This window comes from Talpa europaea (assembly GCF_964194135.1).
Source record: "Talpa europaea genome assembly, chromosome: 15".
Lineage (NCBI taxonomy): Eukaryota > Metazoa > Chordata > Mammalia > Eulipotyphla > Talpidae > Talpa > Talpa europaea.
The window spans coordinates 12,864,411-12,926,501 of record NC_140083.1 but is presented as its reverse complement, the minus strand read 5'-3'; the positions used below and the strand labels follow the sequence as shown (position 1 = coordinate 12,926,501).

General features: G+C 42.5%; 1 protein-coding gene across 3 annotated transcripts; it reads right to left on the bottom strand.

Annotated features, from left to right (window-relative positions):
- Nucleotides 1-1,351: 1,351 nt before the first annotated feature.
- GNPTAB (N-acetylglucosamine-1-phosphate transferase subunits alpha and beta) lies at nt 1,352-51,700 on the bottom strand (the record flags this gene model as incomplete). 3 transcript variants are annotated; one of them, XM_084255785.1, is made up of 21 exons in its annotated part: nt 1,352-1,429; nt 2,678-2,768; nt 3,007-3,174; nt 4,325-4,423; nt 4,681-4,766; nt 6,481-6,594; nt 7,196-7,415; nt 7,619-7,818; nt 10,060-11,120; nt 11,800-12,003; nt 12,846-12,969; nt 14,484-14,654; nt 14,871-15,050; nt 15,420-15,581; nt 20,080-20,214; nt 20,544-20,608; nt 25,012-25,217; nt 26,251-26,292; nt 27,306-27,425; nt 34,715-34,800; nt 51,584-51,700. In XM_084255785.1, the coding sequence occupies 21 exons, from the start codon at nt 51,698-51,700 to the stop codon at nt 1,352-1,354; spliced, it is 3,729 nt and encodes a 1,242-aa protein (XP_084111911.1). The 3 variants fall into 3 exon arrangements, with proteins under 3 accessions (XP_084111911.1, XP_084111913.1, XP_084111912.1); XM_084255787.1 differs by having other exon boundaries at nt 7,379-7,415; XM_084255786.1 differs by lacking the exon at nt 34,715-34,800 and having other exon boundaries at nt 51,584-51,648.
- Nucleotides 51,701-62,091: the final 10,391 nt, after the last annotated feature.

Here is a 62,091-nt window from a genome sequence, read left to right as displayed (position 1 = left end):
TATCAATATACTCACTCCTCAAAGATTTAGAAATCATAGCATCAGACAAAATGTTAAGTTTTTATGAGACTTCAGTTTTTGAAATACATTAACTCTTACAGCACAAATATAGTATTTACAAGTTCTTTTTTTTTTTTTTTTTTTTTTACAAAATATGTATGCCATTTTGAAAGAATACTGTTGAGATCATGATCTAAAGTACCTGTCAGAGTTCAGAAAGGACTCAGGGAATCCGGAATCCGGTCTCCAGAAATCCACTGTATGACATAAATAAAATATGGCTGAACATCAGGGCTACTGATACTTCAAAATATTAACTCTCGTTCTCAGTGGTCAGCAAACATTGGCCTGTGGGCCAGTTCCAGCTGGAGTTCTCTTTTTGTACAGCTGCAAGCTAAACATGATTTTAACATTTTTAAAAGACTTAAATATTTACTGTGTGGCTCTTTCCAGAAAAAAGTTTGCTGACTTCTGTGCACTATATGAAACTTATGGGGAGAGAGCATTACGGGGCTCTACTGAGGAGCATGAAGCAGACAGCCCTGCAGTGTACCACCAGCACTACGCATTTCTAAAAGGAGGCACTTCTGTTTTAATATGTACAGTTCCAAAACATAATTACATCTGGAAAGTAGCTCTGCCACTTAACCCAAGCCCTTTATAATGCGGCCTCCGCATGAATCACAGTATCCTTAGGGGCTGAAAGTAAACAAGCACAAAGTATTTCAGAAGTCAGTCATTGCGCTTGTCAGTTGTAAGTGGTTTAAAATGTTAATAAAATTCATAATTTAGATAGTGCCAGTAAGAGGTGACATTGCTGTGTTATTTAAATAACAGCGATAAAAACATGTTTAGACATCCCAATTCATTATTTTCAGAAGCAAGAATTACTAATTAACTTAGTAACTACTTTTTTTTTAAATGAGAAATGGGAAAAAGAAAAAAAAAAACAGTAAAACCATAGCAAAAGGGTTTGGGAACGCAAAGACAGGGGGCTCTTAGCAAGTGCTCCCAAGCTGGCATAGGCGTCGCATATTCAAGTCAGTTGGCAATGGTTGGGGTAGGGACGTAAGCAGCCCTGTCTTTTCGGTGAGCCTTCTCATAAAAATAATGATAGGTCCATGACTAAATGCTTTAAATGTAAGACCAGTTCAGAGCTGCTCAACATACCAGTTTTCAGTGTGTTGGTTAAACAGTTCCTGGTCAGTGTGCTATCTTCATGCCACAATACGAGTGTTGGACTGGATGTCTCTTCTTCAGGCCAAGCCGGCTGAGCATCACCTTGTCTCTGTGATGCTGTTTTAAAATGCTCAGTGAATGCTGAGGTAGATGATTCTCAAATGAAGATTTTCTATACCCTGATTCGATCGGGACTAGCTTCTTTCTGTATCCTCCTCCTGGGAAACAGCTTTCTCTTAAGTGCAATTAGCTAAACAATGACAGTCAGAAAATTAATCTTAATGCTCTGTGTTGACAAAAGACAAAGTACATTAAACTTTCTTTCTGAATCTCCTATGACCTCAATCATTTCCATTATACATTACAGCATTATACATTAAAAAAAAAAAAAAAACCACAACAAAAAACAGACAGCAAATAAGTCTTCATCATCCCTCCCCCGAAACAAAACCAACACTAATTTTGTTTGGCTTTGTAGGGTCACTAAGCCTAGGTATGAGCCCATAAGATCGTTAAACTCACCAGGATTAAAATTATTTTGGCCCAAACTTCAGTTTTTAAAAAGACCTATGGCTACAGATTTCCACAGTCATCACCAAGCATATTTTTTTCCAAGCTGTCTATTTGTCAAGTCTTTCTGTGGAACTGGCTCTGCACAGCCATTAAGACACTGTCGGGTTTGAAAATGACTACCTATGTAATATAGAATTCTTAAAAAAAAAAAAAAACAAAAAACAAAAAAAACCTATATTAAAATCCTATCACCATTTCCCCCCAATCCCGAATTTATAAGTGGGTTATAATGCAAGTTTATTTGTAAATTAGCAGTTTAGAACTTGAACACTTCTTTCTCATAGAAAGAGTTGGCCGTGCTTTATCTGATATAGAAAACCTGACCACCATCATAATAAAGTTTCAATGAGAAAAAAATAAATGTGTTCTTCATGATTTTAATGGGGACCCCACTAACACTAGTCCATCTTGAGGTAGAAGCAAAGCTCTGTTCAAGCGTAAGTCACTATAAGCAAGGTGTGGAACAGAGGAAGAGGCAGACTGGGCTGGCTTGTTTGTGAGTGTGGTAGAGGTTAAGAAATTTGATTCAAGTAAGTGGAGAATAGGGTGGCAGAGAGGACAGGGGATTTATTTTCCTCCTCTGTTCTCACTCTCCTGCCTCCCAGACTCCTGTTCTCTGCAACAAATGCCACAGATGACGTGCTGATCCTTTAGAGCTTTTCAGTTTTAGTTTAAAGTCTGCAAATTAACCACGGAGTTCCAAGTTAAAAAAAAAAAAAAACAAAAAACACTGATAGTGGATTTATAAGACAGATGAATAAAAAAGGCTATTATGTTTGCTGGCTGAATACTTCGAAATATTGACATAGGAGCTATAAGCCAATGGCAGAAATTTACTTATTGTAAACTTTTTTGTCTAAAAGAACCAGATTCTAATGTACCAAGGAATACTGTTTTATATCCATATGAAATATTGGAAACTTACCTGCTCAGCAAAAAATGAGAAAATTGTAAACATAATCAATGTTGCTAGTACACAATGGGTCCAAAACTTCAGTTTGTCTCGATACGCCCTCCTGTTCAGAGATGAAAGCAAACAGGTCACCCTGCGTACAGTTTCACTGTCATCAGTGAGTTATTAATACACTAGCTTAGCAGAGACAAAGTCTAAAACTCAGCCCTGAAGGCTATTTTAAAATGTTAATATAATACACATTTCCAACATGAAGTGCATTTTTACAAAGAAATGAGAACAAATAACACATTAAAGAAGTTTCATCATTCTAAAACACACACACACACACAAGAACTCACCATTCCTGCAGTTCATGCATATGAAGGAAACGGTTTCGATACTCTCTTGGCAGCTCAAATTGGGATGGTATGGGGAACATGGATTCATAGAAGTCCCTGAGAACAGCTTTCACTGTCTGGGCATCTTTATGATTATGGTCAATGTTGTCATTCAGGCAAACAAACTTCCTGGAAATGGCAGAAACCAGTCACTGGTTTATCATAAGAATTATCCTGATCTAACAAAACAAGAACTATGGATCCCAAGTATATTTTAAGTGTGCTTATGTCCCAAGTTGTTATATCTGCTGATAGAATTCTATATATAATAATATATAGAGAGGTATATGTATTATACCTCTCTATAGATTTACAGATAAAATGATATATTGATCTATATATTTACAGATAAAATGATGTAATATCTGAGATTTACTTAACAATAATCAGGAAGTAATAGAGGAGTGGGTATATTTAGATGAAACAAGAGAAATCATAAGTTATTCCTTATTTAAGTTGAGTGATGGGCTGTAAAAGTTCATTATTCTATCTATTCTAAACTCAAGGACTTCTTTCAATAAAGGATACCCAAGAGATAGGTCAATCAAATACAATGAATGCACCTATTAGATGGTATTATTTATAATCTATGTTAATTTCTTGGATGTGTGTTAACCATCTTGTGGAATAAAGGAGAGTGACTTTATTTTAGAAGAGGTGCTAAAAAAAAAAAAAAATAGGGTAATAATAGTGTATTCAGATTTCCCCAGATGCTTCCAAATGCCCTTTGAAAGCTATTATGTTTTTAATACAATCAAGGATTATGGAAACTTGAACTTTTATTCATCCCCACAGGAATAACTGAAGCTTTCTAGGCCAATGTTAACATTTGTGGTGGCATTTCTTTTTTCTTCAGAAACTAGACTGAACTTAACTTTGAATTATGAAGACAAATCTAATCACCAAAACAATTTCTTTGGGAGTCTGTTTTAGAAAGGGTGGGCAAGGTGGGCTGTATGACTGCCTTCCACCTCGCTGAACAGCTCTCATCTCCCAACTTTCAGACGTCTACCCTGACTGTACAGGGACCATCTCAATGCACTGCTCTAGCTTCACTTCAAACACTACAATTTCCATCTGTGCCCAACAGAAAGAAGTCACTCCCTTCTATCTACTCCTGTTGTCTTTTGTTTATGCTCATTTGCATGATTAAAGATAATTTTAAAGTTCTGGCAGTTCTCTGTGCTTTACGCTCCATTTTGCTGGGTTTTTTTTTTTTTTTTTTTTTTGCTAAATGTGCTCTTCAAAAATGAAGTTTATTACCAGTAAAAAACAGTACCTGGGGTTTTTTCTTATATCATCCAACTGGCCAACCACATGAGAAACGTTGGTACGAATCATTTTAAAAGCAATTTCTTCTTCTCCCATGATTTCAAACCTAATTATCAAAACATATTTAAAGGAATTAAAAACTCATGTGAATGTTGAAACAAGATTTCAATAAGAAAAGCGTATTATAAAATTTGAACAGACACAAGAGCCTCGCAATGACTGAATCTTTCAATATTACTAAAGGAACTAGTCTTACATAAATTTGAAAGAACGCTTCATAGGTAAACTATTGTAAAATCAGGAAAATAAGCCAGACTTAAAATAATCTTAAACTAATCAAACAGAAGCATATCTACTACTTACCTATATTTGTTTTTGTCCTTATATGCTTTATGGATTTTATCAGTTACTGGTTTACAGTTGGTAACCAGGCTCTTAGTGACTGGTGGCTGTGAGGAAATACAGACATTACATCAAAGTCAAGAATAGGGTGAGGTGAGCACAGCCTTCACTTCAGGCACAAACTTAAAAGGGTGCCCAAGGCTCAGTAGCAAGATGAATACTTTAATGCAGTATTCTAAAAACACATATTGGCATACGACGGCCCAAGGGTTAACTGCCTATTTTAGTAAATAAAGTCTTATTTTAATTACACATTACTACACACAAACAGTCATGTTATAATTTTTTCAGAAAGAAAATTTCTATCGTAAACTATACTGAAATGGGCTATTTGATACTCATTGAGCTAAACTGTGAATTATTATAGTCTATTTAGAGAACACTTTAACTTCTATGTGATTCCATACATAGGTTGCAGTAGAGTCTGTGCAATCACTAATGTGATCCTACAACACATTAACTGCAGTAATGAAGCCAACACCCTGGCTAAGAGCTCTGTCAAGTAATGTTAACTACTGCGGCCAGTATAACTAGTCCTCATGCTCTCAAAAGTTTATTTGGGGCCTCCCTGATAGTCTAGGGGTTAAGTCTCAGCACTGTCACAATTACAGCCTGAGTTTGATCTCCAGACAGGGAGCTGACACACATGGCACAGCAGACCTCTCCTTTTTCATCCTCTGCTCCCCTTAAACAGTTTATTTCATGGATCCACCTGATCTGCTCCCTACTCTGTCTCTAGTGAACCCTCTCACCCCCCGCATGTCTGGCCTACCCCAGCTCTTCTATGCAGAAAAAAAAAAAAAGTTTATTTGCATTAGCCTCAAGAGTAATATAATCATTAGTAAAGCAGCCTTTACTTAATCTTTAGTATTTAAAGGCCATGTTGATTCTAAATCTCAGGCCAGAAATTTGGCAAACACTAAAATCTTATTCTGCTCATTTTCTTTTCAAAAGAAAACTACAAATCCCTCTGTAATCTATTCAGGCCTGTAACAGAGCAAGATGGGTAATTTTTTTCTAAGTGTACATCATCTTCCTTAGAAAAGAACACACTTCTGCACATTCTGTATAGTGGGGGTTGAGTCACAAGCCCAGCACACTTTCTCCTTTCTATTTTCCCTAGCCTAATTGTATTCTCTAAGCATTTGTCCATATGTGAGTAAAAATTAACCATAAGCATCATATTAGTGGATATGATTAGTAGACAATGGCTGTATTATGCTCTTGTTTCATGAATTTTAGATGCATTTTTTTTTTTATTTTATTTTCACTTCACTGAAACTGGCATGTACCTTACAACTAACGGTCTCCCAATCACTTTAGCCAACTGACACTCCAATGTAGTTGTGTGTGAATCACCTGCTGCCACCACTGGTAAGATTTAAAAGTGCCAGCATCAAGCAATTTTACTTTGACGAAAGATGTTACTCTGTCTGATGAACATCTCCTTGGTTTTGTTTAACCTCAGGATTGTTCTCCCAGGCCAATGAGAATGTGTCGGGGTTATCATTGGTCATTCTTAGCGAATAGGATGTGAACAGAAATAAAGCAACTAATCTCAGCTTAACACCTACTGGGGGAGAAAAAAGGTATTCCAATGAAAGGTACAAGTGATCTGGGTCATCTGTGCTACTACTTTCCAGCAAAGACATGTAAACATAGACCCTGCTTCCAGTTTTTGAAGTGCTCTACAGAAATGATATAAATAACATCTAATAAGAATATACTTTCCATTTACAAAAAAGTGCCCATGCCACTTACCAGATTGGGATCATAGTATGCTTCCTGAGTTGGTGGAATGTTGTGTAGTTGAGTGATATTAGGAGGAAGCATTTTTGAGCAATTTATTAACATGTGTTCGAGACCTGTTAAATCCTAGCAAAGAAAAATAAGAGGTGCTTAAACCTATGTGCATTGTAAGTAATGATTGTGGTTATTAAAATAAAAATTATGTGACAGTCTCCAAAAATTATTTAAATACTGCCTTCAAATAGCCTGACCACACGATTCTTAGACAAACCCTAACAAAGAACAGGATGTTCCAGGGGCCCAACAGTGTGTGCCCTGCACCTAGATTCATCTTGGCACTCACTGCTGAGGAGTTTCCTACTCCTGGGACCATAGGATGCTAGGCTAGAGGGGACAGTGCTGACATCTCCAGCCAGCTAAACACAAAGCCCGTAAATGGACTTGTCACAAGATGGTCCAAAAGAACAGGTGTGGTCTGGCTCTTTTCTGAATAACACTGTAATAATCCCTACTAAAACCCTAAAAAAAAAAAAAAAATCCCATAAAATACAAAACCTGAAGTTAGATTTTAATACTCGCACTGAAAATGGACTAGTTGTGAACAGCCTGATTAAACATTAAGAAATACTTATACTTGCATTAGCTATTAAATGGGAATAGCAGGGAAACAGAAATTGTAGGGGAAAAGATAAAGTATCACATGGTTTAGGGGGGAAAAATATAGCACCTGTAAACTTAAAGGCAGGTCATGAATTCTGGTTGCCAGTGTTCGGATTTCTCTGTCAGATAAGACACCAGATTGGTCTGTATCAACTTCATCGAAAACTTGAGATATGTTCAGTGGCTGAACTGCACTCATGAGATAGTAAAAATAAGAGAAGGCAAACTGCATATCCTCAGAATGGCGCACTTTGTGGAAGGACGTCTTATCAAATTCTTCAGGGAACCTGTCCAAATATAATACATAATGAGCTCTGGATATTCAAAATATACCCAGTACCTAATGTTTGTGGGGTCAGAATCTTTTTTCTCCCCATTTACTTCAATGATATCTTCACATATTAGATACCCCATATTAGAGACATCAATTTAAAGCACAGCCCAGATACAAATCTCAAGCGGCCTCGGCTATGAGCACATGGAGACTTACATATCCTGCAGTTCTTGCATAACTATTCGGTCAATCATGTGAGGCATGTGTGCAGGAACTTTCCGAGATGTGAATCCAAACTTGCTGTTTAGAATCTTATTGACATATCGGAGGGAATCTGCAAACGTATCTTTTAGTTGCCTCCCAGTGTATTTGCTATCAGTGAAGTATGCCAATTGTGTCTTCAATGACTCTTCTTCCTGAATAGAGAATTCCACATAGCACAGCATTACATTGAGTGCACAAGTGTACTTTGTGAACAAGAGATAAAGGTGTGCTTTTATGTAATGAGCTGGTGGCTAGTCACTAACTGTACATGAGGGGCAAGTGAAATAGGCACCAAGGTCACTTAAGTATCCTGAGAGCAGGACAAAAATGAACTTCAATGACATTATCACCAACATTGGCTTGACAGCAACGTCTGGGTGATGGAAGTTTATTTATGGGGTCTTCTTTGAGATTTCCCAAGTCAACTCAATTCAACCTTTAGAAAATTTTTAAGTAAAATTTGATGGTACCTTCAATTTTTGTTTCCACTGGTGACATCAAAGCAAGAAATAACTTGAGTTTTGAATTCAAGGTCTAGAATTCAAAATTGCTTTCACAATGTAATAGTGTTAATATTATAAGATGTAAAGAGTCCTAGCAAAACCACTAAGAGGCAAAATTGAATAGGCAAAGAATGTGAACACATTATACAGATGGAGTATTTTGCTACTCAAACTGTTCAAAATGTAAATAGATTGGTATTAACTTGTGTTGGTCAGCTTGTGGGGAAACAAGGACTCTTGTGTAATGTTAGAGGAAGTATTAAGAGGTGCAACATTTTATAAGGACTCAGTCAAATTTCATATGCTCCAGTCCCTCCCTTTAACCCAGCAGTTCCCCCTACAGGAATAAAAACTTCCTCAAGAGTAAGATATATGTACAAGAATACTTATTGCAACACTCTTTGAAACTGCAAAACACTATAATCTGTAGGTGTTAAGAGAACAGTGGCAGTGACCATGGCAGTTTACCCACGTATTATTGTAGTAGATCAGAAGAGTACTGTCTTGCATTCTACAGAAAAATACTGGAAGGATACCCACCAAACAGTGGATAGTATTAGTTCAACTAGAGAGATCAAGGAAGGAAAGCAGGAAATTTTTTTCTCTTTTAACTGTTTCTTTTGGGGGGGATTTTTTTTTTTTTTTGCATTGCTTGCAATTTTTCCACTGGCCTATAATGCCTTTTTAATTAAAAAAAGAGAAAGTGAGAAAATAAACCTATACAAGAATTCTGCAGTCTTTCATTCAACAATTAGTAAATGCCTACCACGCCAGATACAAGGTAGTTCCTGAAGACACTGAGAATAAATCCACCACTTCCCTCCCTTCTTTCCCAGCCAAACACTGGGCTCTGTTTCCTTCACTGTCTGCTCTAGCCAGAGACCGCTGGATCTTCTTAAACTATCAACTCTGACCCATCCTTCAAAGGTCAGCTTCCTTCAGAAGTTTATCCCAGTTACTACTAGGCAAAGATAAGAGATTTTTCCCTGTGGGCTCCTTGTTCACACCTCAACAGAGATACTTATCACAAGTGACAATTATCTGCTGACATATCTGTCCTCCTAACTTGCTCTTTGTGTCTTCCATGGTCTACTCTTCTGGCATCCCTGGCAGTGAGCAAGGTAACAGCTCTTGGGGACATACAAATGACACCAGGCATGTGGTGGCCAGGGCACGGGAGGAAGAGCGTTCCAACTGAGGCCTGGCTCACGCTGCCTTGCTGGTGTGCCATTTGGTAAGCTTATGAACTTCTCTGCACCTCCATAAAGCCAGGAAAATATCAGCTCTGAGGGCACAATGTAAGCAAAGGCATTTTTTAAAACTCATAACACAAGATAAGATACCATCCCTGTCCTACCATTCAGGATTTGCCTCAGGCTGAATCCCTTACTTAATCATACCTAAACAGTAACATGAGGGGCCCTCCCTGGTGGCACCGCACTATGAAGCAATCCACAGCCTCGGCAGCACAAGTTCAATCCCCAGCCGGCTAGGGAGCAACCCACATGGAGCAGCAGACCTCTCCTGTCTCGCCGCTGTTCCCCTCAGCAGTGTATTTCGGTCAGTCTGCCTGTTCTGTTCCTCACTCTGTCTCTGGTGAATCCTCTCAAACCCTGCATCTCTGGCCTGTACCCCAGCTCTTGTATGCATAAATAATCAATCTTTAAAAAAGAAAAAAAACAGTAACATGAGGATAACAACAGCAGATCCCCTTATGAAGTATTTTTATGGCTAACGGTTGCTGGGCCAGTTAAAAGAAAGGGTAGCAGAGAAGTATTTCATTCTGTGGCTGCCTCAGGGAAGGGCTGAATGAACAGGAGCTGTTATTACAATTTACAAGGTTATTTGTTTTCCTGAGCATGGGAAGAAATAAGGCTGGATAGAACTTACATCAAGAAGATCTTGGAAATACTTTTTTTTCTCCCATGGCAAAAAGCCCAGGTAGCCGTCCACATAATGTTGCAGTTTTCTTCCAGGTAATGCTTCATTAACACCTATGTGACTTCTAACATTTTCCTCCATTCTGTTTTTCTTTTGTTCTTCCCCTGTGACTTTCTTTTCATTTGTTATGGGCTTTTCCAGGGGGTCAATCAGAGATGAGAGCTGCTCTCGTAATACACTTGCGCCTCTGAGCTTTTGGGTCTGAGAGTCCAGGCGTGGGTTCTGACTGCGGGGGTGGCCATCCGCTGCTGGGGAAGTCATCCTTTGTGATCTTTTAGATATTCCTAAGCTGTCTGGCAAGTTGCTTTTGTGAACCCGTTTTTCCAGCGGGGTCTCCAAACTGCCATTTCTTTGATCTGTTACTATAGCTTGATAGATTTTCATTTCACTTCCCGGTAACTTCATCAGGAAAGACCTCAGCAAGGCCGCCTTGGACACATTGTACCCCTTCATGGTGATGTCCCCAGCTTCGAGCTGCAGATCCAAGTTGTTAAGACTCAACTGGACCTCTTTTGGAAGGAGGGAAATATTTACCAGGGGAATTTTCACCTCCTCCTGGAACCTTCCCGTTGTATTCACATTGTGTCTCCTAACCTTCGGGAAGCGCTTTTCTTCAGGAATATCCTCAAACAGGACTTCTACCTCTGGAAGCATTGTGGGGCTACCCAAACTTGGGGGAGACTTTTGGGTTGTGGAATTCAGTTTCGGTTCCTCTCTTGTGTCCACCTCTATTGCTATCTGGATTTTGAACTCTTCGTTGTTTGCTTTTTGAAGTGTGAGGTTAAAGTGTATTGTGGTGGCATTCATTCCACTGTGCATTATGAGGTGGACAGTTTTCCACTTATTGGCAATAGAAGCATGTCGAATGATTGGATTATCACTATAGGTGCCTTCGATTCCTCTTTTGGCTATTTCTGCAAAGCTGAAATAAGGTAGGCATTCACCTTTTGGAATAATATAGTGAGTCTGGTTTGGGAGAAGAGTTACTTTATATAATTCATGAAAATGATCTAGAGAAAAAAACACAAACACGACTTTTAAAAACTAGGCATTCCCCCCAATTCCATTTTCCTTTCATTCTTGGGGTTTGAGTTTCCTAAGAGTGACTTTAAATAACAAAATAATCAAAACCTTAATGTAATCAGAAATTTTTAACACAAGAGCTCCCTTGGGTAGGCTCCTTTTACTACCTGGGGCAATCACAACTATCAACAGGGAGGCCAACTTCAACACACTTCAGAGACACAGTGTGATTCTTGGCAGCAAATTCTAATGGTTGACTTCCAATTTTCATTCATTTGAAAAAACACAACTTTCTGCCAAAACAACCTCTCTTAATAAGTGATCAATGAGTATTAAATAAGCTATCAATCCAATTAGAAACACCCTAGAGATTTATCAGTCTCCTTTTATTGTTTCCAAATTCAAGCTTCACCATATATTTTAAACAAAGGTCACTTTGCTGAGTCAAAAAAATCTTCCCTACAGCAGTAACAGAAAAAGACACAGTTTAGTATCTATTGTTTTCTAAAAATCTGTGTCCTCCTCTTACTTCTAACTCACAATCAGTTTGAATGCTAGGCTGGGAAAGTGATACGCAGAGAATAATTTAAAAAAAAAAAATCCTTTCTACTTATCAAGGATTTTTACTCCCCTATTCTTAATATGTTTCCAGAGCAATAAATATACCTTGCCCGCAGTCACCAGCATCAAACCCACAGGACAAGACATTGCAGGCTTGGTCACAGAACTTATCAGCGAGCCAGGAGTTTGCACATCCTTGGTTACAGTAAGAGACACTGTTGATTCCGCCACCGAATTGCCAGGGCTGTCCGACTCCAATGCTCCCGGTGCCTACACCTCCTGCGATATAGCGACTCCCTCCACTATTACCTGCAGCGGGGCAAGGAAGACAGAACCTCACTGTGACCTTGAAAAAGACGGTTCTTCATTTCTTAATAGCATTTTCAAGAGTGATGCCAGAATTTCAGTCAGAAAAAGATCACTCCATTCTCTGGCATATGACTTTGCATAGCTTAAGAAGAAAACAAACTGAAAGGGTCGGGGGAGGCATCATTTCACAGTGGGCTGGGCAGGAGATGACCAGGCTTGGTACTGACTAGATGTGAACCCTAGAAGTACAATTAGGTTCCCTTGTAATGCCATTGTCCATAGGTTCTTCAGAAATGCAACTCTGAGTCAAACTGATATTTAACAAACTCACAGTAAGTACATTGGCTGGGATGATTACAATGAAAAAAGGTCTTATAAACTTTATAAATTGGAAGGCAGAAAGTGTGAAAACTTGCTAATTTCAAATGTTCAAATTTGATTATGTAAGAAAGGGAGGAGACAGGCTGAGCCGGTGTTTATTTCTTTCACATCTCCTTGGCACTTGCTGACCTCTGGTGACCTGCGCTGAGAGTCACCGGCCACCCCATCAGGGCCAGTCAGAGGGATGTCTTGTTCTGAGGCTCACATACGTAAGCTATTTCTGATTTTCATATTTTGAATAGCAAGAAAAGGCACCTGCAAGTACAGGCCAACACTGGGAAATGCCTGCAGTGGCTAAGGTGAGTGAACTGGCCATGTGGTGGTTTCCCCTGCATGGAGTCTCTGGAGTGCTGAGAGAATGACACCTGAGCAACACTTCCCGGTCACTGTGCATGTTCGGTGACGATGAGGAACGAGAGGTTCCCTGAATGAGAGCAAACCTCCCTTGCACACACCCTTACCCGAGCAATCACCACCATCCCAGTCACAGGCTGAGTTATTACAAGCCTTGTCACAATAGCCGTCTTTAATCCAGGAGCCAGGGCAGCCCTCAGCACAGTTGGGCACGGGCCATGTCAAATAAACCTATGATAAAAACAGAAGGAAAATGAAACACTTTTAAAACTCTCGTTAGGGTTCTTTAAAAAGTACAGAACTCAAGTCTCTAGAACATATTAACATTCTCCATGGGCTGTCTGCCTTCAAGGGGCACATTCTGCTTCAGGCTAGCCTGCCCCTGTCATTTTCGAAGTCCTGCTCTGGTGACCATTCTCACAAAGCACATTTACTCTTTCTTTTCCATTACTCAAGGAGAGTAGGTAAGCCCTCACTCAGCTCTGGATTAGCCTCTTACAGTCTTATAATCTATTTTAAATAAAATAGCAACACTTTGGACTCATTAGTGTGCCAGAGCAGGTGCGAAGTATACCACACAAGTTACTGCTTTTCCATGACAATGTCAGTAATGCCAGTTTTGTGTATTTATGCATGACCTCATCTCAAGGCTGAGAACAGCAGCAGATGAGCTTCGAATCGTCATCTCCACATTTTAGGTCCTGAGATAAATTCAGCACCGCATGTTGAGGGGAAAGCCACATGTTCTCTACCCCGTGTGACACCCCCCCCCACCCCCCGCTTTCAGAGGCTCCATGCCTTTGCATGTTCTGCTTGGAATGTGTTTCTTCATTTAATTAGCTCTTCCTTACTCTGCAAGTTCACTTCCATTCAGATGCATGTTCTTCCCTCTCCCCTCTGATCTCAACCTCCTGTGCTCCCTCTCTAAGCACTCAGGGCACAGCTGCTGGCACAGCAATCACTGTGCACAGTCAGACCATGTGTCTCCACTGTCAAGACACAGCTTAGCTCTGCATCCAGCAGTCCAACACACAGGAGGCACCTGACCAGGGGAGCGGGGCATGTGCACCCTGGAGGAGCAGGGACAGCCACAGAAGTAGCATCGTTGTGCAATGTACATGATGGCTGCGGTGCTCTGTGACTTATAAACCTAAGGGTGTAGGTCTCCAGCTTACCACTGAACTCTCCTAACATCGCTAAGGGTCATCTTATCTCCCCCACACTGCAGACAGGAAGCAGAGGCCAAGTCATTGCCCAGGACTGTCCCACACAGCTGGTTTCCATAACTGTACTCACAACCACCTCTCCATCCCGCCTCTAAAATCCAGAGTGAGACAGACTGCCTTCAATGAACTTTCATCCATGCCCCAGCCCCCACCACCCCCAACCATCTCGTTCATCCCCTTGACCCTTTCTCCTCCCCATCATCCATGTCTTTAAGCAGAAAATTGAGTCAACTTTCTAACTTGCTGACACGGCAACCATGACTTGGGGTTTCATGGTGATCTTACTTTTTTTCTATCGCTGCTGTAGAAAATGTAGAGTCAGGAAAATGACTGGGTTCTGAGCATCTGAGAATACAGGCAGCAAGAACTACTATTCCTTTACTCCTCACTTCACTGTCCTGAACAGAGCACTCAAAAATACACATTTGATCAAACTTGCATTTGCATAAAGCATTGTATCTGATGATTTCCTGATTTACCATTTATAATGTCTAAATGATGACTGAGCTAGGTACTCACCTTTTGACCTTTGGAATGACTGTAAAAATCATCCGGCCAGACATCCTTCCCAAACATGACGTCATCATTCAGGTAAATAAACTTCTGGGACAACCCTTCGATGCGATGGATGTGACTTTCAATAGCAGGGGAACTAAAGGTAGGTAAGTGGCTCAAATTTTGAAAGATATCCTTTTAACAGAAAAAAAAAAAAAAACAGAGTGGATAAGCATTTTTTTTGTTTGTTTATTCTTGGTTTTAGAAAAAAGGGAAGGAGATGGACGGCAGGATTTAAGAAAGGTAGAAGCAGAGGTGAGGAAGGTAAGGTGGATGAAATGAGGGATAAATAACTGAAAAGTGGAAGACAGGAAAGGAGGCCACAGCCTGGGGGGGCTGCAGAGCGCGCACCTGGTGTGTCACTATTGTCACGCGGGGATTGTCCAGGTTCAGCCAGGACGGAATCTGCCCGTTGGTGACAATGAAAATATTTCGGACCCACGGCGCGTGCCGCTCGATGGACCGCAGGGAGTACCGCAGCTCTTCGTTATCTTCAAAACGGCTGGGAGACACGTCTTCATCCTGCTTCGACTGAGAAAAGCATTTGGCGTGAAGAAGCACCGAGTGGTACCTCCTTCTCCTGCCTGTCCCCTCTGTCCCATCCACCAGGGGCCCGGGCCGACTTGGACAGACCGAGTCCTGCTTTTTAAACATTAGACAAAATGCAAAAGCCTCATCCATGTTTAAAACAACACAGGCACATGGCATTTCTATAACACACTATTTAGAAAAGGTTCTTGAATCTGATTCTAGGTCACGTCAATTGATGTTAACCAAAGGCAGTGACTGAAAAATTAGGAAAAGTTCCTCTTTGTAAATCTAGTGACCTATATACATTATTAACCGTGTAGATATCCCCACCACCCACTTGTGTTTTAAAAGAATACTTGCATCCCCTACCTGGCTGATGGCACTCAGATCCCATAATAAATATGCAGGACTGATGGTCAGTTCTTTCCCATCTATGGTCATGTTCTTCTTAGTCTGCTTACTCAGTTCCTGGAAATCTTTGGGGTTATTCAATTTTAGAAGTGCCACACTGGCTTCTGAATACAACTGCAACTGTAAAATAACAAGAGGGGTTTACAAGTGGAAAAACTGAGATACCTTTAAATTCTCAAGTTTAATCTCAGTACATATATATATATTATATACATATATGTGTGAACATATATATGCCCAACATGTTATATATATAAACTAAAGATTAAAATATTTATATACATATATTTACACATACACTAGCAAGACAATATTACCAAAAAAAAAAAAAAAAAGTCTATGGGTTAACTATGGAGAGCTGTGTGGAGATTTCTGGACCTACTAAACATAGAGCTTCCATATGATCCAGCAATTCCACTCCTAGGTATTTACCCAAAGGACACAGAAACATCAATTCCAAAGGGCACCTGCACCCCTATGTTTATAGCAGCACTGTTTACAATAGCTAAGCTTTGGAAACAGCCCAAATGCCCAAAAATAGATGACTGGATCAAGAAGATGTGGTACATATATACCATGGAATATTACTCAGCATTCAAAAAAGATAAACACATGCAATTTGCAGCAACATGAATGGCGCTGGAAGGGATCATGCTCAGCGAAATAAGCCAGAAAGAAAAAGAAAAATACCGGATGGTCTCACTCATAGCAGGAATCTAGAAAACTTAAATAAGGGACCAGGAAAATGAATAACTATAAGAAAGTGAAAATCAAAATCAACAAAAAACTATGAACCAGAGACATTTTTTGGGGGGTGGGGGGCGGGAGGGGAGGGATTGGGGTCAGGATGGGGGGTTTGCAATTGTATGGGGGAATATAAAAATAAAATTTATTACTTAAAAAAAAAAAAGTCTATGGGTTAGACATATTTCCTAAAGGAATGGGTAGAGGGAGTGGTAGCCATGGATACAAGGCATCTCAGGCCCCATCTGAAAGCGGCAGCTACTGATCCACGCCCCAGATATCCTGAGACCAGATTCCCTGGTATTATATGAAATGCCCCAATTTTCAGTGCTGGCTCAAATATATTTGATTGTCATCCATTCAAAGAAAACATATCTGGTCACCTGTTGGTGACCTTTGTTCTAGAACATTATCAGTGTGGGGGGGAAACAACCCTGTGAAGTGAGTTTGCTGGAACTGGTGGAGCTCACAGCCCGCTGGTGGAGTGTCTGAGTAGCTTTTCTGCCCCCACCTAAGAGTAGGTTTGTTGAAGTGCTTCCACAGGAAGGGATGGCTCCATAGGAAGCACTTGGAAACAAAGCTTCTGAAGCAACCACAAATCTAGACAAGAACATCACAAACATCAAGTTTTATAAAAGGCTTCCCCCGCCCCCCATCTCACCAGACTCCATACCACCCTTGATTCATTTTAAGCACTAACCCTGTATCAATTTCCTATTTTAAAAAAGCTTTCTGAGCTTAGAAAGAGGAAAGGGCTGGAAATCACTAATCTAGAACTACAGCAAAATCCTTCTGCTGAACTGCCTCTTTCAACAAAACCTCCAGCCTTCTTTCTTAATTTATAAAAACAGAAGCGAACCCAATTATTAAGGGCTCATTCTGAGCACTTGTATTTGCTACATGACTATACTTAGCCCAACTATACTTCCTCAAAGTTTTCTGCATTTATGGAGGCCAAAAACTAGAGACTGGAGCTAGAATTTCATTTACATCACTTCCCCTTATTCTGTAGGTCATTATGTATAATGTAGGTCATTATGTATATTCTGTAGGTCATTATGTATATTCTGTAGGTCATTATATGTAATGACCTACCACAAAGTGTACACATGTGTGTTGTCCTCCTGATTATTTCCCTTCACTGGGACGGTGCTGGCATACACTAAGCACCCACTGCTGACTACTGTCACTGCAGTTACCCTGCCTCGCAGTTACCCTGCCCTCCCAGTGTGGAGGGCGGGGAAGGAGGCTGGCTATGCAGGGAGAATATTGGAAGATGCCTACAGCCGCTCCCTGCTCCCTCCCTACTCCCACAGCACCTCTGAGGCTCCCTGGACAGCAAAAAGCACTATTCTAGAGTAAACAAGTGTAGCACTTTAATATTCTAATTCAATTTGAAATTTATGGGGAAAATACCTCTATCTTAACCAAACTGCTTTTATTCTGAGAAACGATCTTGACACTTCACAGACATCTTCATAATGCAACTAATCAATAACAGGAAGACAGATGACACAAGTTTGAGAATATGTATGAAAAAGATTTTCTTTGCTGAAATAATCAGTTATCAGAAAAGGGTGCCCTCTCTAGCCACGAGGGGGCACCCCAGATCTGGACATCTTAATTACTCTTAAAAACCTGGAATTTTTTTTTTTTTTTTAAAGAAGATTTATTTATTTATGCATACAAGGGCTGGAGTGTATGCCAGAGGCGAGGGAGGGTTTTTGATGATTTCATAATGCACACATCCTAAGGTGGTCAAGTAAACATTCATTTGGTTATGAGAAATTCATTCAAATTTGCTAAAGGAACTATGGTGATAAAATTATAGAGCCAGTTGGAAAGACTATCCATGGAGATAACGCATTTCTATTTTACTGTCAGGCTTCATTCCAATAACCTGAAAGATAGGGCTAAACCCTATTCAGGGTGACATCATTCCAGAATCAGTTGTTATTGCCAGTAACTATTAATATGGGGTGGGAAAAAGAACAAATACATGCTTGGTATGGACAGAAGGGTATAATGATACATTGTTCCTCACACAGATGGCTGCAGATTTTCAACTATAATCCAGGAATTTACAACCATGCAACACAGACCAATTTTGCCATCTAAAATAAACCAGCCTCTTAAAACTATGCTGTAAACATAGAAGCCCTTCTTCCATCCAGAATAACCCTAATCTCACACGAAAACAGTTACTGTAGGGGAACCAGTTCCTGGCTTTGTAGCCAAAAGTGAAAACCAAAGGAAAAAAGAAGGATTCAATGGTTAGTTAGTGCAAGCAGGAAATATGGTGCCCTTCACTGTGCTGCTTCTTATTCTGGCTAGGGAACACTGTAATCGCACTGCCGCAACATTTCCCTTTACCATCCGAGACACTGAACTTAGCTGCTGTTCCAACAGCCACAGCTTTTCTTCTCGCTCATTCCCTCAAGCATTTCTTGAGACAGGTCCCAAGGTAATTAATTCAGACACAAAGGTGAACACACAGCACCTGAGACATGCAAGGCTGGAAGAGGGCCTCTGGGACAGAACCGAGCCCTAGGTGGCTCTGGGGCCACCAGCCTTGTCCAGGAGGAGCCCAGGAATGCAAAAAGGCTCAGCTGTTCAGGTCCTGAAGTTTAGCACTTAACAGCTCTTTCCTCCCACATGCCTCAAAGTACCTCAAACATTACACACTCAGACTGAGCTCAGGGTCCCCTTCCTTCCTTCCTTTCTTCTTCTCCCCATGAAGCTCTGAGTGCAGTTAATGCCAACAGCTAGTGTGTCACCAGGTTGTGTTGAGGGGCTCTCTCACATGTTTCTGGAACCATTCTCATCTTTGGCACGCCTGCTGAGGTACACATGGAACTCGACTGGCTAGCTGGACTATGGCAGAAGTGACCAAACAGGTTTTCCTGCCTCCAGCCAACCTCTTATCCAATCTCTACCTGCTACACCTTTCCCTAATACGTTCCTAACAAAAAGATCGGGTCCTCTTCCTCCTCCTGAAGAGGCTTCTGGCCTCCAGGATCAAGTCCAGGTTCCCTTGCAGATCTTCTCAATCAGGCCTCAACTTCAGCACCAGCAAAATCCCTGACAGGGCTCTGGGTTCCAGAACAATGGCCTTTGTTCTCTGAAACACGGCTGACTTGCAAGCCTCCGGTCCACTCCTCGGCCTGGGATGGCCTCCCCTCACCTTTCTCTGCTGGGAGAACAGCTGCTCTGTTCAGGGCCCAGCTAAAATGCTTCCTTTTCTGCAGAGCCTTCGTGGCCCCCAGCACACCTATAGCCCATGGCACTCTGCGTAAGTGTAGTTATTTGGAAGTGATCACAACCCCAAATTCTTTAAGTGTTTTAGTCACTCAGTGATCCTTAGCACACCATGGGCATTTAATAAACACTATCTAAATGGACAGGGAGTCCAGAGATAGGAAATTCCCTTTTCGGAGCCCTCATAATAACACCAGGAAGTGAGACGTGAGCAAAGTCACTTGAAGAACTGGGTTCCAAAGCTGACATCTTCTTTCTCATTTTCTCGCCATACTCTTAAAAACCAGGGGTCCTAATGCCTGAAATTGATGATAAGTGTTGGAATCGTGAAAGTGGCCTGCAATGAATGTTGACGGAGAATCAGCTGGACCCCCCCAGGAGCACTGGCTTCCAGAGCCGGGGCTGGGAACCCAGACAAATCTCCCCCGGGGAGGGGAAGACCTGCTGATACTTCTTGTTCAAGGCTCAGGCCACGTTGCCTCAGGCTGCGTGTGGAGAGCCGGGCCTTCTGCTCTCCTGAGAGTTGGCTGAACTCTGAGCATGATGGGCCGCGACAGCAGGGCCCTGCATTATGTGAGACATGCTGTGCTGACTGCTCTGTCTCCTATGCTCTTACCAGTTTTATTTTCGAAGAAAGGTTTTCTGGCAATTTTGTTTTCAGCTGATTTGTTTCCTTGAAAGTAGGTGGAAATCCACTCAGGAAAGTCAAGTCTTGCATTAGCACCAATCCTGGGACTTCTTTATCTGTTGTCTAAAATAAGATGGGGAAAGGAACACACAAGTCACTTTCCACAGCATCAGGCTGGTGAAAACTTACAGCTGAGAACACTTACAATGCTCTATTGCATCATGCAAGGTTCAAAAATAAAGATTACTTAAGTCAACATTCATTAATGCTAGTAAGCTAGCCTGAGGGAAAAAGTAAACATTAAAAACTCAATCTCAAAAAAAAAAAAAAGCAATAAAAAGTGCATACACACACACACACATACACATACCCTTCTCAAGATACATTTGCTGAGTTACTCTTATTTTCTTGTAGTCTGCTGCAAAAATACAAATAAGTTCAAAGTAACATACCAAGTAACCCCTCCAAACTGTCTGTTTGCTGTTTCCTTTGGACACTCCACCGTGGGCATCTTCAACTATCATAAAGAATACAATAAAGAAGCACATTTTTAATGAAGGCTGTTTGGCAGGAGAGCAAACAAAGCATCTTGAGGGCTGTCAAAGTAATGTATACCCCCACATGGTCTCAAAAACACATAGTTGGGGGGGAGACAAAAATAACCCACCCAAAAGAAGGGAACCAGGTAAACACAAAAATAACCCACCCAAAAGAAGGGAACCTGTTAAAGTTTGTAGGAGGGAGGAGAGATTCAAGTGGGCGGCAGACGTGTGGAATGCTGCACTGGAGCAGTCACATTTAAGTTGTATCTCAAAGAAGGAAGTGACAGTCACAAAAATGTTTAATAAAACATATTTTTAATAAAAACAAATAATTGCTTGGCTAGAGTCAAACATTTGGGAGTGGTGAATACTAGGAAAGAGTCCCTCCCAAGAATCCTGAGATGCATCATCATCAGTGCTGAACAGAGCACATTAAGCTGAGGGGAGGTGTGAAGTGACACAGCCCAACTGGGAGTGCTGCCACTGACATTCAGGGAGCCAGGGAAACAGAAGGGGGCAGAAGGCTGCATTCTCATCTTCACAATGGCCCCAGAAAGCAAGCTCTGCACACGATAGCTTGGCAAGATGGTCATCAACCCTAGCAAGAGTCTCAAAGGCACCATGAAAATACGTATGTGAGCACTGGGAACAAGCCGTCACAGAGTGCCATTGATCTTTAAACATGCTAAGACTGTGAGTTCACTGTAAATTAATTTATCAGATGCACACCTCTCTGTCTTTGTGTCTTTCTCCCCACTGATCCACACCAGTAGACCAGAGAACTCTAACAGATGCGATGCATTTATCCAATCTCAGCAAGGTAGCTAACCATTTCTCATGACATCTTGGTGGAACAGAGACATACAGGCTAGATCTCAAGTTCAGTGAATTATAAACAATTCCAACTGGAAAGTATGGATGATAAAGCTGCAATTACCCTAGAGAGAGGTTTCCGAATTGGTAGCAGTATTATTCTTGGTAACAGATTAAGGGTTTCCCCAGTTTTCTTACTACTGAGCAATGAGTCAAATCTAGCAAAATAATATCTCCTACAAAGGTAAAACATATTCTACAAAGAAGACATTCAGACTGCAAATAGGCACGTGAAAAAATGTTCACCATCATTCATTATTAGAGAAATGCACATCAAGACCACAATGAGACACCATTTCACACCTCTGAGAATGGCCCATATCAAACAGGCCAGAAACAACAAATGCTAGCCAGGATGTAGAGAAAAGAGAACCCTCCAATATTGCTGATGGGAATGCAAATTGGTCAGCTCTATGGAAAGCAGTATGGACATGTCTTAACATTAATGGATTGCCCATTCAATCCAGTAATTTCACTCCTCAGCATGTACCCCCAAAATTCAAAAACACTAATTTGAAAGGAAACTTGCACTCCCATGTTTACTGCAGTGCAATTTACTATAGCTCAATTATGGAAATAACCTAAATGCCCCCAACAGATGAGTACATCAAGATATGGCATACACAATACATATTACTCAGCAGTCAAAAAAGATAAAATCAAGCCACCTGCTATAACACGGATGGAGCTCGCAGGAACAGTGCTAAGGAAAAAAGTCAGAAGGAGAAAGACAAATACCAGATGGTGTCACTTTACATGTGGAATATAAAGTAAGTAAATTAAGTCATATAAAGACTAGCCTAGAAACTAACCCTTGATAGGTGACTACGGAACCAAAGGGGTAATGACAGATGGAGGGAAGCACATGGACTATGGTGGTGGGCTATGGGTGAGTGGTGCTGGGCGTGCTATGGTACCCACTATGGTACTACCTGATGGGGGTTTCCAAGCATTACCTCAATTAAAAATAAAAAATAAAAGTGCGCTTAGTCCAAAGATAGAGTGAATTGTCAGAGGAGGAAATTTACTTTCAATACCTCAAAGGGTTAGATAAGCTTTACTGGAAAAACCACTTTGCTGAGGAAATCTGGGTCTAGGCTACAGGGCTGGATTATATAACTGCTGAAGTGTGATCCAATTGATAACAGTCTAAGACACAAGAAAAGTGGCCAGAAATAACATATTTCAAAAGTAAAAGAAAAGTCAACAGATCTCAATGATTAACTGAAAAAGCTTAAATGAGGTCAATGAAACAACAAATATGGCTACACATTTTTCATCTACATCAGGGGCTGGCAATCAATGGACAAAATCCAGCCACTGCCTGTTAGGTCTTTAAGCTAAGAACAGTTTGTGAAAAATATAAGCTCCATGAAGGCAGGAACATGGCCTTTTTTGTTCTCTGTTATTCCCTGATACCCCCAAAAAACAACCAATTTAGAGTAACAAATCTTTCCTGAATCAATGAATATAATAAGTAAGGCAGTCAAACAGAAATCCAACTGGGAAATCAAAACAGGGTTTAGAAGGCTATAGTTCAATACAGATTTTATTCATGTTGAAACTTATGTAAGTCTTTACTGTATTACAACAGCAGAGAAAAACCCAAGATTCTCTCATTGGACACTATAATGTCCAATTATTGGGTGATATATTACCAGAATCCCTAAATTTCAGGAAACAGTAACAATCACTTAACAAAGCTAAATTCAGTCAAACAATAAACCAGTTAATTTATTATAATTCATCAAAGATTATCCCATAACTTTTCCTATATATTCAAAATATAACTAAAGAAAAAAAAATAACTGTACAGAATAGTTGAGGAATAGATCCACAGTGTGCAAGGAGAGTTAGAATTTGCTTTCAAATTACAGACACCTTGCTAAGGCCCATGATGCGAGCTGTATGTTAGACATTATCCAGGACACAAATGGGTTGAGTGATAAGGTATCTGCTTGACAGAGAAAGTAGATAAGAACACCAGAAACTCCTGTGCAAGCCTAAGTTGTGAGTTAGGTTACAAGTACTATAGGACAGTAGAAACGTTAAAATCACTATGAATATTCTAGGCCAGGATCTTTGTGAAGGAGATAGCCCTTGAGATGGGGCTGGAAAGGAGCTGGGCTACAAGAGGGAACAACATTGGGAAGACAGTGACAGCTCTGAGGAGGTGAGGAGAGAAGGGACACTGAGAACCGGTGACCAGAGTTAAGGCAATCAAAGCTGGACACCAGGAAGAGGGGGTTGTATCTATGTGAAAAACAAGTACACACTACTCAACCACATCATTCTCTTCCAAAAGGGAGGGAAATGTAGGATCAGGGCTCTCTGATTCATTTATAGCTGCATGCTGGACAGACTGCAGAACTCTAGGAAAGCAGAAGAGCGAGGAGACAATTGCTGGAGCCCGTGTGAAGGAATTCAGCTTGATGCAGCAGAAATGGGGTGAGTAAGAGAGGTAAAAACCTAAGAATCATTTACAAAAAACAAAAGCAAGTAACAGAATGAGGTTAATTATTAGTTATGGAGGTAAAAAGAAAGAACAGGTCAAAGATGGGTCCAAAGATTTCAGCGGGGATGTGTAACACAGACAGAAGGGGAACTCACAGCAGGACCCAGTGTTACAGAGGGAACATGTCAGTTTTCACTTTACAGGAGTGAACGACACAGAGCCCCCAGGCAGAGAGCTTCAGCACAGAAGAAGACAAACAGAGAAGAGGCAAGAAAAGTGGAGATGTCGGCACGAGGCACGAGGCCCCGCAGCTCAGTGACCAAACGAAAGGATGGGATCTCCAAGATGTGGGTGCAGCTTGATGACAGGAATTACAATCTGAATTCGACTGACTGGTCAAATGAACAGTATAACAGTATAATCAGATGTTTCCGTCGTAAAGTAGGACTGTTCCAGGTCTGTTCTGTCCAAACTGCAGAAAACAACTTTCTGGGGAGTTATCAGGGGAAAGAGTAACCCAGAGTCAAGAGAATACAGTAAACGTAAGATCGAAGGTCCTGATCACAGCACAGAAGAGCATTCGTATTAGAGTAAATTATTTGCAATCCCTTCCTGAGGTCAGGGCTGAGAAACAAGAAGTTCTTTTGCTTGTGTTTGTATGTTTTTAATTTATCAAGCATTTCTTAAAGCAGAATCATTTTTGTCCATTCAGAATTCTGTTTAAACAGCCACTCATCCATAGTTAGAAATATCCATTAGTGGGCCTCCCTGGTGGTGCAGGGGTTAAGTCTCAGTGCTAACATGACAACAGCCTGAGTTCGATCCCCTGGCTGGGGAGTTGATCCACATAGGGCACAGGAGACCTCTCCTGTTTCACCCGCTGCTCTCCTCAGCAGTGTATTTCAGTCAATCCTCCTGTTCTTCTCCTACCTCTATCTCTGGTGAATCCTCTCACCCTTGCACCTCGGGCCGATACCCCAGTTTTTCTATCTATCTATCAATCAATCAATCTTTAAGAAAACAAAAAAAGAAACATCCATCAGAACTTACCATTCTTGGTACTGTCAAAAACCACCACTGAGACATTAGTAGAAGGGTTTTTTGGTTTTGCAACATTGAATATGTCACTGGCGGAATGAAAAGAAGGGTAGTGGGCAGGCAGGTCCTTCAGCGTAATGTTGGCTGGCAGGGCTGGGTCCAGGACAAGCATCGGCACCCTGATGCAGTGCGTGAGCAGGCACTCCAGCTGCTTCTCACTGGAAAGAGACACCCACATGCTCACGTCTACACTCCTGAAGAGTGACCCACACTGACAGACCTGCTAGGGCACTAAGCTTCCCAGATACTTTTCTAGAGCCTAAAAGAAATCATACCATTAATAAACCAGGAATTGTACTTCAAAGAATAAAAATTGTCACAACTTAGCAAGTAGGGTATAAAATGATTCTAAAAGTGACTCTAGATATAGAAATTTCAAATCCCTAGTAATAAAAAAGAGTGCCACCAAAATTTACTAATTCAATGGTATATAAGAAATTAAGCACTTCATTATTACAAAATATTTATAATAGTGAAAATACTGATGTGCCCAACATTTAGTAAAGTATAGAAGGTTAGTTCATAATTGAAAGGAATGAAGTGTGAAAATAATTTTGCAACAGAAATATTGTCTGGCTATGTTTACATAGCTTATAACTATAAAAACATGTATGAAAAGGGAATAATAAAAATGATCACAGTTCTTGAATGAAGGCTGAAAAACATGTTTGTTCTTTTCAATGCCCCCCCTTTCTGTACTGCTACATCATTGCTTTAAGTCATTTAAAAGTAACCGTATTAACAATAAAATATTCAATAATAAGAATACCTAATTAACATAAAGATATGATTAGGAAGCACTTCTGGCTGTCAAACCCCCTCAGGACCATTTCTAAGAAGAACTCTTGCCTCAAGTCTAACGGTTAAGTGGGGAAGGGGCTGTCTCCCCCTGTAAAGGGGACAGTCCTACCTATGAGAGTCAGGTAGGACTCAAATCGGAACTCAACCCTTTCAGAATTACACAGCTTTGATTAGCTACCACCTGAATAATCAGTTTTTAATCAACTATGCCTTCGGAATTGCAAACTTTCACATCCAGTGGATGTATTTAATTTGGGGGTCAAAAAATAGCATAAGAGGTATTGAACAAGAGCAATGGAGTATACGTAAAATATTGCGTATCTAGCAAAAGCAAGGGAGAACATGGAATTTCATTTTATTCCTCAATAAAAGGAAAATAAAAGTGCTTACCTCTTCTTAGTTGGTTCTGTTGTATTCTTTCCAAGGATTTCTCTAGTGAAAGCAAATATATTTCAGTATATATATACATGGACTGTGCTAGCCTTAAATGTGAATAAGAGGAGACTTACAACATTGATTTTCTTGGTTACTCCACTGGAACTTACTAGTAGGTTAGGAAATAATTAAAATGCTTATAGCATTGAAGATATATAATAAATTATCTTTCACTGAAATATAATTGAAAAACAATATCATGTGTTCTATGGTAACTATGACAGTTTATCAAAATATGTTTACATTTTTCTACTAAAATATGATATCAGGCTGTCAAAGTCATTTTCATGCATGGGGAAGGTCTTATATTCTCTACGACAGACAGAAAGTCAATTTGTTACAGTATTACGTGGCTAGTGACCCAAATGGAACGCACCCAAAACATTTGTAAACAGGAGAATGGGGTAATTCTCGGCAAATCCTCCTGAGGAATCAGAGGTGGAGTCACAGCATTGCCCTCATTCTGACGACTCTCCAGAAGCCCATTGAATCTTTCCCAGATAAAGTATATAAAATGGTCAAAAGTACATCATTAAAAAAATTTACAATGTTTCTAGCTCCATGGTATACTATTTGATATTTAAAAGGGGGGCAAACAATGGGAATATATTTCTTAGTGCCTTTGTCAAATAGAAAAAATATATGTCTCTAGGTCTATTTTATTTTTCAAGGGAAAAATGGGTCTGATGGTGAAGCTCTTTTGCATAATAAAACCTATTTCATAAAGATATTATGCAGGGACTGAGACTGAGTGAGCAGGAAGCCAAGGGCCCCTCGACCCTTACGCCCCTTAAGACATCACTACAGTGTCAAGGTGATAAAATGGCTACCTGACAAAGCAAGACCAGGATCTCCCCAAAGTGGCTGCTGACATCTTGTCCTGGCATGAGTCTGAAGATCAGATTTTTGTTTGGATAGCATTGTAAACATCACCTTATCCTTCTGAAATGGGCTGTTGGTTGCACTCAGAGAATGTGTTGTGGGTTTTGTTTCTGGAATATCGGCTTTACCTCATTGCTTTCTGCTCCTCCTCCATCTGTTCTCTCACTTGCTGTAGCTCCTTCAGTAGTTCAAGATCGGTGCCATTCACCCAGGTGTAAACCACATCGATTGGCATGGGCAAGCAGAGCCTAGGATAAACCCACAAGTCCCCCAGCTTAGATGTGTTCTTCCATTATTTGAGAGCAAGAGCATAGTAGAGTTGAAATTTTGAGGTTATGAAAAAAAAAAATTAATGAGAAGATCATCTGACCAAGGCATCTATCTGTCACAGGATCGTCTGCTTTCAAACTGGAGCTGGGGGACTAATATTCATTGAGAACTTTCTTTGAGCTGTGCTATGAGCATACTTTATGCGGTGTGCATGTGATCCTTACATCAGCAGTGGAGGCTGCTGTCACTCCACTTTTGAGATTGTGGGAGCCTTGGAAGATCATTTTGAACTGCTTCAAGTCCAGGTTAGCAAGTGAACAAGCTAGGATACAAATGCAGCCAAACTGAGGGGGAAAATTAAGAGGCTAAACCCAATTACCAAGAAAGAGTTAGCAAACAGCTTACGATGAAGACCCAGCCCTCTTATTTAATGCTGCACCCTTCCCCTTCCTACTGCCCCCAAGACTGACAATGCTTCTTGCCCTAGTTTTCTTTCTTCCTTTTTTTTTTTTTTTTTTTCACAGCACTTATCACTTCTCTATCACATTAGATAATTAACTTGTTACCTACCTGGGTAATTAGGTGTCCCTCCCCCGGAATATAAGCTCCAAGAAACAGTAAATGTTCCTGTTTTGTTCCCTACAGTACCAACCAAAGAGTGCCTGACAGAGGAGCTCAGTGGGTGTTTGCTGAATTAGACCATGTCTATGAGACACTAATGCCACAGGAGACCTTTCAGAATCTGCTACTTTTTTTTCTTAACATCTTGTCCTCAAAATAAGAAGTTGAGCAGGGATTTAATTCTTGGGCTTAGTGTTTCTATTAAGGAGGCTCTATTCCTGCTGAAAGCTTCCCTTTTGTTTCACTACCCAAATCCCACCATCTCTTGGGGCCTGCTGCAGACTTCGGCCAGTTGTGTTTCAAGTTTGATCTTCATGAAATGGCATATTTTCTTTAGGCCAAGGAACAGAGTACATCCTGCCCCTTTGTCTTCCTCACAGGCCAGGCACAGGATGAAACCCAACCAGGATGAAGGGCTCCAAAGATTAACCCAAAAACCACATCTGTGCTTTCGGCTGCCATCAGGCCACTCAGTGCAGGGTTAATTATCGCCAAGGGAGAATAAATACAGTTTGGTGGTAAGTCTGAAAAACGGTGGAAGGAAAAAATAAATAGCACAAGTGACAACCACTTTTAGCTTAAAGGAAAACTTGAGTCATTTATTCAAGGAGGAAATGAGCATCAGAAAGAGTGTTCATTTACTCCTTGAATAAGTATTTATCAAGCACTTTGGATGTGCTAGGCTCTGTTCCAGAAGCTGGGGACTCAGCAGTCAATAAAATAAAACCCAAATCTGTGCCTTTGTGGAGCTTATATTCTAGAAAGGTGAAGACAGGGCAAACAAAGCCAACTGATGTTAAATATTGTGAGGAAAGTAAAGCAGAAGACAGAAATACATGTCATGTCTATGAGGGGCGCAGGGTTCGTTTTAAACAAGGAGACCAGGGACGGCTGACAAAGTAGCCTGTCAGCAACGATGTGAAGGAACTGAGGCAGCTATGAGGGTCACTGGCTGAAGAATGGTCCGGAGAAAGGGAACACTACATGCAAATGCAGACCTAACCTATCCAAAGCACCGGGGCCTTCATGGAAGAGTGTGAGGGTCGAAGAGGCATCAGGGGACTCACGGATTCTTGGAGGAAGATGGGGAACCACACTTCAGACTCAGGAAGAGGGACAGCTGCACATGTACCCATCCTCCTGTCATGGTCACCACTGCCTGCAGAGTACACTCCTTCATAATCTCCTCCTGTGCCAGACACTCCAGTTGCATACTTCCACCCAAACAGGATAAAAATGTGCAGGCTTTTGTGCTCTGAACATTAGTCCTCTTCCCAGAATATTCTCTTTCAAATGTCCTTTAACCATTTCCTCCTTCCTCAAACCTTTCTATCACCTGCCCTCCCCCCCCCCACAAAGAAAACAAACTGCTTAACATGCAGTTCCCACTGGCCTTTGTACTCCTTAACGCACTGTCTTATACTATTTTTTAGGTGCCTACCTTCCACTAGGTAGAGTACCTTTAAGGCAGAAATGGTGCCATGCATTCTGTGTCCTGCTTCCTTAGCGGTTCCCTCTTTCTCGCATCTGCAGGCTCACTTTCTGCAGCATTTGTGTGTCAGTGTTCTCAGACCAGGCCTGGCAGGCATCAGAACCACCTCTAGGACTTGCAAAACACAGACTCCTGGGTTCCCTCCCCAGAATTTCTCATCCATTAGGTCTACAGTGGAGCCCCAGAATGTGCATTTCTAACTAGTTCTTGGGTCTTGATATTGCTGCCTGTCTAGAAATTCGCTTTGAGAAACACTGATTGAGATGCAGACTACAGATTATATCTTCAAGTTTACAAAAAAAAACCTCCCCTTGCCAAAAAGAGTTCTTCTTGTTCATCACCATAGGTTTAGGAAATGTGTTGAGTATATGGTTAGTTTTAACATGGACTTGTTGGCTGTTAGTTCATTCCCTCAAATACACTGGTCTTTTGCATTCCCTCCCCCCCAAAAAAAATCCCCAAAACCCTCTTACATGCTTCATGTTACCCACATGAAAGCTATCCAAGGTCATTTCACTCCCCGCTTCTCAGGTCTATTCTCAGACTAAAAATTTGTTTGAAAAAACTGCTTATGTGACTATTTTTAAAAAGAAAAGATTTTTAAAAGGATCGCATACTCCAGAGCTTTCCTGTGCTTTGAACAAAGATTAATTCTGCTATTAAAGATGTTTAAAATAGACTCAAGAGATAGCTACACATGCTCAATTGAAGAGAACAACTTAAGTGCTTGATGCGTTACTGCAATGGCCCTTTTATGGCTGTTCACGTGACCAATTTAGTTCTCTGGTGTGAAGCTGACAACCATGAGGGAATCAGGCGATCCACTCCAGGTCAGTGAGTCAGTTGCTTTTCTGCTGTTAGAAATGGTCACAGTGAGTCTCCAGTCATTCCCTCTCCCCCCTGAGACCACTGTCTTAGTTCCCCTATGAGAAGGAGGCCCGTATCTTCAAGCTGGCAATGAAATGAGTCATCTCTGACTCAGAACCAAAGCCAGGGTGACAGTGATACAACTTTTATTTTAGTCAGTTTAGTTTAAGTGAATATTAAAGTCACTTAATGGTCCTCTTGGGTCTACATTCTATGAAGCAGGTAAGAAAACTTAGAACTTAAATAGTATGTTAGAACCAGAGTTGGAAGAGACTTTACATTTAATCCAGTATCTACATTTTAGAGGTGACTGACTTAATTCCTCACAATTTGTCATAGTAGTTAGTAATTTACCTATTTGCTTATTATTGACATATAGAATGGGTTCTTTTTTCTTTTATTCAGGAAAAACAACATTAAAAAAGACTTAATAGAGAAACTAGTAAAACAGTAAAGACTTCCTACCACCACTATGGTATTTCTAAATATATGAGAACCTGTGCTGTAACGTGATCCAATTACCTGTCATCATCAAAATTAGGCAATTTAAAAATAATCCCTACATAATTATAAAATCAAACTATATTTTAAATGCAATCTAAAATTAGGAGAAATATTTAACATATGCGCTCACACACACAAATTCTTCATAAAGAACAAAAGTGCTTGATTGAAAATGCTGACCTCAATGTTTGCAATTTCTAAGCTAGCTTTCCTTATACAAGTCTGAAGGCCATCAGGGTAGGGCTTTATGCACCTAGCACAGCGTAAGGCAAAGCAGGTTGAGTAAGTATTCAACAGACATTTTGAGTTACAAAAGACAAGTTATTTTGAGCTTCCTGTCGGAGAATTTACATGGTTAAAATGAAAATTGGAGAAGTATGAAAACTACACTGAGAATCCATAAATATGATAGTCTCCAAATTGGTTGCCAGACCTGCAGCTTCTATTATCACCAGTGAACTCGACAGAAATGAAAAGCCTCAGAGCCCCACTGATCAGAAACTCTTTTCTCAAGCCCCGGGGGTTGTGCTACACACCAAAGTTGGAGAACTGCTGCATTAAGGACGCAGTTCTCAACCTTGCTCTTTTAACATTCTTAAAATTATTAAGGACCCCAGAGAAATTTTATCAGAATTCTTCACGTGTTATATCTGAAAATAAAAGACATTTAAAAAATTTATTAATTCATTTTAAAACAATAAGCCCCTTTACATGTTAAGATGAGTAACTTAATGAAAATAACAATGTTTCCTACAACAGAAAAAATTTTGTGAGGAGGTGCTGTTTTACATTTCTGAAAATCTCTTTGCCTGGCTTAGTAGAAGAAAGCAGGCATCTCAAATCCTCAACATTTAATCCATTCCCGTATTGGATCTGTTATTTCAGTTCCAGTATATGGAGAAAGCCCAGGCTGTCACGTATGTTTAGTTGGAAAGGGGAGGAGTATTTTTAACAATCTTTTCAGATAATAGTGGATCTTCTTTGGCACTAGCTCAAATAAGTTGTGATTTCCTAAAATTATGAGCAGTGTGAAATCTGAAACACTTTGTGCATTTACAGTAAAATCTATTTGTCTTTTTTTGCACTCTGAATGGCTCTTTTATGCAGGCAAGATCCTGGAAAATAACAGCTTACTGAGTTATGCAGATCTGGTAAATGGTGAGGCATTTCCTTAATCATCTTATATAACATTAGCATGTGATTTTTTTTTTTTTTTTGGTTGATGCCACAAATCTAGTTACAGAAGTCTTTACAATACTGTGAGAGTGTGGTGCAGACAGGTTTTTCAAATTTTCCACTATTTCCAAGTTTTATAATTCTTACTTGAAAGCTCAAATTTTATCATCAAAACAAATTTATCAAAACAATTTCTCTCATTTGTTTTCCTTTAAGAGACAGGATTGCTTTGTTCATTGTCAGAAAATACCTACACAATGACCAAGTCTGAGCATTCTTACTGTTATTTGTGCTACGAAGCAGTAACGATGGTGCTCCAGGAAAAAGGACATCTATCTAGCTCAGGCTGCAACTCCAGACAGAAAACAAGGTTGTGCTTTTCCTCAAGACAACCAATGACCAAGCATCAGGGGCTTTAGGTATGCTTCCCATTTCATCACAAAAAAAAAAAAACATAAAAAGGTACTGAGAATGACAAGATAAATGAATAGTGTTCACGGCTTCATCATGAACACCTTTAAATGAAAGTAGCTTTTTACTTTTCCACCTGAAAATGTGTGTGTGGTGGGGAAGAATAGGATGACTCATGCTCAGATGTGGAGATTTTACTTGCCACTTCATTTGGGCCACCAGTGCAAAGATCAAGTGAAAAGAAGCAAATAACAACCTTAGCATTGTTAGAAAAACAGTTCTGATTTCTCAGCCCCACCACCACCCAATTCCACAAGAAGTGTCTGAAAACTAGTGAGTTACAGGATTCTAAGGGAAAGATCTAGAGTTTCCCTCCTTTGCTGGTATTCCTTAGAAGCCATCTCTCTACTGCACTATGAACTTCTTTACAGCAGTCACATCTCAGGTCTAAAACACAGTAAGGCTCAAAGATTCAATCTTTGCTGAAGGAGCAAATCTAGGTGCTTGAAGGACCAAAGCAAAGAATAAAGCTTTTAGGTCAACTCAAGGAATCCCACAGCCCTTCTTCATTGAGGTGTTCAGGACTATCTAACACTTTACACCATACATCTAGCTAGCAGAGCTATTTTAAAACCTATGTACCCAACAGAAACCACATAGGCACCCATAAAAGGGAATGGTGGAACAGGATGTGATCTTAAGTGAGAAACAAGGTCCCCAGGGTATTGGCAGTCTAGGGGGTCTCAGAAAACAGTCAAGGGGTGCATGCTGACAATAATTATTACTGTTAGGTCATCTAGTTCAGCAAGAGTAAAGGGACATATGGCCTATCAGGATGGAGGGAGACCTCTGCTATAGTCCCTAACATCCAGACCAAAGTTTTCGGTGAGGTGAACAACCTGTTAGCTATCCCTGCTTTGATCATCTCTCGTTCCGCACCATGTAAGAATTCACTGTGCACACATCACACTGAAAAGGAAAGTCAAGAGATACTGTAAAAAGAAAATAAATGAAAAAAGTACTCTTTATTTTTTGAAGTTAAAATGATGACCAAAAAATTCAAAACCAAAAATTCATTAACGATCATTCCCCTGGGTGAAGGGAATACAGAATGGGACACAGACTTTACTTTTATTTTTCTGTATTGTCTGAACTGTTTTCACCCATAGCTATATATTGCTTTTATAACATAAAACAATATAGGTAATAGTTGTATAGATAAAGACCAAAAAGAGACTGTGTGATCCATTTTAGCTGCAAGAAGAGAAGGAAGATGTAAAATATTGTTTCCACTCTGAGGTCTGCCTTGTAAGGGAAGAAAGTCTCCAAAGAAAAGCAAAATTGAAGGAGACCTGAAGACTGGCCGTAGAACAAGACTCAACTGGTAAGATGGTCGTTCTGCCCCACAACAAGGGGCGAGATGTGGTGGCCAGGGCAGGTGAAGGGGGGCTCTTCCTGGGCGCTGTCATGGGAACGGCCCTGGTTAACAGAGTGATGTCAACAGAAGAACAGTCGCCAGGGCTCAAAAGTGGCTGTAGAGTAGCCACCTCCGGGGAAATGGAATTACCTTTAGCTCCCAGGACTGGGCCAAGGAAGAAAGGAGATCCTATAACTTAAAGAACAGCAATCCCCTGATCCCTTATCTGTGGTTTCACTTTTCAAGGTTTCAGTTACGCACAGTGGTTAACACATTCCTAAAATATCATGTACAAAGAGGTATTCTGAGAGAGAAAACCCACGGACTTTTATAACATTGTTTGTTAGTTATTGTTAATTCTTACTGTGCCTAATTTATAAATTAAACTTTATCATAGCTGTGTATGTATAAGGAAAAAAAGTATAGCATAGGGTTCAGTACAATCTTTGCATCCATTGGGTGGGGGTGGGAGGGTCTTGAAACAGACCCTCCAGAAAAAGGGGAGCTACTGAACTCAATAAGACGCAAAGCATTTTACTCTTTGGGAAGTAGAACTTTCACCCACAAGAGGTGGGGATGGGCTACAAGGTTATTTCAGATGGGAATAATCTTGAATAAGCTAAACCATATCTACAACTAGGAAAAGACCCTTGGGAAGCAGAAATGAGGTTGCTCCTATCTGAAGCAAGGGTAATTTTTTAAATATATATTTAAAGCAAGAGTGATTTCATGACTCATCACTTTAATGTAAGTAAGTTACTTTCCAAAATTGATCTCACCGATTCTGAAAGGACTTTCCAGCAATATTGTCTCTGTAGGAATCAAACAAAACGTGGTATTGATCCCGGCTCCATTCCAGAACCACCTAGAGAAAAAAGAAAAAGAAAATGTGTTTTCTTTGTATCAAAAACTAAATGTATGGGCCTCCCTGGTGATGCAAGGGGTTAAGTCTCAGCACTATGAAGCTATCAGCAGCCACTGCAGCACAAGTTTGATTCCCAGCCAGGGAGCTACCCACATGGCAGAGCAGACCTCTCCTGTCACGCCCGCTGTTCCACTCAGCAGTGTATTTCACTCAGTCTGCCTATTCTGCTCCCCACTGTCTCTGGTGAATCCTCTCACCACCATCACCCCTCCCCTGCACTTCTGACCTACATCCCAGCTCTTGCATACATAAATAAATAAATCTTTAAAAAAAACCTAAATGTATATGACTTCCATTTCATGAAGAACTGTAAAGAGAACAGGGAAAGCAATCAAAATTCATCCATTCACTCGGTGCCTGCCATATACCTGACATGGTGCTCTTCGTGCTCAATGCAGATGAAAAGGCTACCATATCAGCTATCACACACAGATATGGAAATAAAGCTACAGTTCCTGGCTTGGGAAGGGGAAGAGCAAAGAGATCTGAAAGGAGGTGGCATGAGAACTGGTGACTGGAAAATAAGCTCACAGGTAAGGAGAAAGGGACAGCACCTGAGCATCCTCAAAGGCTGCTGAGAAGCAGCAAGGGCAAGCTGTTTGAGGACAACTGTCCAGTGGGTATTGCTGGCGCACAGCTATGTAGCTGCAGATAAGTGGGCTTGGAATGGAAGTGGACCCAGATGATGACATGACTTGCATGTCATGGGACATAGAGGCAGCAAAGAGTTTTGACATAGCTGTGTGATCCATCCAGAACGTGGAAAAGACTTCTCACAGCACAGAAGAACACAAGGCAAAACCGAAGAAACCAACAAGATATAGGGGGTGGTGAGCTTATGACCTATGATTAATAGGTAATGCCGATGACCTTGCTAAATATTTCAGGAGAAAAATGGAAGGCTTTCGACAGGCGCTGGCTGGTGTCTGCCTGCCAAATCAATAAACCCATATGGCCCATTTTCTTCTTCCCACCCTCTTCACCAGAGAGGAAGCGTCTCTCCTCCTTGCAGAGATCCAGACTCTCTCCATTCGCTCTGTGTATCATCAGCTCTCATGTTATCAAGACCTTGCCTACGCTCCCTTTTTGTCTTCAATAGAATTATGCCCACGAGCATACACACACATTCTCTCCACTCCAAATTCTCTCCCACAGCCACACTCCTTAAAGAGTCATCTACTCTCCTATGCGCTCTTGCCCTCACCACTTCAGAGCCCCTACCAAGGCATCCACATTCAATCCACAGAGGTTTTCCCAATCTTCATCTTACTCAGCTGGCTGCATTTGCTCACTGCCTAACCTTATTCAAGCACTTTCTCGGTGGTCCCAGCCCATCACTCTGGTGGCCCCTATGCCAGCTCGTCCTCTGTCTGCCCTGCACTGTGCCCTTTCATCCTGTCCCTCTACCTGAGATACCTGCCTCCCTACCCAGGCTCCTTCCAGCTTCCTACCGCACCAACCCTAGGACACGCCTAGGAAGTGGCCCTGCTATGTATGCTCAGAGGGCCGAGGGAGCACAGTCATTGAGAGCTCATTGCAGCCAACACAACGGTGAGAAGGGGAAAGACAAGCCCCTTTAAGGAGACTTCTTAGAAACGGCACCTCAGTTGAGTTTGCATTGGTCAGAACTCAGCTGTGAGACATCTGGCTCCAGAGGAGGCCTGGAGGACCAAGGCGTCCAGCTATAACTGCTCGTGTCTTTTCATGGGGTCCAGGCTTTTTGAGACCTGCTTCTTTCCATCCTCGCTGACTTGGAAAGCTTCAAAAATAGCACAAACTAAACTAGTGATCCTCTCAATGTTTTGATTAAAAAACTGGGTAACTGATGTGTCTGGCACTGGGTTTACAAAGAGAAATAAGCTAAGTTCCCTGACTTCAAGGACTATAGCTTGGCATTTTAATAATACAGAAGCTGATTGCTGATTACAGCCACACTGAAGAAGGGAACACCTGACTCATTCTTAGAAGACGCCACAAGGACTTCCCCGAGGGGCAGTGCTGCAGAGCTGAATGATGAACAGAGTCTGCCTGCAGCTCAGTGGAGAAGAGTGTGTGGGTGAGAGACACCTGCTGTCAGACTGGCAGGGGGAGTTAAGGAGAGGGAAAGCATCAAAGAGGAACACTTGCTAGGTTGTCAGGATTTCTAGTATGTGTGACAGGTGAGACAGTGGGGCCATTTTATGACACAGGTGGGATGGGGGTAGTGGGTCTGAGAGCTGGTGGGGTTCATTTCAGTCCTGGTACATTTGCGGTTGTAAGTGCATCCAATAAATTGGCCTCTCTAACCAGACTGCAAATCCTAAGTGGATTTGACATCACACACAGCCCCAGACCCAAAGCCAGGCACCTAACTATAAAATGCCAGTTACTTTGCTAAATGTAGACTATGTATTTTTTTTCCATAATACAATTGTATTGATTTGTATCAGCATATTGGATCAAACAGAAGCAATGCCCATCAATATCGCCGTGTCGTTCGCAAAGGCCATCCAGTATATCTATTCAACTTTGTAATACAAACCATAAAAAGTCAAGTTCAATGTATATATTCTTAGCTAGTAAGGCTGCCCAGAGGATAGGGAGACAACATCAGCGAAGACACTCTTCACAAGTGTCTGAGATGCTGACATCTCACTGTTGACACAACGTTCCTTCCTTCATCAGATAACCTCATCTCACATCTCCAAACCACTGAGGTGTGCATGAGAGCAGCAGCAGCGGCAGCAGGGGAACCTTATCTAACACAGCTGAGCGCATTCCTGCTAAGCCAAGTTCTGCACACTTGATCAGAAGGGAGATGTCGGGAATGATGGGTTATGACTCAGGGGACGTGGGCTTCATCCCTGTTCTGTCACTTTTAGGAGAGACCTTGAGCAGATTATTTAGTCTCTCTGGGCTGTCTTGTCATAAGTAAAATGAAGGCGGTTCTGACCAAATCATCTTGAAAACCCCTTCCAGAGCTCAGGGTATCAGATTACAGGGGGGTGCACAGCTGTGTGGCTCACACTGGATGACTGGCCCAGTTTCCACCCTGTACCCTCTTGCCAACTCCATAAGGACCTTGTGTATCTTCCCATTCTCAGCCTCCTTTGGACCCTTCAAACCTGGTCCTTTACAGTGGCAAGCACACTTAAAACATTACACTGGTAACAGAGCACCTGGCTCATTCTGAGGAGATACCACATGCACCCCTCCCCTCTACACTATTCTCAGAGAATTTACTTTTCTCTGGTGTTAGGGTAGTCTCGTAGTAAAATATGAGAGACAGTGAACTAAAATACTATATATTAAAATACCACATGAGCGCTGAAATACCACATAAGCAATGTATAATTAATAAAGAATCACAAGAAATCATCGAAAAGTGGTTTATTCTACTAGTAAAAAAAAAAAAAAAAAGTTTATCAGGCCAGAAACAACAAGTGCTGGCGAGGGTGTGGAGAAAAGGGAACCTGTTCACAATGCTGCTGGAAATGCAGACTGGTCCAGACCCTATGGAACACAGTGTGGACATTCCTCAAAGGACTAAAATTGGATCAACCATATGACCCAGCAATTCCATTCATAGGTATCTACCCAAAGAACACAAAAACACTAAACGGAAACCTACACCCCTATGTTTATTGCAGCACTATTTACAATAGCCAAGATATGGAAACCACCTAAGTGGCCCAAAACTGATACGGTATATATACACAATGGAATACTACTGGTGCGTCATTGAAAAAAAAAGTAATAAAAAATTAATTTAAAAAGTGTTTATCACTTTTGAAACTCCATTTTAGGGCCTCCCTGGTGGCACAGGGGGTTGAGCGCCACACTGTGAGGCAATCCGCAGCCTCTGCAGCAAGAGTTCAATCCCTGGCCAGGTAGGGAGCAACCCACATGGCATGGCAGACCTCTCCTGTCTTGCCCGCTGCTCCCCTCAGCAGTGTATTTCAGTTAGTCTGCCTGTTCTGCTCCCCACTCTGTCTCTGGTGGATCCTCTCACACACACACACCCCCGCCCCCATCTCTGGCCTGTGCCCCAGCTCTTGTATGCATAAATAAATAAATCTTAAAAAAAATAAATAAAAGTCCATTTTAATAATCACAGCAATCCTTGTAGTCAAGATCATCTGTCAAGCAGTTTTTACAAAATGGCAGCCAAAGCTGGTCTCAATGGGTTGGAGAGAGGAGGTACATACATGCACCTGCTAAGCACCATCGAGCCAGGGGCTCTTCCCCCTGAATCCCTGTAACGAGTCACCAAGCATAACGCAGGTACCACAAAGGCTCATTTCCCATAGAGAAGCCCAGACACTGAAGCAGTTATGTGATGAGGCTGGTTCTTAATGCAACCCAACTCCAGAGCCTGTTTCTCTTCACCTAGGCTCTCTTAGCTTTAACAGGCTGCCTCCTCTGAGGCTTATTTACACAGAGTTTCTTTGTCAAGAACACATTTATAAAGTTGTCATTCAACCAGTTCTGAAACAGGCATGATTATCAACCCTAATTCAGTGACCCAGAACTGTTTTCCTGGCATGTTTATCAATGACCACGACTGTGTTTTCCTCAGTATTGTTAGCATGTCTGATAGTCTTCTAAATGGGGTACCTGAATGCCAAGGTTTTTAAGATGACAAAATCTTTAAAGCTATAGAACCTGCAAAACACCTTTGTTTGACCTCAGAACAGGTTCAAAGCATGCTTGTGTTAGAATAATATGAGCCCCAAATTCCTCTGTATGAGGGATCCCCCAGTTAAGGAAAGAGAAAGAGGTAATTATTAAGAACAGAACTGGTATCATGCAAGGATGGTAAGATTTATTATCCGAAAATATGAGTTTCAATCTGGCACTTAACAATAATGAAATCTAGGACACTTCTCTGCTCTTAATTCTTCTTTTGTAGAATGACGATATTAAATACCACCGACTTTACAAGATTTTTCTGATAAGGAAATGAGATGTGCAAATCATACAGGGCTGCACGATACGTACATGCAACCTGTTCACATGTCACTTAAAGACAGCATTCACAATACCGAAATTCTATTTATCTGCCTGTACTTATCTATTTATCTGCCTGTACCTCTTGAGCAACTCAAAGGTAGGAACTTAATCTCTTATTTTTATTCCCAGAGCCTTTCTCAGGTACCTGGCACAAAATCAATAGACCTTCTAGAATGAATGACTCCGACTACTAACTAGCTTTACAAAGCAAACATCTTAGAAAGGCTTACCACGCCACACTTTCTCTCCAGAACTTTCTGTTCTCATATCCATCCTCAATCAAGGTACAGGGTAAAGGGCAGAGTTATAGAGACAACAGCAGGTCTGTGTCCGTAAAAGCACGTCCCTTTCTCAAGTTTTCAAGGGTAGAACGGTGACATGCTACTCTGCGAAATTTCAGGTATCTGTGCTCCCCAACTGACAGAGCTTTTCATACATTGATAATCACTTGGAAAGTTCATAATGTTCCTAGAGTACAACATGCTCTGCAAGGTTTCTAAAAACAAAATTAGGTTTGCGTTAAGAGACTGAGAGACCAAGATATCTTAAAGATATTCTAGGTTTTATCTTTCTTACTAACTCTCCTCCTCCTTTGAGATCAACAGGAAGCCAAATCTGTCATCAGCAGCATTTTCTTATCACATTTGATTAAACATGCCACTTTTCCTGTTTTATCCCCTCAACTGCTATGACAACATACTATAGACCAGGTGGCTTGTAAAAAACAGAAGTTCCTTACAGTTCTGGAGACTGGTAAGTGTAAGATCAAGGTGCCAGTAGTTTGGTATCGGCTGAGAACCTACTTCCTGGCTCATAAGAGTCCTCCACTCACTGGCCTCAGATGGCACAGGCAGAGTGGGATCCATCTGGGGTCTCATTTGAAGGGTACTTATCCCATTCACCCTCATGACCTAATCACCTCCCAGTACCATCACCTTGGGGATAAACTTTCAATGTGTGCACCTGGGGAGGACACAAGCATTCAGTCTACAGCATTTCCCAGCCAAAGTGCTAAAATAAGAGTGACCAGGGCCTCCTTGGTGGCGTTAGAGTTTAAGTCTCAGCACAATGAAGCTTCATAGTTACAGAGTTTCTGTTTGGGGTGGTGAAAAAGTTTTGGAAATAAAGTAGCAGCCTTGCACAAAATAAATATAATCAATGCTATTGAATTAGCTGTACACTTAAAAAATTATTACAATGGCTAAAGACACCACCAAATAACCATTAGAAATGATAAATAGGGCCTCCCTGGTGGCGCAAGGGGTTAAGCACTGCACTATGAAGCAATCCACAGCCTCTGCAGCATGAGTTCGATCCCCGGCTGGCCAGGGAGCAACCCACATGGCAAGGTAGACCTCTCCTGTCTTGCCCGCTGCTCCCCTCAGCAGTGTATTTCAGTCAGTCTGCCTGTTCTGCTCCCCACTCTGTCTCTGGTGGATCTCCTCACCCCCGCCCCCCACATCTCTGGCCTGTACACCAGCTCTTGTATGCATAAATAAATCTTTAAAAAAAAAATAATAAATAAACATAGTAATGTTGCAGGCTACAAAAATGTGCAGTAATTCTATAGGGAAACAGTAAACTAGCAGCAAAAGAAATGATGAAAACAATACCATTCGCCAGTACAGCAAAATGTACAAAATACCTAGGAATAAATTTAACCAAGGAAGTGAAGGACCTGTACACTGAAAACTATTAAACACTGTTGAAAGACACAAAGAAGTGTTTGGGACGAACCACCAAAGCCCTCAGCATCAATGAGATGGCAAGTCCTAAATGGCCACTTCGTCCCTTCCCAGCTTCAATCCCTAGTATGCTGCAGCCCTTTTAGAACTATTTTTGCTCCTAGAAGGTGGACAGTGCCTCATATCCAAACCTTCCTTCACTTTAAAGGGGGTGGGGGATTCCCCTTTTTCCCCTCAGTCATCTCCTTCAAAATCAAGCTCAGATGGGGCCTCCCCTGGTGGTGCAGTGGTTGAGCTCTGGGCTGGGAGGCTGCCCGCGGCCTCTGCAGCGCTGGTTCGATCTCTGGCCACCGGTGAGGGTCCCACATGGTGCGCAGACCTCTCCTGCCACGCCCGCTGCTCCCCTTAGCAGTGTATTTCGTTGGTCTGCCTGTTCTGCTCCCCACTCTGGCTCTCGTGAATTCTCTCACCCTCCAGCGCTTCTGACTGTACCCAGTGCTTGAATAAATAAATGTTTAAAAAAAAATCATTTAAAAAAAAATCAAGCTCAGATGCCACACTTCTCTGCGAAAACTTGCCTGACATTCATGCCTATCTCTTCAACTTAATTTATTACAATAAGTTTTAAGTTTGTTCTACTTGCTTGCCCAGCTCCCTGTCTGGATAATGAGATCCTCAAGAGCAGTGGGGAAAAGCCAGAACCATCTTTGTATCTCTACCGAGCAGAGGCGCACTGGCCCAAAGAAAACATTCCATAAAGCTCTGCTGAATAGTGAACTTCTGAAAGCTTGGTAAAGAGGCTTTATGCAATCTGGAATTAATCAGAACAGAAGTGAATGCAATAATGAAGCAGGAAGGGGTGTATGTAGCATAGGGCAAGGATAAACTAGAACCTAAAAGAAACAATTTCAGGAAGCAATTTTATAGTGGGTGACATTTTCAGTGTCATGGTAGAAGGCATTTACCTCTTCGTGCACAGACGTGACTTAGTCTGTAAGATTTCTGAAAGATCATTTTTTTTTCCCTGCCAAATTTAGTGCAGGTGTGAATCACACAGAGGCTGACTAATCACCTGCTAAAGATACTGCATGTAGATCACAAGATCGGAACAATCAATCTCAGGGACAGCAGGAAGTTAAAGAGATATACTGTGACTAAACATAACCCACTATAGCTAAACTTGCTACATTTTCGAAGGAATGATAAAAGGAGGCCTACATGTGTATTAAATGAAGAAAGCACTCACTGTCTTCTGCTTTCGTGTCAACCATGATAAAGCACACTCAGGTCAAGAAACCACAGTGAACCTAAGCTCTGTCTAAGCTAAGGAAAGCTCTGTTGGACCTAAGCTCTGTCTCTAGGAAAGAGAAAAAGACTCCTCAGCATGATCCTGGGTGTCAGCCCAGAAGGCAGGTCTCCTGCTGCTGACTTCTTGAGCATCGTGGCCAAGGCAAGAACAGCTCTGGGACGGGACACTGGCTGCCTAATTAGTATTTACCAAACACCTTGCAACAGGCACTATGCAAAAGGTCTGATGCACATTAGACATCTCATTTAAACCATCTTTCCTCATGAGACTCAATCATAAGCTGGCGAGCAAAAATAAATTTTTGTCAGTATTCATTCAACAAATATTCACTTAGCCCTTAGACTCCCAATGAGGGTCTGGGAGAGTAAATCAACTTGTCTATCTAGCTCACTTCTGTATCTCAAGATGACAGAGGAGTGTTTGGTATAGAATGGAACATGATCGCACCTCCCAAACCTCTCAACTGTGTCCTCTGCTCTGCAGATGCCCTATCACCAGCTTGACCTGGTCTCCTGACTGCCTGCAGCCATTCTTGCTCCCTCTAACTCGGGGTTTCTCAACTCTGGCACTACTGACATTGTTGTTCATGGGCACGGTAGGATGTTGAGCAGCACCCCTGTCTCTACCTTCCATACGCCAGTACATAATAATCGTGAATAGCACCCCACTGTTCCCAGGACAAACACCAAGTACTGGACACCTAATGGACCAAGGGCCGGGAGCAGGGCACCACCACCTGCAACATTCTCCCCTAGATCTGCACTTTCTCTTGCTGTCCACCCTCCAGCCACCTAGGCCCTCATTCCCCTTTTCAAATGCACCCCAACTTCACCACCTTCACACTGTTTCCAGGGCCCGAGCAATACTGACATTTTGGAGTGGGTGATCTTAGGGGTTGTCCTGTGTATTACCGCAAATTATAAGGCTGTTAAACAGAATCTCTGGCATCAACCCCACCCCACGCCCTAGTCGTGGTAACTTACAATGTACCCAGACATTGCCAAATGCCTCTGCAGGACAAAATGGCCTGCATTTGAGAACCCGTGGCCTAGAGCAGAACTGCCCTGTCTCAGTAATTCATACCCTTCAAAGTAGGGCTTAAACTGCATCAAGAGCCTCCCCAACCCCACTACCAGACAAGAAGGGTTCTCACAGCACCCTCTTCTTATTATAATTCTTACAATTGTACGTAAGTAGCATTTAATGCCTGACTGCACAACCAAAGTATAAACTCCTTGTCTGCAGGACCTTGTCTGCTTTGTTCACTGCTGCATGCCCTGGGGGGCTGCCATGGGCTTGACAAAGGTTTTACTAATCCAGTGAAAGACTAAGATACCCTCCTGAGGCACAGGGATTCCCAGATGAAAAAGATAACATCTCTGTGGGTGCTCAGGATGCTGAGGACGGAAATGACAAGTAAATTCTGCCTGGGCCAGCTCAATTAAGGACACCTGCATTGAGAAGTTGCCCATGCAGAAGTTGTCCAAGCTTCTTCTGAGGCATCTAAATAACTAGATACCATGTTCCAAAGTGATGGTGGACCAAGATGCAGTTTCCTAAGGCAGTGCTCAAAAATCATCCAAATCAAGATGTAAAGGTCCAGGGAAGGGTTTGGAAAATTGCTGGGTTTCTGTGAATCCTGCTCCACCTCATGGGGAGGGGTGGAAATCTTTCTCATCAGCCCAAGTTCAGAAAAAGGGCACAGTGAGATCACCAAGGGAGCTGGTCCTGAGAAGCAGGAAGGACTGGCTGGCTACCAGGCTGAGGACATGGGAGAGGTTGCTGCTATGTGGAATCAGCCCTGCGCTCAGTTAAGGCTGACTGGGTTCAGGATACATTCCCAAACACAGAGCCTTGGTCCACTGAAGACCTTCTGTGAGATGGGCCCTCCCTCTGCCTGGAAGAAGGCAGCACCCTTCTCTCCAAAGACAGAGGGGTGGGATGCCAAAAGGAACCTGAACCCTTGTGTCCCCTGTTACTACACATAGCTCACACCCTTTCTGTGCTATCACATTTCCCCCCCAGACCTCCCCTCTTCATCCAACTTAGCATACAAACACTCAGGTCTAGGCAGCATGCTCAATTTCATTAACAAAATCAACAATAAATGCAACTATCAAAGACAGCATTATTAAATTAAGGGTATACAATGAATCATTAGTGAAAGGCTTATGAGGCCCCACCAGTGGAGTTGTTTAAATAGACTCCATAACAGACCCACCCAAGAATACAAGTTTCACCGATAAAGTGATTAATAATCACATGTTAAAAATGGAAACAACTGACTTCTAAAAGGCAACGGGCTAACAGCTTTAAGTCACGATGTCAATGACAAGGCCAAGGAAGGGAAATGGGTTTTGACTGCAGCCGGTGTCTATGACAACTGTTGCTCTGGCTCTTTTGAGAACTGCCTCGTGATTTTCCTCTAGAGAACCTGGCTCAGTTCAAGTGGCTCATATGAAACTGAAAGCCCCACCCTGAACCCTAGCTCTCAGGATGATCCATGTGGTTAAAGGCAGCGTGACATATTGAGAATACTCACTCCCTGCCTAGCCAGCCACCCTGGGTCTAGCTGGTGCTAGAGAGAAACTCTCTTCTTGCAATCTGCAGATGGGACACAGGGGCTGCAGACAGCAATCTCCACTCCCATATGGGGAAAGCTTGCCTGAGAACTAAACCAGCAGAGGCAAGAAGAGGGAGAGACATGACTACCTTTTTCCTTAAGCCAGGTCTGAGCTGGGATTCTGTCACTTGCAACCACGTGGTGTTGGCTAATCCCAGCAGCAATTTTAAACCACTAAATAATTCAAGTTGGAAAAGTTCCTGCCTCCTTGTAAAAGTCTCAGCTTCCCTGAGAATGTTTCAACCTACAATTTTTTCCCCTTCCTCTGATTTTCTAAGCAAGTATGATGTACCCACCAGTCATTCAACTACTCCCTCGCATGGTTACTCAGTTCTCAAGTATACATCATGGCTTCATCTGAGCTACACAAGGACGGCTGAGGATGAGCTAGATTTCTCTGATTTTCTGATAGTACTTTTTCCACTGTAGAGTCCAATCAGACCACATGTCTGAAAGAAGAAAAATAACTGCAGATGGTCTGCCATCGGAATAGAAAATTACCCTCCCTGGAAATGAGCTTGAGAGGATATTGATTAGGATCACCCCCCAATTCACTCATCCATCCATCCAGGATTTATTTGGCACCTACTAGGTACTAAGAACTTTTTAGATGCTAAGAATACAACAGGGAGTAAGACAAGGCAGTTATGCTGACAGTCAGCTAGGCTGTGGAGTTCTCCCAAACTCCCCAAAGAGACCACTTAAAAGGGCTTTGTGTGGCCGCTGGCATATTCTCTGCAGCACAAATTCCGTCACACTTCAGTTCATGCTTTCTCGTGTGAGCATCTAGCACATGTAAATCCCCAGAACATTAAAGCTAAAATGGGGCTGTTAGAAATCTAGCCTACGAGTTTAAAACATTATTTTCAACACTGAAAGTTCTGCCCACCCCCAAAAGAAATTCACAAAAACAGGTTAAGTGGCTGCTCCTGACCAGGCAGCTGAGGGTTACACAGGTAGGGAACCACTGAGGGTTAGTTTCTGTTGGAGCTAGACCCAGGCCAGAGGCTCCCTTCCCAGCTCAAAGACCAGGTCTCTTTCATCTATCTGTTCAGAGAACACACTCAAACATATGTCTGCTTAATGACTGAATTTATCAAATACAAACACGATACTGTAGGGCCTCCCTGGTGGCACAGGGGTAAAAGTCTCAGTGCTATCAAGCTATCGCCAGCCACTGTGGCATGAGTTTGATCCCCAGCCAGGGAGCTGACCCATGTAGGGCACAGCAGACCTCTCCTGTCTTGCCCGAGGCTCTCCTCAGCAGTTTATTTCAGTAGATCTGCCTGTTCTGCTCCCCATTCTGTCTCTGATGGATCCTCTCACCCCCTGCACCTCTGGCCTATACCACAGTTCTTGTATGCATAAATAAATAAAAATAAATCTTCAAAAAAAAAAAAAAAAAGATCTTCTCCCTCACTGAACAATAATATCTCACTACTCCAAAACAGTGACAAGAAGGCAGCCAAGCAAAAGGGAGCAGAGAGGCCAGGGGACAGTTGGATAGATGCCATCTGAACCTGATTTACTCCTGGCAATTAATATGGTAGTATGTTTCTATGTAGAAAAGGAACTGATATATTTTATATAAACACACAGGCATAACTCCCCCCCCCCACACACACACACATACACACACAATCCCTCTATACACAATCCCTAAATCCAAAAAGTCTTGACAAGCTCTTGCTGTACCTTATTTGGCAGCAACACCTGACCTAAATTGACCTGAAGCAGAGTGTTTATCTTCCTGAGTATAAATACTCATACATTTCACTGTAAAGATGCAATTAATTATAAGATAATTCAGTAGTCTTAGATAAGGGATTGTAGAATCATATATAACTAGTTTGACTAAATAATAATGGCCCTAAAATAATAAATTTTTACTTGAAAAGTGCAAGCTTTAAATTCTACACAGTATCAATTAGCAGAGAACCAATATTTAAATCAAAGTTACTAAGTTAAAAATGACCTTAAAAGCATAGTTCTTCTCATACCTTCATTTACAGATGTGGAAACTGAAGCTTCCAGAAGCCACATATCTAGTCACCTAGTTTACAAGAGATGCACTTTACCATCTGTTGTCTTCAATGCACTCCCACAGCCAATAGTCCACATCCTGAGGGGCCTCCCTTTCAGATTTAAGTCCAGTTCTACTTTACCAGAGTTCCCAAGGCATCCTCCAGAAAACACTTGGTTCAACTTAAGGGGAAAAATAATATTTTAACACTTTGTCAGTTTTACTTTTCTTTTTCAAAATTTGATGTGTACAAATAATGCCTTATTAAAAAGTAGCAGACAGAGCCTCCCTGGTGGCGCAGGAGGTTGAGCACAGTGTTGTGGAGCCGTCTGCAGCCTCTGTGGTGCCGGTTCGATCCCCGCCAGTCTCGGAGCAACCCACATGGCATGGCGGACCTCTCCTGTCTTGCCCGCTGCTCCCCTCAGCAGTGTATTTCAGTGAGTCTGCCTGTTCTGTTCCCCATTGTCTCTGGTGGGTCTTCTCACCCTCCCGCACCATCTGGCCTGTACCCTGGTTCTTGTATAAATAAATCTTTAAAAAAATTAAAAAAATAAATAAAAAATAAAAAGTAGCAGACAATACCACTTATATTAAGAAAGGGAAAAAAGATATTAATGAAGTCACAGTTAACAATGATAAATAAGGGCCCCCCTGGTGGCCTAGGAGTTAAGCCTCAACGCTATCACAGGTAGGGCCTGAATTCAATCCCCTGCCAGGGAGCTAACCCCCATATGGTACAGTAGACCTCTCCTGTCTTGCCTGCTGCTCCCCTCAGCAGTGTATTTCAGTAAATCCAATGTTCTGCTCCCCACTCTGTCTCTGGTGAGTCCTCTCATTCCTCACACATCTGGCCTACACCCCAGTTCTTCTACACACACACACACAAAACCACAATGATAAAAGGATTTTACAATAGTGAAGCTATTAACTAGTTGATAATATTAACTGAATGATGGGAGTAGTCTATTTCAAAAGCTTATTTCAAGGTAAGGATTAAGGACATGAAATAGTTGATAATAATAATAGTAGCAGCAGCTACTACTCTTTGGTGAGTCTGTTATATGCCAGGTACAGAGTGAGGTACTTGACATACAGACCTTTTTTTAAAACTCTCTTTGTGTGTATTTTTTTTTTTTTAATAGCGTAACGTTGACTTACAACACTGTATGATTTAGGGATATAGGTTCACACCTCTTCAGATGTATGTTAACACCCCACACCCACTATCCAACACATACAGATCTTTTTAATTTTCAAAATCAACCCTGCAAGGAAGGTATTCTTGCCTCCATTTTAAAAATGAGGAGCTGAGGTTCAAAGAAGCTAAGTGTCCTTTCAAAGACCATACAAGGGATGGCTTGGGCTGTTTAAGAGGCCATAGAGATATGCTCAGGGTACGATCTGGAATCAAACATTGCCTGCGTCTGAAGCTCTGCTCAGCTAATACAGCTCTGATGGCTTAAATGTATCAAATGTCTCAGTTTTGTCATTGGTAAAATGAGTATAAGAATAGTAATCATCTCAGGGATATTATAAGTATTAAATTAGGTTAACATAGGTAAGGTAGTTCAGTAGCTGGCACGTGGGTCCTACATATTACCTATTGTCATGATCATCTGCGGGGGCACCAGCATTCAAACCCAGATTTGCCTAATCCTGCAGCTCCTTTTCCACTGTGCTGTACAAGTTAACCACAGACAATCTATTAATGGTATGAAGCCAGCTCCATACCTCTGTGCCTCTGATTTCCTTCATCCATACCGAACTTTAAGATCTGTGGCCATTTCAAAACTGAGACAATGTCTTTCTTCTGGTAAATAAATAACCAGACATAGAACATACAGAATGAAAACTTCTAATAACTGATGCCTTTTAAGTCACCTTCACACTGAGAGTAGTTAATAAGCAGCTACCTTAAATTAATGAATCGGGGTCTGAAGAACTCTTCCACCAACAGTAAGGCACTTCACCATGCATGCATTCACTGTATTAAGTCGGAACACACGAAAGATAGAACAGCTGGTGGTATGTTATTAGATAAGTACTTTCTCACTCCTTGAAGACTAAATTTTTTTAGTCCCTAGAACTGTAAGTGTACACTTGGAAATCTTGCCATCTAATTCGTTCACTAAATAAATATTTAGACTGCATGCTGTGGCAGTACCTGGCACCATGCTTAGGCCAGGGGTACAGTAAACAGACAGCACTCTCTTTATGAGCGTCATAATCCAGCCCGGGGACAGATATAAACCGAATGTTTCCGTGGCATTTCTAAAAACCGTTCTGTTTATTTTAATACCAGCTACAACATCCTATCAAGAAAAGGGGAGGGGGAATTAAAACAAGGAGGAAATTTTTCCCCCAGTTGCTACAGTGTATTTTTTTAAAGAGATGTCTTTTATTTTTTTTTAAGATTTATTTATTTATGCATAGAAGAGCTGGGGTACAGGCCAGAGGTGTGGGGGATGAGCGGATTCACCAGAGACAGAGTGGGGAACAGAACAGGCAGACTGACTGAAATACACTGCTGAGGGGAGCAGCGGGCAAGACAGGAGAGGTCTGCTTTGCCATGTGGGTTTCTCTCTGGCTGGCCGGGGATGGAACTCATGCTGCAGAGACTGCTGATTGCTTCATAGTGCCCTGCTTAAACCCTTGTGCTACCAGGGAGGTTCCGCTACAGTGTATTTTTAAATGATATTCTCAAACTGGATAGAGGTAGAGGGTATTATGCTTAGTGAAATAAGTCAGATGACAGACAAACACCTTATAATTTCACTTCCACCGTGGCACATAACACAAACATGCACTGAATAAAATGAAAACAAACTTTTAAAATATAAAAACAAAGCAGGGGTCATCAGAAGGGAAGGGAGAAGGGGGATAGGTAAAAGAAGTCAAATATATGGTGAAGGATAGACTTGGATTTTTAATGGGGAACTTATTGCAGTATTCACAGATGTTGATTTATGATGCACACCTGAAACTCACATATTATAATGTAATGTTAATTCCATTTACACAATTACACACAATATGTCAATAATGAATTAATTTGATTTGATTAATTAATTTATTTGATCTGAAACGAAAACTCACTGAAAATGTTGAAGGTACATAACCAAAACCTGAGTGTTTTCCACCTCCCAAACCTGTTGCTTGCACCTTCTGAAGATTTTTACCTCTAACTGAACAACTTCATTGCACATTAACTAAGAGCATATCAAGAAGGGCCTGGCTGAGTGATCTGGAGTCCAAGATATTAGCATATCCTATGACCCAAGGGCTTGTCTTGCTCCCCAGAGGTCGGGCACTGGAGGCCAAGACTCTGGAGGCCAAACTGTCCTGATCACGTGGAGGGGCCCTGCTTTCAGCTGATCCCCAGCTAGAGAAAAGCACTTGGAGCTCGAGTAATCTGTCAAATCAGCGTGCCCCTTCCACCAGCAGAATCTCTCTGGGGAACCTGCTGCTGTACAGTTGCCCCAACCAACACAGCAAAAGTGCAAAAAAACATATATCTATAGATCTACAAAATCCCCTTTCACGCGTATGTACTTTCACTGTGGGGCCACTTTCACTGAAAATTCAGGTGCAGAGAAACACTCGCTCCTTGCACAAGTTTTTGAGATGCCTGAAGAAATGGGATTAAGAAGCCAATAATGTCTTTAGATTAGAAAGATGAGCAATGTGGCAGCGAGGAAGAAAGCAGTAGCAGGGCCAAGCAACGAGGCTCTGGGGGAGTTCAGGAACGCGAAAGAACCCCGACTCTGGGTCTCGGGCGGGGGTAGGGGGACTTGGGGGGAGGACAAGGCCCGGGGGAGCAAGGCAGGTGACTCGGGGACCCGGTAGAAGGCACCTGGGCAGAACGACCCCCCCCACTGCTTGCTCCCCCAAACCCTGGGGAGGACGAGCCCTTTGCACCCCGCTGCTAAAACCGACCCGGGGAGGGGAGCTGAGCTCTCGGCGCCCCGGGAGCAGGCAGGCTCCGGGGCTGGCCCCCCAAGCTGCAGGGAGATGGGGCGCGCCGGGTCTGGGGGCGCCGCGGGCTAGTGGGGTTCCGGGCGCCCGGCCGGGGCTGCGCCGCCGCTACTCACCTCTCCGAACTGGAAAGCGGAGACGATGGTGACCACGACGCCCACGAAACACACGTAGAGCCCATACCTGTGGGACAGGCAGGTATAGGTCTGTCTCTGCAGGAGCTTGAGCAGCATCACCCCGCCGCCGCGCCCCGCCCCGCCGCGCCAGCGCCGCCGCCCAACGAGCCGCCTCAGCGGCCCCGGCCCGGCCGCCGCGTCAGGTCAGAGCCGCGGCCGCCGCTCATCGCCGCCCCGGGACGGCGCCCGCTGGGCTCCGCGCCGCGCCCGCCGCTTCCGGGAGGGAGCCCGGAGCCCACGCCCTCGGCGCGGCGGAGGCGGACCCGCGGCCCGCCCGGCGGCCGGCGCCGCCCCGGTCGCGCCCGGCGAGAGACAGCGGCGGCCGGGGGCCGCCAGCGCCACCTGGAGGCCGGGGGGGCGCACGGCAGGCGCGCGCCCCGCGTCTGCGCGTGCGCGGCAGGTGCCCCGGGCCGGGCTGGGGGCCGCACGCCTGCACCCCGCCCTGCTCGGGCGCCGGCCGCCCGCCCGCAGCGCCAGGTGGCATGGATGTTTTTGTGCGCAAAAGCTGCATCTGCAGTCATTGGTGGGGGCTCCCCGGGGAAGCAAGGGGTTAAGCGCCGCACTGTGAAGCTGTCTGCAGCCTCTAGAGCACGAGTTCGATCCCCGGCCGGGCAGGGAGCTACCCACATGGTGAAGCAGACCGCTCCGGGCTCGCCTGCTGCTGCTCCCCTCAGCAGTGTGTTTCAGTCGGTCTGCCTGTTCTGCTCCCCTCTTTGTCTCTGGGGAGTCCTCTCACCCTCCCGCATCTCTGGCCTGTGCCCCAGGTCTTGTATGCATAAATAAATCTTTAAAAAAAAAAAAAAAAGGAATACCTTAAAAATTTGAAGTAAACGCAATCATTGGGAGATCATGTTTTCACAGCACTAAGAAGAGATGTTGTTTGGGGCTCATTTCCTCTCCGGTGCCCTAACCATATGATTTGAAAGTGGAAATCTTGGCGCTAACGGGACAACACTGAAGTTCACTTATTCATTCAGTGTGCATTATCTCGACTGTCTGGTATAATCTTGGTGTCCGGTATTCCCAAGTGAACTAGATCTAGTCGCTGTTTCTAGAGAGCCTAGGAGCAAGGGAGGGGAAGATAAAAGTTAAGAACATGAGAAAGTATGATAAGAATCTTGAGATAGAACCCGCTGCTTTGACACCAGGCTGTTTTTAGGAGGGCTGTTTCTGGTGCCTCTTATCTTATTTGGGGAAAACTTTTTCACCAATATTCTCTACTTAATATGATTTTTTATTTTAAAGATTTATTTATTTATTTATACAAGCACTGGGTACACTCAGAAGCGCAGGAAGGTGAGAGGATTCACCAGAACCAGAGCGGGGAACAGAACAGGCAGACTGACAAAATACACTGCTGAGGGGAACAGTGGGCGAGACAGGAGAGGTCTGCTTCGCCATGTGGGATTCTCTCGGGCCGGAGGGGATTGAACCCACGCTCCAGAGGCTGCGGACAGCTTCACAGCGTGGTGCTCAACAGCCTGCGCCACCAGGGGAGGCCTTATGATTTTTTATTTTAAAGATTTATTTATGCATACAAGAACTGGGGTACAGGCCAGAGGTGCTGGGGGTGAGAGGATTCATCAGAGACAGAGTGGGAAACAAAACAGGTGGATCCACTGAAATCCACTGCTGAGGGGAGCAGCAGGCGAGACAGGAGAGGTTGGCTGCACCATTTGGGTAGCTCGCTGGCCAGCAGGTATCCAACTCGTGCTGCAGAGGCTGGCGATAGCTTGATAGTGTTGAGACTTTACCCCCTGTGCCACCAGGGAGGCCCTTAATATGGCTTTTATCTTAAAATCTATTCTCCCCTGGGAAACTATATACCTGCCCAATGTAACCACCATTCAATGCAATTTTAGAATTATCTTCAGAACCAGCTTCAGGAAATACTTAAAAGATTCACTGTCAACTTTGATGGTTAGATGGAATGAACAGACTTGCAAAACAGGATTCCCTTCACTATAATCCCAGGTGAAGTGCTTACACTTTTCAGTCAATTCTTTTAATGCTCCTTTAAAAAAGAAAAAAGAAAAAGTAGGGGCCTTCCTGGTGGTGCAGGGGTTAAAGACACAGCTCTATCAAGTTATCCCCAGCCACTCCAACATGAATTCAGTCCCAGCCAGGGAGCTGGGGATTCACCATATTCTCTTTCCTGAGAACATGAAAGAAAATGTGGTATAATATACACTTGTTGTAACTACCTTGTAGAGTTAATAGGGTAGTTAAATAAAATAATTTGTGCAAGCACTTAAGTGGAACATTTTAAGCATTTGGAAGAGTTGAGAAATATTTAACTCCAACATATGAGCAAGTAGGCTTTTCAGCAAATGGACTGATGAAATTGCCTTCAAGATTTTTTTTTTTAAGATTTATTTATTTATGCATACAAGAGCTGGTGTACAGGTCAGTGATATGGGGGGTGAGAGGATTCACCAGATACAGAGTAGGGAACAGAACAGGCAGACTGATTAAAATACACTGCCAAGGGGAGCAAGATTAATGTAAAAGTATGAAATTTGTTGGAATGATTTTAAATTATCACTATCTGAACAGCGGAAAAAAATACAGTCACATCTCATTTACCTGGAATGATGAAAACCAACAAAGCCAAAAGACTGTGTGAAAGCATTTAAGCCCTCAAAGCTCTGCTTTTAGAAGAACTCCTAAATCCTTTCTTCAAAATCGTATAAATTTAATTCTGTTATCTGGGAAACTTTGTTATCTGAGTTCTCAATCTTTACCAGCTCAGAAAAACACAGATTAAGAGTTAGCTCCCTTTTCTGTCCTTCCCCCAAGCAAGAAGTGACTGTTAACTGATAATCTTGAGGGAAAATGAGAGAAAAAACTTTTTTGAACTCAATGTAATCATCTTGGAGCCCATATTGTGTATAGAGGCAAGAGTAGAGAGATACATAAAGGCATTATAACAAGGTAACCCCCAGGGAAAGAGAAGCTTCCAGGTCCCCTGCCCCACTCTGGGAAGGGTGGAGCTGAACTGGGAGGAGAAGGGAGAGAAGACCTGACCTGGAGGAGGCACATGGGGCAGAGACGTGTGAAGAAGCTGTGCTTGCTTCTGGGCCTTGGACTTGTACCAGGGACTTGGGGGATATGGGAGGAGACACTTGAAAGCCACAGGGATGTGCGAGAAAGGCCCGTGGGGAGCCTGCCTTTGTCTATGTAATTCCCTTTCTTCTTCTCTGAATTTGCTTTATTGCTCTTTCACTAGTTTCTCAAATTTAATACTTTTCAGTTTTCATTGTTTCAAAACCATAAACTTCCCTGCAAGTACTAATTTTATGGCATCCCATAAATGTTGGCGTGAAATCAGGTGCACGATGGGAGTTGAAACTCTGCTCTGGATTCCTCACCAGGGACCGCAGCTATTTTCTTGGGGTTTGCACGACGGGGGAAGAGCACTGGAGAGCTGCTTCTTACCTGCGGCTTTGCTGACCCACCACATCCTTGGAGGAAGCAAAAGCAAAAAATCTCACCTGGAATCAGGAAACGTCCCTTCTGTTCTACAATAGCCCTCCAGCGCCCTCTACTGGCAAAGCTTAATATCAAAATGACTGCAAAGCAGAAAAGCTCCAGTTCTTGTAATGATCTTAGCACTGTGTTGGGGGGGATGGATTTGGAGCTAAAAGGTAACAGCTGATAACTGGCACGTGCCTGAAGCTGGGATTCCAGATGTGATTTAGGTTCTTCTAATAGAAGGTGCTAATTTGGAAGTGAGTGACCTAGGAAGAAGAAGTAGGGCAAAAGGCACCTGTTTTGCTGGAGAATCAGTGTGGATGTGGTTCTCTTGTTTTTTAGCACAATTCAGCAAATGTTTGTAAGACGGGCAAACGAATATTCAGACATGTGCCTAAAACTTTTCTCCAAATTGCAGATTGGGGCAGCAGTTAACACATTTCACCATGAGGCGGCAGCATTCCATTCACAATGATAATTTCTAAACACGGCCCAATTCCAGCAAGCACATCACCAGGGTTTCAGTAATCATAGTGACCAGTATCAGCACCTGTTTGTCAAACTTGTCTCTTTGGGGGGGATATTGCCGGTGAATTACTCTCTGTGCAGATACTTTCTAATAAATAAGACTAAGAACCAACAGTCCTGAACTACTTAGCAAATATATGCTTCTGCACATTATTTCTATGAATTTTAATATTATTTTTGTTTTTGAATAAAGGTGAAACTAGTTTTCCTATTATGAAAGTGTTACATTCTCAGTACCGAGTAGGTCAAAGAAGACACATTTCTGCTAACTCTTCCTGCTGTTTTTTGCCTCTAAATTTTCATCTTGCTTTTTACTTCTGCAAATTGTTAAATTTTACAGTATCAAAACAGTTCACCACCATACAAATAAGAACAAAAAGTGCATAAAGTAATAAGATAAAGATTTCCTTCCCTCCAGAACCTACAGCTGATGGAGGATAAGGATAGAAAAAACCAGAAAGGAGGCACCACAAGATCAGAAATCTGGCTCACACAAGCCAAGAGCTGGAGGTGTGGGTAGATAGGATTTACAGCCATAAACCTATCTATAGGAACTAAGATCCTCAAGCACCAATGCCTCCATCACAAGGCACATGACCCAAGCAGGTGTCAGATGCTGTGGGGGTGTCAGGAGCACAGACCTGAAGGTGAAATATGGAGATTGAGGCCACTGTAGAAATCTGGCCACTTTCAAATTCTACATAGTTTATTCAAAGTCAACTATAAACCAACCACTCCATGAAGGAGTGAGCCCCTCCCCAAGAGAAGAAGGCTGTATCCTGGCAATCTCTGCACTGGCATGGGGCAGCAGTCCTTCTGCCCACCTGAGCCTATGCAGGTGCTCCTTTTGCCAACTCTCTGTCCCTCTGCAGTGCAGCAGCCTTCCTGCCTGCCGTGACCTGTACCTTGCCCGGGTATCTCCTCACTGACCTCCCTCAGCAGAGGCAGCTCTCTCAAGGCCACCTGCCTGCGACCATACAGGCCTCTCTCTTAGCAAACCTGTCCCTTTCTGCCCACTTTTGTCTATGCGAGTGTCTTTTATTCTATCTCCCTTTCATAATAAACTTGCCCTTTTGGATAACTAACATCTCTGTGTCATGAAGAAACTGGCCTGGGAACTCGCCAATGCTGGTGAAAGGGGAGTTCTGGTGAAACCTTTCCCAGAGTGAATCCAAGGACCCCACTCTCCGAACCCAACAACTCCAAAAACAACATCAGAAACATTTGACTAGTAGGAGTGCAACAAGTCAATATTTTTTATTAAGGATTTAGGGGAGCAAAGTCTGCTTCCCAAATGAAGCCTCAGCACTATAAAGCTATCAGCAGCCACTGCAGCACAAGTTTGATTCCCCACCAGGGAGCTAACCCACATGGTGCAGCAGACCTCCCCTGTCTTGCCTGCTGCTCCCCTCAGCAGTGTATTTTGGTCATCTGCCTGTTCTGCTCCCCACTCTGTCTTTGGTGAGTCCTCTCCCTCCCCCTCTCCCCTGCAACTCTGACCTGCTCCCCAGCTCTTTTATGCATAAATAAATCTTTCAAAAAATCTGCTTTGCAAAACATGTCCTTGGCAAAAGGCTTATTTCATAGGCAGGGGATCAGAAGGTTAGATAAAGATCATCCTTTAAAAGAGACACTTGTCTTTGCAAAGGAAAAGTTCTCTCTATAAGGGCTTCTCGCTCTCTGTACAGAAGACCTAATTTCCTTAACTCTTCACAATGGAAAAAGCGGAACTGAAATCTGTGTAATAGCCATACCTTTATTTCCTGTGCCTTTCCTGGTAACCTCCCATAACTGACCTTCCCCTTTCTCGGCCCCCATGTCTTCTGTCTTTAGCTGAGGTTATTTAAGATTGTGGCTAAGGTCACATGGGTGACCAGATAATATTGTTGTGGGGAAAAATTGGGGTATAGGCCGGAGGCATGGGAGTAAAAGAATTCACCAAAGACAGAGTGGAGAACAGAAAAGGGGTATTTATTAAAATACACTACCGGGAGAAGCAGTGGCAAGCAGAAGTCCACGCCCAAAGAAGGATTTGGGGCTCTCTTTTATAACCTGCTTTCATGGGCTTTTTGTGCCTGCCAGTTTTTGTGCCAGTTAGTGCTGGGATGTCTGGTCCTGGGCACTGACCTTTGACACAGAATGTGTCCTGGCCCTGCTTCCCCATTCATGGTCAAAGCAATTGGTCTTGTGACCTGGTTCTCATAGCAATCTCATCAATTCCCTTTACCTATTTAAGCCTCCCACACCTTCCTGCTAGGAAAGGGGTGTCAACTTAGAGTTTATTTTTTAAGATTTATTTACTTATTTATTTGTAGAAAAAATGGTATAGGGTATAGGGGTATAGGGGAGGGAGAGGTATAGGGGAAGGAGGTGAGAGGACTCATCAGAGACAGAGTGGGGAGCAGAATAGGCAGACTGGCTGAAATACACTGCTGAGGGGAGCAGCAGATGAGACAAGAGAAGTCTGCTGTGCCATATGTGGGTCAGCTCCCTAGCCAGGGATCTAACTCAGGCCATAGCGGTGATAGGGCTGAGACCACCCTTACCTAGGCCACCAGGGAGGCCCCTAAATTTTTATTTGGGTCTTCTTCAGGTCCAATGCTGGGCTGTGGTGTCTTCACAGCATTAATATTCCCATGCCAGAACATGGAATTTTCCTCTATGCATTTGCTTCTTTTCCTTTTTAAAACTATTTTGTCATACTGAAATTTTATGTAAATCTACCACCAAAACTGTGAGCCCAGTTAATATGACTAAAGGAATTTTCCCTTTTGGACTGGGTCAGCAGGCATAGGCCACCTTCTACACAGTTTCAATCTAGATATAAAATCTAGATAAGATAAAAATCATGTATATGACAAGCTTTCATGTCCCAGAAAATATATTGGTATGTTTTTTTGTGGACCTCCCTGCTGAAGAAAGAAGCTGGGTGCAGGAATGGAGACCAGAAGACCCTCGACTTCAGGAACCAAGACATTCCTGAGGATTCCCCTCCCTCACTAAACAACACTATGTAACTTCATCTCACTGTCTCTTTTATAGGAGAGCTTCTTTGGAAATGCCAGTTTCATTGTCTCTTTTTTCTTGCCACAAAGAGATACATACTTGTCCTTTGTGCAATCCATCTTGGTCATGTCTTTTATTCAGTCCAGACACCCAGCTAGAGAATGAGCCCACTGAATTCAGTTACAATGTTATTTGGCATAAAGGAAATGTGGACACCCGGACCAACAAGAAGCGGATTTAATGCACTGGTGCTGACTCAGTAGATTTGCATTTCAAGGCTGAGCCCCCTTTGTAGGAAGTCAGGGGCTTACATACACTTTCAGTTTCTGTGAGGTTCCAGGTGGGTTTGCATTGGCAGCTGTACATGGTCAGCTACATACCAAGAGGTGAGCTGAATAGTTGAATAGTTGCATACCAAGGAGTGAGTAAAGGGTCAGTAGTCATGGGACCCCACCCCCAGGTCCATTCTGCCTCATGGCGATACATGGTCTAACATGAAGCAAGATTCATATCAGGGACTACATTGCATACCAGGAACCAGGCAAAAGGTTGTTACTAAGACCCCCCATGCTGCTTATCTCAGGTCACCATGCTTCAACAAAACCATGATCTTCTTGTGATTGAGTCAGATATTCTATGAAACGAAGTGTTATTTTCTATTGCTCCCAGAAAGGAGCAAACATTTGCCACCCCAAAATATGTCTTTCTGGCAAAAAGGTTTGTTCCTTGACACAGCTCCAAAATCAAGGTAGGGGTTGTTCTTTGTAAGACATGTTTACATATACATATATAAAGGAAAAGCCTCCTAATGGAAGGAAGAGGGTCTCTCTCACTGTGTGGGGAATACCCAATCTTTTTTTCAACAGAGAAGGCAGAACTAAAACCGTACAGCAGCCAAAGTAAACAAAGGTTTGTTTGTGGGGTTTGGTCCCCCATTCAGGAAGTCCAGCTCCTGGCATGCTGGGAGCTGCCATGCTCAGTGCACAGAGACCGGCATGTGGGAGCACATCTAGAAGCCATTCAGGACATCAGTCTGCTGGCCTACACCCCTGCAAATCCTCTAACAAAATAACAACCTGACTTTTAAGGCTGCTGTAAGGATTATATGATTATATGAAAGATCTAGCATTATAGATTAATGCTTTAAGTACCACAACACACCATTGTAGCTCCTTTGTGTTTGTAATTGATGCAAACATTTTCACTAACCTGCACCAAACTTGGTAGGAGGGAAAATGTGGGATGCCACCAAAAGTTAAACTTGTCAAGTTAAAAGGGTCTTACTCACTACTAGTTAAATTGATTTGTTTTGGGGCATATAATAATCTAATCACACTCATGTATTTTGTCCTCTCTCCCCCTTTCACTTTTCAAGGTGTCTGGGTTCCATTGGCAAAGACATGTGCCCTCTTGGCAGGAAGAGGGAAACCCAGCATCTATGTAAGTGGAACTTTCTAGAGGCTTTGGAAGCCTTGTGGACCTCAGGGCTCTTGCTGAACTCAATAGCCATGTCCCAGGTATTCCTGCCACTGGGAACATTTGCTGTTGGAAAGCACAGCAGAGAATGGCGACCTCTCCTCTTGAATGGGGCCCCAGATCAACAACTGCTAAGTTGGCCACACTTGTGCATCCCTTAGAGACTCAGGCACTGTCTCTTTTAGACCCATGGCAGAGGCTGGCACGTTGCTTTCCTTCCAGCCCTCTTTCTCTTGGCAACCCATGGCATGTCCCACATGATTTACTTCCAGGTCCCCAAAAGGTATTGAGGGAGGGGATTTTGGCAGCCCCCAAGTCATCAAGGGGCTCAACTCTGTCTCACGAGGCTATCATTGCACCCCCCAGCCAGAGAACCTAACAGGACTAGAGGAAAAATATATTTTTTCCTACCCCCTTACATTGCTTAAACTAAAGATAGTTCTGTGTCTCCATTTCTCTGAGTCAATAAATCTCTCCTGGTCTAAGAGTTAAGAATGTTTGTAAGAGAAGGAAACAGAGCACAGAGAAAAACTATTGGGGGGGAGAAGGGAGAGGCAGAAGTATTGCTACAATGATATATAATTTACATCAATCTTTAATTAGAAAATTTGAGTTCTGTCCCACCTCACCCCTGCCCACCTTGTTTAGAATAATTATAGATCAATCAAGAAGCTATACATGTTTTTTTTTTAAGATTTATTTATGCATACAAATAAATAGAGCTGGGGTACAGGCCAGAGGTGTGGGGGGTGAGAGGATTCACCAGAGACAGAGTGGGGAGCAGAACAGGCAGACTGATGGAAATACACTGCTGAGAGGACCAGCAGGTGAGGCAGTAGAGGTCTGCTGTGCCATGCGGGTAGCTCCCTGCCTGGGAATCAAATGCGTGCTGCAGTGGCTGAAGATAGCTTCTTAGTGCTGAGACTTGACCCCTTGTACCACCAGAGAGGGCCTGAGATGGACAAATTCCTACAACTCTACAATCACCCAAAGCTAGATAAAGAAGAAATAGAACACCTAAACAGACCAATTACAATTAGCGAAATTAAAATGGTAATCAAAAACCTCCCCAAAAACAAAATCCCAGGACCTGATGGATTTACAAATGAATTCTACCAAACATTCAGAGACGAATTGGTGCCTATCCTTCACAAACTCTTCCAAAAAATTGAGAAGGAAGGTATAATACCTAACACGTTCTATGAAGCCAACATTACACTAATACCAAAACCGAACAAGGACAACACAAAAAAAGAAAACTATAGGCCAATCTCCCTAATGAACACTGATGCAAAAATCCTCAATAAAATTTTAGCTATCAGAATCCAACAGTGTATCCATAAGGTAATTCACCACGACCAAGTAGGATTCATTCCAGGGACACAAGGATGGTTTAACATCCGAAAATCAATCAACGTTATCCAACACATCAACAAAAAGAAATATAAAAACCATATGATAATATCAATAGATGCTGAGAAAGCTTTTGACAAAGTGCAACACCCATTCATGATAAAAGCCCTTGAAATTCTTGGGATACAAGGAACGTACCTCAACATCATAAAGGCCATCTATGACAAGCCAACAGCCAGTATCATTCTCAATGGTGAAAAGCTGAAAGCAATTCCATTAAGATCTGGAACAAGACAAGGATGTCCACTTTCACCACTGCTTTTCAATATAATACTGGAAGTCCTAGCCAGAGCAATAAGACAAGAGAAAGACATCCAAGGAATCCAAATAGGAAAAGAAGAAGTCAAACTATCACTCTTTGCAGATGATATGATAATATACATAGAGAACCCCAAAAACTCCACAGAAAAACTAATTCAACTCATCAATCAGTTCAGTAAAGGGCAGGATACAAAATCAACACGCAAAAGTCAGTAGCCTTCCTATATACAAACAATAAATCTGAAGAAGAAGAAATCAAAAAAACCATCCCTTTTATTATTGAAACAAAA